The sequence below is a fragment of the Oryza glaberrima genome, chromosome 3 (genome assembly GCF_000147395.1).
Source record: "Oryza glaberrima chromosome 3, OglaRS2, whole genome shotgun sequence".
In the NCBI taxonomy this organism is placed as follows: domain Eukaryota; kingdom Viridiplantae; phylum Streptophyta; class Magnoliopsida; order Poales; family Poaceae; genus Oryza; species Oryza glaberrima.
The window spans coordinates 8,732,922-8,797,430 of record NC_068328.1 but is presented as its reverse complement, the minus strand read 5'-3'; the positions used below and the strand labels follow the sequence as shown (position 1 = coordinate 8,797,430).

At 45.8% G+C, this 64,509-nt stretch overlaps 6 protein-coding genes across 7 annotated transcripts; 3 read left to right on the top strand and 3 right to left on the bottom strand.

Annotated features, from left to right (window-relative positions):
- The first annotated feature begins 10,461 nt into the window (after positions 1–10,461).
- LOC127769072 (putative clathrin assembly protein At2g25430) lies at positions 10,462–13,512 on the top strand. Its single transcript, XM_052294776.1, has 2 exons — positions 10,462–10,812; positions 11,238–13,512. The coding sequence occupies exon 2, from the start codon at positions 11,344–11,346 to the stop codon at positions 13,297–13,299; it is 1,956 nt and encodes a 651-aa protein (XP_052150736.1). The 5' UTR covers positions 10,462–10,812; positions 11,238–11,343; the 3' UTR covers positions 13,300–13,512.
- A 1,512-nt stretch (positions 13,513–15,024) lies between these two features.
- Positions 15,025–19,797, bottom strand: LOC127769073 (uncharacterized). The gene is made up of 11 exons (XM_052294777.1): positions 19,333–19,797; positions 19,108–19,242; positions 18,594–18,660; positions 18,338–18,434; positions 18,130–18,226; positions 17,962–18,045; positions 17,702–17,742; positions 17,003–17,068; positions 15,677–15,736; positions 15,527–15,578; positions 15,025–15,449 (listed from the first exon to the last, which is right to left on the bottom strand). Exons 1-11 carry the CDS (start codon positions 19,502–19,504, stop codon positions 15,373–15,375), a joined length of 948 nt encoding a protein of 315 aa, XP_052150737.1. The 5' UTR covers positions 19,505–19,797; the 3' UTR covers positions 15,025–15,372.
- Positions 19,798–30,354: 10,557 nt separating this feature from the next.
- LOC127768509 (E3 ubiquitin-protein ligase XB3-like) lies at positions 30,355–33,416 on the top strand. Its single transcript, XM_052294104.1, has 8 exons — positions 30,355–30,601; positions 30,702–30,761; positions 30,846–30,917; positions 31,017–31,138; positions 31,254–31,394; positions 31,516–31,623; positions 31,754–32,027; positions 32,669–33,416. The coding sequence occupies exons 1-8, from the start codon at positions 30,419–30,421 to the stop codon at positions 33,104–33,106; spliced, it is 1,398 nt and encodes a 465-aa protein (XP_052150064.1). The 5' UTR covers positions 30,355–30,418; the 3' UTR covers positions 33,107–33,416.
- Positions 33,417–41,380: 7,964 nt separating this feature from the next.
- On the bottom strand, positions 41,381–44,663 carry LOC127768021 (probable protein phosphatase 2C 31). The gene is made up of 4 exons (XM_052293522.1): positions 43,228–44,663; positions 42,913–43,026; positions 42,021–42,285; positions 41,381–41,914 (listed from the first exon to the last, which is right to left on the bottom strand). Exons 1-4 carry the CDS (start codon positions 44,626–44,628, stop codon positions 41,799–41,801), a joined length of 1,896 nt encoding a protein of 631 aa, XP_052149482.1. The 5' UTR covers positions 44,629–44,663; the 3' UTR covers positions 41,381–41,798.
- Positions 44,664–56,517: 11,854 nt separating this feature from the next.
- LOC127766140 (receptor-like cytoplasmic kinase 176) lies at positions 56,518–59,821 on the top strand. Of its 2 annotated transcripts, none has more exons than XM_052291205.1 (6): positions 56,518–56,878; positions 57,325–57,647; positions 57,775–57,910; positions 58,012–58,154; positions 58,250–58,373; positions 59,158–59,821. In XM_052291205.1, the coding sequence occupies exons 1-6, from the start codon at positions 56,809–56,811 to the stop codon at positions 59,478–59,480; spliced, it is 1,119 nt and encodes a 372-aa protein (XP_052147165.1). In that variant the 5' UTR covers positions 56,518–56,808; the 3' UTR covers positions 59,481–59,821. The 2 variants fall into 2 exon arrangements, with proteins under 2 accessions (XP_052147165.1, XP_052147164.1); XM_052291204.1 differs by having other exon boundaries at positions 56,521–56,878; positions 57,319–57,647.
- A 54-nt stretch (positions 59,822–59,875) lies between these two features.
- Positions 59,876–63,973, bottom strand: LOC127766141 (uncharacterized). The gene is made up of 4 exons (XM_052291206.1): positions 63,870–63,973; positions 62,932–63,184; positions 61,995–62,242; positions 59,876–60,548 (listed from the first exon to the last, which is right to left on the bottom strand). The coding sequence occupies exons 2-4, from the start codon at positions 63,176–63,178 to the stop codon at positions 60,141–60,143; spliced, it is 903 nt and encodes a 300-aa protein (XP_052147166.1). The 5' UTR covers positions 63,179–63,184; positions 63,870–63,973; the 3' UTR covers positions 59,876–60,140.
- Between the last annotated feature and the right edge of the window lie 536 nt (positions 63,974–64,509).

The following is a 64,509-nucleotide window of genomic DNA, read 5'->3' as shown; positions in this document are numbered from 1 at the left end:
GTGGCGCTAAAGCGGATCGCGGACGCCGCCGCGTCCTCCACTTCTGGCGCTGGCGGGGCAGCATCTGTGCCAGGCAGGGCCGCCACGCCTGGCCTGCGGGCTGCGGTCCCACCAGCGCGCGCGGCGCGGCGCTCCTCTCGCTCGCTGGAGTCGAAGTGCGGCGCGCCGTGGTTGGCGGTCGGGCGGCACGCGCGGTCACGACGGCAGTTGCCTCACGTTTGCCAGTTGGGTTGGGACTTGGGATGGGCCGACGTGCTGCAAGCCTGCAAAGCTGCTCAAACCACCGAGCCGAGCTGTGGAATAAGTTCACTTTGTGACCCTTAAAAGTGATCGAAATCTAATTCATAACCCTAAACCACATAACTGGATATCTCGACTCCCAACTCTTAAAACCGGTGCAATTTAGCTCCCTTGGTGGTTTTATAGGGTGGTTTCGCTGACGTGGCGTGGCATCCTAGTCGTCAAATAAACTTTAAAAAAAGTAGGGCCCACCTGTCAGTGACCCCCTCCTATATTCTCTTTCTTTGTTGAGAGCGGCATCGGGGCGTAGCGAAACCAGGGGCGGCGGCTCTATCGCGGAGGCTGGCGATAGAGGGAGGACGAGGGGAACGGCAGCGGTGGCCCACGCTGCTGCTCGTCATCCTCGCCCTCGCAGTTACCAGCGTGGTCTCCGACGGCTCGCGAGTCGCTAGACCACATCTCCATCAACTGCACCCGTGGGGTTGGGGCCACCTCCGGTTGCCGCTTCGTCCACTCATGTCGTTCAGCACCGACGAGGAGGGCGGCGATGACGACGCCATGGCGCTGCAGATACTCAACGCCATCACGAGGGCCAAGGGGAGGAGATGTTCGCGCGGGAGAGGATGTGTGATGGAACGGCAGCGGCGGTGGGTGCGCAAGGGCCGGAGCGGCGGTGGTGGCGGTGGCAATCGGGAGGACGGGAGACCAGATGGCTGGGTGCAGACACACTCCTAGGCGACGCAGGTGCGGCAATAGATGCCTGGGCCATTACCGAGCACCACCGCCACCCCGGATCAGGACGCGCGAGGCGGCCATGCCACGGGCCCACCACACGGAGCGTCACCCCAGTCGTGGTCGCTCACCTCCGTGCCGTGCCTGAGGCCCCTCGAGGACCGCCTCCACGCGCGAGGCACGTCGCCTGTGCCGCGCCCCTCCTCCTTACGTCCTTGCAGCGGAAACGAATAGCCGACGCTCAGTCCACAGCGCCGAGTTCCTGCATGTCAACTATCGACTCTGTCTTGGCAAGTGACGCCCTTGACGCTGAGCGCCATGGGCGACCTTGGCAAGCTATCCACCTGCCTCAACTTCCTCCCGCCGCCGCGGCCCATCAATGACTTCTGGCGAGGAAGCTGCATATCCGACCAATCCCTACTCGCCCGACCATTCTGCCACCAGTGACGGGGTGGAAAGGGCTGGGGTCTGAGGAGAGCCCCACCGTCGCCCATCATCATCCTGGCGTCGTGGATGTCACGCCGAGAAGAAAGTGGGGCAAGAGAGAGAGGGTTGATCGGATGAGAAGTGAGATATATTAGTAGAGAGAGGAAGATGACAGGTAGGCCCGCTTTATTTTTTAGTTTATGTGATGACTTGGATGCCACGTGGACGCCGCGAGCAAAACCGCTGAGGGAGTCAAATTGTACCTGTTTTAAGAGTTTGGGGGTCAAGATATCCGATTTTATGGTTGAAAGTCACGGATTAGATTTCAATCACTTTTGATGGCCACAAAGTGAACTTATTCCACCACAAAAGGAAGAGGAAACAATCAGACCGGCCCATTACTACGCAATACTACTAAATCTAACTTGCCGGCCCATACACAGTTGGCCTGTTACTAAACAGTTACTCCAGTACTACTCGCAAATCGCAATACTACTCGATAAATAAAGGGACAATTGCTCATTTGACCCTGTTCTGAAGTCTAACTACTAATTTAACCCTACTTTTTAAACTTTGCTCATTTGACCCTGCTTTCTAAAATCGAAATTGCCGTCTGACCCTCTTTCCACTCCACCATTAGGGTTTTTTAAAGGAAACAGAAAAAAAATCATTTTATAATATAAACTGACTAAAATACCCCTGAGCAGTGAACACCAAATCAAACACCAAATTTCTCACCCCACGGTCAAATTTTTCATCCCGTGCCTTCTTGGCGGCGTAGCTAGGGTTCGGCAGAGGCGGCGCACGGTGAGGGCGGCGGCGGCGGCTCGTGATGGGAGCTGTGGTCCAGCGGCGTCGACGCTCAGTGGGGGCGGCGGTGGCGGCGCACAGAGAGGGCTTCGGCTATGGCGGAGGCGGCGGGAGCTGCGGTGGTGGCACGAGGCGGGGCTGCAACGGCAGGCGCCGCGCGGTAGGGACTGCGGAGATAGCGCTTGGTGCGAGCTGCGGAGGCGGTGTATGCAGAGGGCTTCGGCGACGACGGCTCGCGAGAGCTGCGGTGGCGGCATACGGGTGCTACAGCGGTGGCATGTGCAGGCGAAAGGGCTTCGACAACGACAGTGCGCGGGTGCAGCAAATGGCGGCATGCAGGAGTTGCAGCGACGCGTAGGTGCGGCACCGACGACGACGCGCGAGTGCTCCCGCGGCGGCGCGTAGGAGCTGCTCAGCTGCAGCAGCGACGACATGCGGGAGATGGCCATCGAGCATTCGAGCTCCATCTGGTTAGCCTCCGGGTTTTTTTTAAGCCTGCGGGGATACCTTAACTACGTGTTTGTGTTTTTCTTGGATATGTACAGTTTGAGATTGATGTTGCAAAAAATTTACCAAATCTGTGAAGTGTAAATTAAATTTGTCAAAAATATATAAAATTTATGTCAAAATTATCGAAATTTGTCAAACGTATTTTAAATTTATTAAACCCATATCAAAATTTCTCAAATATAACACCGCTTTGTCAAACCTGGATAAAAAAAAATAAAAGTAGAGTCAAATGAGCAAGGGTATTTTTGTCATGAGCTAACGCCGTTAGATTGCCTTCACAGAATAGGGTCAAGCCTAATCTTCATTTTTAAAAAAGAGGGTCAAATAAGCAAACTTAAAAAAACAGAACCAAATTAGAAATTAGGCACCAAAACAGGATAAAAACGTAATTGCCCCATAAATAAAACACGATAAAATGCCTGTAACTCTGTAATGGCACTCGCGTGCTAGATAGCGTCGGTGGATTGACTCGGGACAAAAGTCACAAAACCCAATCGCAAGTTGTCCTGCTCCTACCATCATGTTGCTGTCCGGCACCTACGGCGGTGGTACTCCTATCTTTATTCGCCGTAGGGCGCAGATTTCCGGTTAGTTAGGTTCGCGGGTACCGCTCCCGTATGACGCCGCCGTACGCACACGGCCACGCCGTGCCAGGACGCGCCCGCATTTACGCCCGCGCCTCACGAGCCAGCCAGCAACGCCTACACTTTCCTACAGCAAGTACTACTACCACTTCCGGTCCGGCCCGTGAGCGTGAGGCGAGCCGCGAGCGCCGCGGCTGGTTGTGCTGCTGCTGGACCGCCAATCTGCCATCGCGTCTGGGTGGTGGGCCTTGTCATCCACTGCCCGGGTACAAAACCCATGTTACTTCATGGATTTCATCAGTCTGAAATACATCAAGTTCCGAGATTTATCCGGTTTCACGTGTTATTAGCGGGTTTTATCACAGGGAAATTTTATACTCGTTTACTAACTACAGGAGGCTGATTAACTGGAGTATTATGGATGGAAGCCGTACGATAAGTAGGTGATTAGTTAGCTCACTTATGCAGCTCACATGGGACACCTGGCTCCAGTTGCAACATGTGTTTAATATTGTTACTGTTAGCTAAAAATATACTCCTATTTGGTTAAGGCGTGACCACAACTCACTACCATTGGTCTCATGGTGTCCCCTGACGTCATCGTCAACCACTCCATCCTATCAATGGCGCCGGAATTCGTTTCTCCTCCACTTCTTTTATCTTGTCTTTAGACTTGATGATGGTATTGTCTTCTTTTCTATTGCAAGTGTTATGTGCACACGTCATACTTCGATACAATACCAATAAGCTGTCCGGTGCCTATATGATAATGCAGAAATGTGCCTAGAATAAATTAGCTATCTGGACGATTTGGCCATACCACATTTACAGTATAATAATACGGGCAAACGGGTGGTACGAAGTAACTTTCTAGATAGATATCATACTACAAAGCACTTTTCACCCGCCGGCAGAACGGACAAAGTTTTCACTAGCTAGAGGTGACCCCGAGTCACCAAGGCCAGTTGACTGAACAAGTTTCTACTCGACACACACACACTAGTCCACGTTATATAATATAACCGGTAGAAGAAATTGCACGGCGGTTCGTTCGCTTTGAGGTGCAAAATGATCTTCAGAAAACAGGTTTGAGTGGGACGAAATGGAGTGTCGCCATCAGACCATGATGACCTTATTCTACGTGTCGAGCATCTTTCCTCTCGTGCCAAAAGACAGTCAGGATAACACTTTACCTTTTTCTCAGACAGGATAACACTGCCATCGTTCGTAGCTGAGGCCTGTTTTGGACTAAGAGCCAATTTTACCCTCCTAATTTTTATGGCAATTTTAAATAGTACCGGATAAACATTTAATTTGATCCAACTTTACCCATACTATATAGCACTACCAAAATATTAATTAGACAAAAATTACCACCAATCCAAATTAAAGCCTTTAGAGTATCCCAACAGCTCGTCCAAATTTGATCATCCATATCCTCATATAATAGTCATAAAAAAATTATCCTTCATATCTCTTCCCACTCCAACATATCATTCATATAACATCCTACTATTCGAGTAATATGTTTCAACTAATAATATATTTGTGTTATTTTCTTCTACAGGAGTTATGTTTTGAACGACTAAATTTTTACAATGTTATTTATCACATAAAATCTTTCAAATGAGTATATTTTAACAGACATATTTGTAATCATATCAAGATAAGTAAGGTGACAACAAGAGTTTAGCAACAGGCATGCTTTGTTCCTCTCTTTTTTTCTCAAATCCAAACCTTTCTTCTTTTTTCTTCCACTGCCTTTCTTCCTCTCTACTTTTCTCTCTATTCTACCCTTCAATCTCTTCTCCTTCTCCAACAGGAAGTGGGAGCGAGCGCACAGGGGTGACAGTGGCAGCTCACAGGCAAAGGTGCGCCGATGGCAGCTAGTGCCACATCTTGGTGTCGATAACGACCAGAGTAGGCGCCGCATCGCGGAGCCCGTCGGTGACCCGGTGAGCGCAGAGGGGCGACGTCAACAACTCACGGGCAAAGAAACGCCGGCCGACGATAGCTGGTGCCGCTAGACGTTGGTGGACGGCTTAAGCGAGCCCGTCGACGGCACCTGGCGAGCGTGGAGGGGTGCAAGGGGGCGATGGGAGCTCCCAGATCTGGTACGCCTCTCCCTCTCCACCCTTTGCATCGTCATTAAGGACTCGTTTTCGTTGGTGGCCAGCGACGACGACAACGACATGCCGGGGTTGATCTGGAACTCCGGAGGATAAGGACGGGAGCTCGATTCAGATATGGTCATTGCGATTTGGCGTGAGGATAGAGGAATATCAAATTTGGCATTCATCTCTCATGTTTAGCGGATACATTATTTTTTAAGAATGTGATGACATATCTGCTAGAGGTTTATTTTTATTTTCATGCGCTATTTCTTATACGAAGGACTGGATAGCGCATCTGCTGAGGATGCTCTTAGTTAGGACATTATTTGTGGCAAAGCAACAAGAAGATCCACCTGAAATGAATCACGGGTGTAGCAGGTGGTTTTGCCGAATGCCGATGCATGTGTCGGTAAAGAAACACTCCCGCACGGCCAAACCTCCCTCTTGAATTGTCTATAATCTGCCAGTGAATTATCTGACGGAGTAGCGTCGTATTGGCAAATATACATTTTGCCCTTTTCAACTCAACTGTACTAGTAGCTCTCTAAACTCTGGAGCACAAAAAGGGTGGCCAGTGGCCACCGTTCATGTCAACCACCGAACTCGGGGTCACGCGATAATTGCAAACTTGTTTGTCTCTACCGACTACCGCAATGCCGCAATGGTGTAGTATATCTACAGTTTTTTATAGCCTAGACAAAAACCGTACTACATGAAAGGTTAATACGATCGTCAGATGTTGACAATGCTACGATCTACTCTGTTAACCCGAGCGAGTTCCCGAGTCTTCAAGCTTTGGGTTTGCCTAATCCCCCACAGGGCCGGCCCTGGCCCTATGCAGCCGAGGCGACCGCCGGGGGCCCATGATGGTGGGGGGCCAACTCTAAAAATTTAAAATCCTTCGATGAAGTAGATCTTTGGTCGCACTGCAAGATTTTTGCGAAAACATTTAGGGCCCCTTTGAATCAAAGGATTCATGTAGGAATTTCATAGGATTCAAATCCTATAGGAAACTATCCTATTTGGCCCTTTGATTCAAAGGATTGAAGCTCTCCAAATCCTATGAAATTCCTATGGAATGGCACATTGCATGTGGATTTTGGAGGAAATTTAGCAATAGCTCCAACCTCTTGGAAAATTTCCTTTGAGTCTATCTCTCTCATCCGATTCCTGTGTTTTTCCTGCGCTCCAATCAAACGACCATTTCTGTGTTTTTCATGTGTTTTGCAATCCTCTGTTTTACACTTCAATTCCTGCCAGAATCCTGTGTTTTTCCTATTCCTCTGTTTTTTCTACCCTGCGATTCAAAGGGGCCCTTACTCATGAGAACTCATCCGATGTTTAGATCAATGATTTTTAGTCAGAATCTTCGATGTCCGCGCCTGAGATTCTGAAGTCTGTTATGGATACAGATTGCTATCCAAATGTTTCAGTTGCCTATCGAATTCTCTTAACTGTACCTATGACGGTAGCTTCAGCTGAAAGAAGTTTATCAAAATTGAGGTTGTTGAAGAACTATTTGAGATCAACTATGTCGTAAGAAAGGTTAAATGGCTTGGTTATGTGCTCTATCGAGAATGATATCTTGGACACTATTGATCTTAATACCGTTCTTGATGATTTTGCATCAAGAAATATCCAAAGAAATATCTTTTCATAAGAAGCAATGAATATGATGGGGTTCTATTTTTCACTAAGGTAATGATATTAGTTCTAAGGTATTATTTTGGTCGACTTTATTTCTCAATAATTACCAGACATGTTAAATTTAATATATGGATGTATTTATTTTTGTTTTGCAAGTAAAATTAGCGTATATATATATCACAAATTTTTTTATATAGTTTAGAGGGCCCATCACGATAAGTTCGCCTAGGGCCCTCAAAATCATAGGACCGGCCCTCCCCCATACCTATGCATATTACTGGCCGGGCTCCCTCCCTCAACTAGTTCTAACACCAACTCAAATCAATGTTGCATGGACCTGTTCAAGGACTTGGCAGAATAAGACGTGAAGTTTGATGACCGTACAAGTGATCAACAGCCAAAATAGAGGTACATTCACTTGGAGGACAAAAAAGCCATCGCCCATCTCATAGCTCAGTGGAGGTATCCTTTCTTAATCATACATGAAGCTTACCAGTGTGGACGTTTTACTTGGTGACTAAGATATGCCATTCCGTAGCTCTCAGCCTCTCAGTGATTCAGGGAGATGGGCGATGGCTTTTTTGCCCACTAGCTTCACTGGTTCATCAAGAACACGATGCCTAACCTTTAGCTGAAGTGCTCAATCTGTCCCCACCCAAAGATGCAGGTCAGCATGAACAAGGGACAAAACTGAAAAAAGGAAGGGATCTGGATAGTTTATGGATTTGTAACGAGTACCATGCGTAGGCATGAATGAAATGCATTTTTACAAGTCGACGGTCACTACAGAACTCATTTTCAATGGGAAGGCAACTTATCTAGCGCTTGAAAAAAAAAGAATGATTTTACGAGTTCACGTAATTACAGCACTAATAATTTGTACCATGATGTTCCTAATAGGCCGTTATCTAATCAAAAACCGTAAACAAAATCTATTTTCACCCGGCAGTTCTCCAAATGGAATATCAACCTTTTTTTTAGACTGGTAATGGAATATCAACCTTATCCCGTGTATTCGGGACTCAGGAGGAGAATGGGGACAAATTGCTGTCGTACGCGTCGACAACGGTGTCAACGGGTGAATCATTAATCAAACAGATAAGGAAAAACAGTGGATGGCTTAGCACAGACTTGGACCATGTAAAAACGGTGTCACTGCGTGCTCGCTGGAGACACACTGTCCACTCCTCTTTCTCTCGGGTTTACAGATCGATCGGATGGGTTCAGTTGTTTCGCCACCCAAATGCCAGCCAAGTACGACTGTACGAGTACTACTTCCATCCACCACGAGCACTAGTCCACCTTTGCAGGCTAGGTACAGCGGAGAAACGCATGCAAGGGCCGGCCGTCCTGGTATTTGACACTTCACAAGCCAAAGCCAACCGTGTTATACACTACCAAGCATTTGTCTATAGCACCGGCCACCTGCCAAATAAATCGAGGCATAAATAGAAAGGGACCAGTGTGTCGTGAATACTGGTAGGGGCTGTGAAATTAGGCCTATAGAGCTTTTGTGAAATCTATGATTGTTTTCATGTGCAACGACCCAAACAACAATTCTAGTTTGTAAACAAAATGAGGGAAATGTATATAGTATCATGTGCACATGTGGACTGTGGTCTGATTGCAATTTGAGAGAAAAAAAATGTGGATAAGGTACAGTATGAGGAAAAAAAAGGTTGTTTTGGACTTTGTTGTACCCAATATATAGATTTATCATCATGGTATATTAGTAATACGCAAAATGAAACAAAACTATTACTCTCTCTGTCCCATAATATAGCAATCTAGTAACTGCTGTAACATTTTATAATATAATGAATCTATACATCCTCCTGTCCACATTCGTTGCACTGTAAAATATCACATCCCGTAATAAGTTGCTATATTATAGGATGGAGGAGTAGATGGTAGAAGTATAGTTTATAAAATAAATTACTAGTACAATTTGAATTATCCAACATGAATACTAGAACATATTCGAGCTTAAAAATTAAGTCACTCGAGCAGAGGTAAATCCAAAAGATTGGTTTTAGTGACTGAACAGAGCATCTATTTCTTTCGTTTACATCATTGCGTGGTATAACTACCAGACACCCCCCCCCCCCCCCAAAAAAAAAAATTAAACTAGCAGATTGAATTAATGCCCTTTTCTCCCCCACAAATAAAAGCTAGTACCAGATTGTATATTAATCCCCTTGAAAGATAAAAGATCTAATCTAGCAAGATGTATCAGTGGTGTTGTGGAGGTGATTACAATAATTAAGCAGTTTAGCAATTAACTAGCTTGATTTAGATAGAGCACCGCAACCTATCAAGAGGGGTTTTCCCAACGTTTTTCTTTTTGTCGATATATAATATACAATATGGGCATTCAAATAATTGCTAACTAAATTTTTTATTTGTAGATGTACCAGTGATGCAATTATTACCTGCAATTGAGGAGTATTTAGCAACAAAGGAGTCTTTCAATTACAAATATAAAATGGAGGATCTATGTACGAACCTGACAAGCACATGATACTAATTACTGAGCAGCTTAAACCCTTCTTATGCATTATGTCCAATTACAAGGAAATAAAATTTTTACATAAAAAAGAAACACTTTTTGAAGAAGTAATGAAAATGTTATAATGTCCATTTGTTACAATATTCTTTATGTTTTTTTACTCGACCGTTAAGGATTAATCTAAACTAATTAGCAACCTCTTACTTCGATTTTATAGGATAATTTTCAATTGTATGTTAGTAAGGAATCAAATGCTGAAAAGTTCATTTTTAATATATACTACTAAAATAAAAAAAGTCAATACCAAAGTCCTTGCAACTCTCATTGGATCGTTAGCAAAGCCTATATTTGAACTGATAATCATTATGACAGTTTCTTTCATCGTGCATAACAGAGTTGGATAGTCTCCGTATAGTATTAACCATCAACTGCTTTAGCTATCTCCGACGACCATCGTGTTAGCCTATGCGGTCTGCCCAGAAATAACCACAGGCCCCCCCAACGCAGCGCAGGGGTGTGTGTCACACTGTCACCTTTGGCGTGACGGGTCAGCCAGACCGACCAACCCGCCAGCTTCCGCCGCACCCGCACACGCCGATGTCAACGGCGCGCCGACCCCTCCCGTCCCGGCCTCACATCCGCGCAGTCCCCAAACCCCCCCCCCCCCCCCCCCACCCCCCCAAACACCCGGGAGCTGCACGGTGCAACGCCCCCGCCCACCCGCCCGCCGCTTTGCGTGTGCGCACTACACAGCCGGCGGCGCAGCGGTCAACCGCGGCTTGGCCTTGGCTTCCCCCCGCGCGACGGCATGCCACCCCACTTTCCTTTCGCAGTGGAAAATATTTTTGGGAAAACCCGGACGGCCGAGGGGGCGCGTCGGTGCGCGCGCGCGGAAGGAAGCCACGCGAAGCTCGCTTCCCTTCCCTTCCCTTCCCTTCCCCTCGCGCAAAATATAAAAATCTGAAAACAGCAAGGCACCAAACGCGCCACCAGCCCACCACCACACACGCCGTCTGCCTCGCTTCTTCCTCCCTCGTCTCCCTCGCCTCCTCCGCGGACCGCAGCTTCAGACGAGCCCCAGAGCTCCCGGTCTCCCACCCCAAGAGGCCGGAGAGAGAGAGAGAGAGAGAGAGAGAGAGAGAAAGAGAGAGAGAGAGAGAGAGAGAGAGAGAGAGGGGAGGGGAGGGCGTGTGCTCGCGCGCCACCGCCCGGATCTCGAGCTCCCGGATCTACCGCAAAGGTAAATCTTTCGCTTGGACCGATCTCGCTCGCTAGATCCGTGCCTTTTTCACGATGAAGCCGGAGGGCGCCGGCTGCCGCTTTGGCTGGGAGAGAGTAGCTTCGGCTTAGCTACGGTTTGCTGCTGCTATAGATGCTGATGATAAGCTAAGAGTCGACTAGTAGTATTAATTAATATCTCTATCTAGCTATTCATTTCATCGGTGTTGGGTGGATTCCGCGGGTGAGATCTCGCCTCCCGACTCCGCGGATCTCATGCTCGGTAGGTACTCCGATGGGTTTTGAGGATAGAAGGTTGCGGAATTTCAGGGATCCGCGTTTGGTTTTGAGCAAATCCCGCGCTGGTTTTGCCCTGTTTGCGCGAGAACAAACAACAAACAGGGCGAAGTTATCTCCGATTCTCATGTGGGTGTTTGTTCTGTTCAGATCTAAACCGAGCAAGAGGCGGCGGCTGCTGCTGCTGCGGCCGCGGTTGTTGGTGGTTTGTTGGTGAGGAGGAGGAGGAGGAGGAGGAAGCGCGGGCGACGGCGAGATGTCGTCGAGCACGATCCGGAAGGCGCTGGGGGCGGTGAAGGACCAGACCAGCATCGGTCTGGCCAAGGTCACCAGCAACATCGCGCCGGAGCTCGACGTGCTCATCGTCAAGGCTACCAGCCACGACGACGAGCCGGCCGAGGAGCGACACATCCGCGAGATCCTCCACCTCACCTCCGGCTCCCGCGCCCACGTCGCCGCCGCCGTCGCGGGATGCTCCCGGAGGCTGTCCCGCACCCGCGACTACGTCGTCGCGCTCAAGTCGCTCATGCTCGTGCACCGCCTCCTCGCCGACGGCGACCCTTCCTTCCACCGCGAGCTCCTGCACGCCACGCGCAGGGGCACTCGCCTCCTCAACCTCTCCGACTTCCGCGACGAGGCTCACTCCGGTTCATGGGACCACTCTGCCTTCGTCCGTACCTATGCGCTGTACCTCGACCAGCGCCTTGAGTTCTTCCTCCATGAGCGCAAGCAAGGCTCCGGCTCCAACGCCAGTTCCAGTGCCAATGGCCCGTCACCGCGTGACCGCTGGGGATCACCTGACCCATATGGTCGCCGGTCACCCTCATACTCCTCACCCCCTGGAAACGGAAATGGGTATGGATATGGTGGTTATGATGATTACCGTGAGAGGAATGGCAACAACAACGCTGATGACAAGAAGCCGCCGACCCCAGTGAGAGACATGAAGCCAGAGCGGGTCCTTGCCCGTATGCACCACCTGCAACAGCTGCTCGACAGGTTCCTTGCTTGCCGCCCCACAGGTGGTGCCAAGCACAGCAGGATGGTGCTGGTCGCGCTGTATCAGATTGTGAGAGAGAGCTTCCAGCTCTATGCTGATATATGTGAGGTGCTCGCAGTGCTGCTGGATAGGTTCTTTGACATGGAGTATGCCGAGTGCGTGAAGGCATTTGAGGCATATGCCAGCGCCGCAAAGCAGATTGACGAGCTTTGTGCATTCTATGGCTGGTGTAAGGAAACTGGGGTCGCTAGGTCATCAGAGTACCCAGAGGTGCAGCGTGTTACCGATAAGTTGCTGGAGACATTGGAGGAATTTATGAGGGACCGAGCAAAGCGGCCCAAGAGCCCACCTCGGGAGCCTGAGCCTGAACCTGTAAAGGAGGAAGAGCCTGAGCCAGATATGAATGAAATCAAGGCACTGCCAGCACCAGAAGACTACAAGGAGCCTGAACCTGAGAAGGTGGAGGAGGAAGTAAAGCCAGAGCCCCCACCGCAACCCCAGGGTGATTTAGTGGATCTTAGAGAAGAAACTGTGACTGCAGATGAGCAAGGTAACCGGCTTGCTCTGGCCCTCTTCCAAGGGCCACCTGCAGCTGGTGGAAGCAATGGCTCATGGGAGGCCTTCCCCTCAAATGGTGGCAATGAGGTGACTTCTGCATGGCAGAATCCTGCAGCTGAGCCTGGGAAGGCTGACTGGGAACTTGCCCTTGTGGAGACAGCGAGCAATCTGTCCAAGCAGAAGGCCACAATGACAGGTGGTATGGATCCATTGCTACTGAATGGTATGTATGATCAGGGTGCCGTGCGCCAGCATGTCAATGCACAAGTGACAACTGGGAGTGCCAGCAGCGTTGCTCTACCTCCGGCTGGACAGAAAACACAAGTGCTGGCTCTGCCAGCACCAGATGGTTCAATGCAGAATGTTGGTGGAGACCCGTTTGCGGCGTCCCTTAGCTTCCCACCACCGTCCTATGTGCAGATGGCGGAGATGGAGAAGAAGCAGCAGTTCTTGACTCAGGAACAGATGATGTGGCAGCAGTACCAGAGGGATGGCATGCAGGGCCAGTCAAGCTTGGCCAAGCTCGATCGGGCTTACAACAATGGCTTCGCCCCCAACCCAGCCATGCCTTATGGGATGCCTGCAGCATATAACACGAACCCCATGCCAATGGCTTACACTGCAAATACTGGGTACTACTACCCCACTTACTGAGTTATTCTTTGTTCATCCTTACAGTTGCTGTGAATTTTGTTCTGTATCGTGATCTCATAGCCTTGGGGTTGTGTCCAGTATCAGTTGTTGTTCCCCTGCCTCTGGATCAAACCTTTTGGTCTCTTATATGTAATTCTATTTGTTTGGAACCAATTGCGGCATCTAAGGGTGGCTATAGTTGATTACATAATCTTATGTTCTTGTTCTTTCTCACTGTTGTTGTTATTGGTATAACTGACAGTGGTACAGCATGTCACATCTTATAATCTTACCTGCTAATGCTCCGAATTTGCAGATCTAGATCGCCTTTGTTTGTTGGAAAGGTTAATTGGTTGTTGGTATCAAGGGTATCATGTTTGGTGGCTTAATCAATTATATCTTTTTGTTGACATGATATGGTTTCGGAAATTGACTTCGGCTGTGTTTGGATCCAAAGTTTGGATCCAAACTTCAGTCCTTTTTCATCACATCAACCGGTCATACACACAACTTTTTAGTCACATCATCTTCAATTTCAACCAAAATCCAAACTTTGGATCCAACTAAACACAGCCTTCGAAATAAAGCTATGACATGATTAGGACAGGATTCAGTGAATTGTTTTACCTTGCGGCCGGTGTAAGTTATGGAATCTGTTCTTGTTAGGACCTTATCATGTTTTAGTTGTCCCCCGACATAGAAAGTTTCGTTAAATTAACTTGGCGAAATTCAAATTCCAAATTTCCTACATGACACTTCAGATATTTATGAGAGATGGTTGTGGAAATTTCTCAAATTCCTGGGTGGTTTTTCAATTATAATTCAACAATTGGCTAAAAGCATACAAGACGTGCCTACTCGTTTTTCATGTCTACGAAGATCAGGATGGCCATATGGGAATCTCTTATATTCCCATAATTGATGTCAGATACTAACAATCAGGATTGTGAAAAGAATAAAGGGAAACCTGGAACCTTGTTTTCCCAACTGTGATTAGCGAGTATCCACCTGCCTAAGCGATAAGCGAGTATTCACCTGCCTTGAATTCCGATTTCTGCATGACACCTGCCTTGAATTCCAATTTCTGCATGAATCAGGAAAGAATTTCCGGATAATCAGGAAAGCTCTCACATTCCAAATGGGCCTCCTTGAATTCCAATTTCCGCATGAATCAGGAAAGTATTTCTGCATAATCAGGAAAGTTCTCACATTCCAAGTTCGCCTCACTTGGCCATTCTTTTCCAATGGCACATCTGCGACAAAATGATTGGGATCAATGGAGAGAATGTAATAGTACACCATAACATCCATAGTGATTAGTGTAACACCTTTTAATCCCATTAAAGGAGCTGTACAAGTATAAAGTATGATGAGTAATGGATAAAGAATGTGTCAATGATTCACGTACTAATAAAAGCTGGCTACTAAAGCTGAGGGTTTTGGGTTTACTGGGAAAACTGAGTGCGCGCTTTCCTGACACGGCAAAGCATGCCCACTCTTCTTGACGGCGACAACCTGACCCGGTAAGATAAGCAGCACGTCGCTGTCAATTTGGGCTTTGGCCATTCCACGCCTTGGAACATCCTTTTCTTACGATAATTTCTAGTGGCGGCTGAGAAGATGACAGCAGAACACTTGGACCAAGTAAACCTCCATCCTGATCTGCAGACTCAGCCAGCCCATCTTTGCCTAATTGCGGGATCCTACCTCAAGATTTCAGCACGACAGAACGACATGGTCAGAAAATATACTGGCACCTCAAAGCATCAAAATATTGCTTGCAGGAATACGATGTGTATTCCTTCAATCCACACAATGAATCATTTTCTAGAGTTACAAGATGTATGTACTTGGGTGGAACGCCCAAATCACGTCCGATGCAGCATCCATTGCAATACAGTTCCCGCTCAACAAGGAAGTTTTCAGAGAGTGTCAATTGCGTGTTGATCTAACTAGCTACTAGTGGCCAAATGATGCTCACAACAAATTCCCATCAATTTGGCTGTAAGAAGCAAAACAATCTTTCAGAATTCCAGATCACTTGATGCAATGATTTCCCATGTTTTTAACGTCTGTACTTAGGATCAGCTCGTGTTATTTCGGCTTCAGAAATTCTATAATGTTACAGAGCACGCCTTTGTCATATGGATTCACAAACTTTACTCCAGAATCTGCACGGAGGCGAATCAGGTCAATATACCACTGGAGGAAATGTGCACTAAACCACAGGATGTACATGAAAAGGCACCTGATTGAGGCTGTTCCTTCATCTGGAATTCAGGGTATTTCTTCCAGTTTATCTGGAAAATCTCACCTCTTAGCTATAAGAAACAGCAAACGAGAAGATGGCCTGCAATTGATGAAGGAATAGTCCAAAGCATGGGAAGTTTGACATTACCCACTCATCTGTCTTGATGTTGAAGCAGATGCAATATATGTGCCATATCAAGAACACAGCCTAGCAAGGAAGCAACCAAATTAGTTGTGTGGCATGATTAGAAAATAGGTAGTAAAAAGTTTAGTTAGAACGTCCATCCATTATAAATACAAATGCAGCCAGTCTTCGATGATATCCATGGATACTCTATCTTAGCAAATTAGTCAAAGGAATGACAGACCAAACTAGCACACGGAATACCAACCCAGATTGGCGCCCTGTAAAACATGAAAATAACCAGGATATAGTGGCGATGTACTTATGTTCAACGGTCACCAATCAGCCCACAATCGTTTATTAAAATATGGGCAATGAAGAACCATGTGGGATGTCTACAATATTTGTTGAAGTTAATAAGAAACATCGACATAAACATGTGGGGTTCTCAAGTTGGTGTTGATACTTCCCATAGTAACCACAAGTGTGAGCACTTTTGGATTGAACTTTGTTAAGAACAGACTAACAAAATAGACTAGATAAATATTCGAATGGTTAGCAATTTAGTCTGCTTCAGGTTGTGTGTTTAGAGTTTCTGGTCCTTAGCTTCTCTCTCTATGTTGGTCAGTCCTTTTGAGGTGTTGATGTTGGTCTGTTTGGGCAACTTTAGCCAGGTTTCCTGTTATTTGCACTCTTGTAAACTGGGCAACCCCCAGATATGTTGCCGTTTTGGCCTTCAATATAGGCTGGGCCGTATGGTCTTTCTCAAAAAAATAAAATAAATAAATAAATATTTGAATGGTTGCTTGGTTGCATTTCTTCAACTTTGTTTTTCAGAAGTTGACAACAATGATATACTGATGTAACTTTGTTCCAAATCCCCAGGTACCTTGCGCTTTGTCTTCATTTTATTATTTTGTGACGTTAGTTTCAGTGGGATTGTAGGAACAATTTGTTTTGTATGCAACTTGACATTTTTCCTTATGTACACATTTTATCTTCTAAACAGTTATATATATCTTGGATCTATCCCAGCGAATACTGGTCGACTACTGATTGGATAGTTTATCATCACCAGCTGCGATCCGATGGCATTGAGCATTATTTAAACACACCATTCCTTCATTATCATGAGTTCAGTTTTACATCTTTTCAGAATATCCTGTGAAACAAGACATCTACTGTATTCTGGTAGATTTACCTCGTTAGCAATTAATTCCAAGCCAACAGTTCTGGAGCATGGGATTTTTTTTTCTCAAAACAATATCTTTCCCTTCTGCATGTGCAATTGTGCAGAGGTAATCTCTTAGCAGTAAAATCCATCATCAGTTGTTAGTGATTAGGACAAACCTGCCAGAGCACTTGGAGAACAGAGAAGAGCATTGTGCCGATTACCATGTTAACAGACATAGGATTCTGTGAAGTAAACAAAGTACCCTCAGTATCAGTCATTATAACACATTAACATTTGATCAGAAATTTTGATGTTATTTTATGGACAAATCAAAGAGGGACTCTGTGTTTTTTTAATGAATGATAAGATCATGAATAGATCACACAGCCTAAAGGATTTACACATGGATGGTCACTCATGTTAATTCTAATGCATCTAAAATCGTGAGGAAAAAAGAATGCCTGGCTACTATGAATCTACCGTACAAAAAGAAAATACCACTTAACACAAATGCACCTGTTGTGCCTAAATACCATAAAAATGCTAAAATTTACTATCCTAAAGTTTGACAATGAGGCTTGCAAGTTCGATGCCATCTCCTATCCACACTACAAACTGCCTCAAAAATAGTGCAATGGTAGTACAAGGTTAGAAGTAAAATATCTTTTTGTTCAGCTCGTGGTATAGAACTATTCAAAGGTACTCAGTGGACACTCCTAAAGACATAGCACCTAAAAGAACAATTATTTGTCGAGATGAGTTCAATAGCATGTGCAAAAACCACAATTACATAGTTGCCTTGATAATGTAGTTTTTATATCACTTGGCAAGCCATGTATGCAGCATATGCAAAGTAAGATGATGCCAGATGATACCTCCGATCTTATAGTTCCAGAATTTATGCATCTAGTGATATCTGTAAAGCAGAGTGAAAAAGAAGCTTTAATGTAGAAATCCATGGCTCTGAAATGCTATTTTGCTAAATGACATGTGAAAAATCCATAAATAGCTGTTACACGTTCGCTATCGTTAGTTGAACGATAGAATATTGTTATGGTTATTAAAGCAATGCAGATTGCTAACTCAAGAAAACTGATAACTCATTTTTACAGAGCAAGGAGGTTAAGATACATACATTTAGTTGAACACGTTGTATATGTCGATTCAGCGACAACAAAGCCTGTCAAAAGGGCCATAAACAGCCGATGATTTTTCTGTCCTGCAGAATACACACTGCAATTCAGAATATGTGCTTATAACATATGATAAAGAAAACTCCACACAAAAGAATGGGACATTATACCTATGCAGTTACCAAATGCAGGACAATGGTGATCATAACCTCTAACATTTGCTTTGCAGCAGTTACAGTGCCTTACCCTTGGAAGTGATGAAAATTTCTATAGCAAAAAAGAGGAATACATGTCAACATGTTAATGCAACAACTCAACGTCTCGTATTATTAGTAACTAAAAATAAGAGAACCATTTAAATATCTAATTCCTCAGCACCTCACTCGGGCATATAGCTTCCACAAAATCCTTACAGCCAGCTTCTTCGAAAAATGAAGATTCATAGGTCACAATGCCAGGATCACCAGAAAATATCCTGCAGTCGGGAAACAGAACTAAACCCTCCATCCTCAAGGTAATAATTCGCTAATATCAGTAAACTTAAGCTTATGAATTGCACAGCAATAATGTAAATGGACTAATGTATCTTAGACTTAGCTAAGTGCATTGTGAAAGAACATTCAGAAGAGCTAACCTGTAAAGTCCAAACAAAAGCATTGCACATTCAGCATTAATTACCATATCTAACAGGGAAGAAGTGCCTGCAAAGCAAACAACCAATTATAGAAACATTACAGAAACTAGATACACTCATCACCTATATACTACTACCAGGTGACATCATAAATGCAATAAATTTCCAAATATCAAAGGTTAACAAGCTACATGCCTAGACCCATTTATGGCAACCTATGAACACTGCATTGAGCCCTAAATCGTACTGAAGTGACATGTATTTAGCTAAGCTGTGCAGTGCAACTCACCAGGAAAGGTGATTAACTTCACCCAAATCGACGCGACACCACAAAAATGCCATATGCGTATACCAATAGACATTATCCAGTGCATTGCATTGTCAATAATGCTTTCCTTCTACTCAGAACAATGCCATATCACAACGGCAAACTACTATGCAAGTTCTAACACTAGAGATCGCGAATGCTGCCCATCCTACGGAGTCCAACTGATGCAATGCTCCATAACCTCACCTCCCCGGATGACAAACACGTAGACGCCCCACAAGAAGAGGATGTTGAACAGTACGAACAGCGGCGCCGATGCCGCCACTCCGATGAACCTCCTCCAGAACCTGCCCACCACGATGACGGCCAGGAACACCACGCCTGCGCACCACGCAACCAAACCACATCAAAATTCGCACATAATCAGACGCGTGGGGGTGGGGGAGCAAAAGGAAGCAAGCGGGCACGAACCTGCGACGGGGAGCATGGCGAGGAGGGAGAGGGAAGGGAAGAGGCGGGGCACCATGGCCACGGCGAGCTGCGAGAGGAGCGTGAGGCCGCAGGAGGCCAGCCCCGACCACAGCACCTCCCATGGCGACCGCCGCAGCCGGTGGAGCCCCGACGCCGACGCCAGCCTGCTCATCGCCGCCGCCTCCTCGCCCTCCGGATCCAAAGTACCATCAAGGCCGCGGCCGCCCCCCACCCAGCACGGAGATCCAGCCGGGGCGGGACGGCGAGGATCGCCGGATTAGCGCGGGGCGCCTCGATCTCGCCGGATTCCTCGACGGGAAGCGAGGGGGAACCGGGGAATCGACGTAGATGCGGGGCGAATCTTAGTGGCGTACTCGCGTGGGCATTTCGTCGAACATGCAGCAGTGGCCAAAGTAGAATGGTGTCATATGCGTGTGTGGTAACAGTTGAAGCAGCGGGCACATATGGTGTCAGAAAAGTCGCAAGCGGGTAACAAACTAGCGGCGGACTATTTGTATAATTTCTAGTGAAAACAATTTAGGAATGCACAATTTTTTTTAAGAATTTACGTTATATACATACATTCGGAGAATTTGTGAAAATAAACACTTATCATGACGCAGGATGCGGAGCAGCTCACACGACATGGTGCGGAGATGTGGGACCGATTGTTTGGGGCGGTCCTATGTGTCGGTAGAGCGGCACGTCCTGTGACTCGGGCGCGTGGCACCGAGTCGGGTTTGCGGGAACAAGGCCACAGGATCGCGCCTCTTGCACGCCTGAGTCGTGGGACCGTGTCGATACCGATGGCCAGTGGGTTGCCACGTTTCTAGGTCGCGTTTTTGGATGCGGGACAGTCCCAGTTATCCGTCCTGCAGCTTCGCACCACACGTGTCACCTACTTGTATTTTCGCGCGCGCGGAACGAGTATATTTATCACAATTTTCCTATGGTAATGTATATCAATGCAAATTTATAAAATGAAAATGCACGTTCTTGACTTTTTTTTTTCCTACTTCTATTGCTACTGAGGATCTTTTTGTAGGCTGAATATGGAGAAGAAAATATTGCATCAAATTGAGTGCTTCTGTACCACGAATGATAATATAGGTGGATATCATATTCGATACTTGTCAGTATAAGCTGTTATCGGGTGGTATAACAGGATGATACATATATACTCTCTCCGTTTCGAAATGTTTGACACCGTTGACTTTTTAGCACATGTTTGACCGTTCGTCTTATTCAAAAACTTTTTTGTGAGATGTGTAAAATTATATGCCTACATAAAAATATATTTAACAATGAATCAAATGATAGGAAAAGAATTAATAATTACTTAAATTTTTTGAATAAGACGAACGGTCAAACATGTAATAAAAAGTCAACGGCGTCAAACATTTTGAAACGGAGGGAGTATATCAGTACGAGTTAATATCCCGTTTATACCAAGAGAAAACAAAAACAGAAAGCCACACACGTCAACTAAAAGCAGCATCATTCTCTTCCTATTTCCTGTTCTCGCATCGCGTGATAATTAAACCCTCAGCTGAGGACCGGTAATGTCTGGTTGCCTGAGGAGAAAAGAAAAACGAGCTCGAGGAGGAAGAAGAAGGTTGACGGATGAAGGATATCGAATCCAAACACTGGAGGGGTGATGAACTCCAAAAATTTATTTGCGTTGGATTTATAAAATGTTGAAACTTTGTTAAAAACTGAAGTTGACCAAGTTTTCAAGTGAAGTTTTCAAAAGAAAAAAAAGTTTTCAAGTGAATCCCCGCAGTCCGAGTCATGGATTGGATCCACGAAGGTACGTATGGGGCTTCCAACAAATGATCCTATATCGTGAAGGCGAATAGGCGTGGCTGCCCGAGGTGGTCAAATCGGACGAAAGAAACAGCCCAACACGTACGTATTGTCAGTGTGTTGTCACTCAGCTCTTAGCCTCTTACTCACTACTGTTACTGGCTTACTGTGTTGTCATGATTTAGTACATATTTGATCATTCGACACACAGTAGTAGTAATTCACTTTTCTCTCGTCCAGTCTTTCGTGGCTTTGCTATGAAAGCCACACGAATCCGAGTGCGTCGCAACAAAGAAGGGGAGCTGGCCGGCCGGCTAACCACGCATGGCACGTGCACGGTCCCTAGCTTGGTCAGTTGGTCGCGACGAAAAGGAGACTGTACACGGTACACATGCGGGTTATAGCCTTATAGGCGTGTCCGAATATTTGCGTGGCCATTCATGTGTTTCTGCCATGGGCTGTGGGACTGGGAGTGGAGTGGCCTTTTAAACTCTGTCGTCATCTCATCCTTTGTATAGTTTTTACCCCCTCTCACGTAGCATGTCACGCTCGTTCCATTTGTCCTGCCACTGCGAAAATTGGCTGTGTAACACAAAATTTAAATCTACTCTACTGTAATGGTTTCACCACAAGAAAAAAGGAAGAAAAATCTGTGGTGAAAGGGAAACAGTCTGAGGGTCAATTGGACGCCGTTTATGGTGAAACATTAGTACTGTAACCTATACATATACTACTAGCGTACTTGTACCGCTACACAATCCTGTGCCCCAGTGCGTACGTATCCGAATTGAAGTGACTACACGATTGCCGTAGACCGTAGCAATGAGTAGCACGTAACAGATGTCTAAACAACAACCAATTGGTAGCTCGGCCCGCTGAGATCTGTTTCCCGGGACAGCGCTCACTAGAGCCTAGCTAGAGGGATACGACGCGTTTGCACTCACGCAACGCCCGGAGCGCTGATGCTTGCGGCAGAACAATAATGTTACAAAGATTGCAGCCCCTAACATGTGAATCTTACCCTCACCATTAAAAAAAAAATACAATCCTACAAATGTATCTGAACATATTATGTCCAAATACATCTTTAAGATTAGATTTTCTTAAACAGATTAGTACACGTCAGTGCATGGGATAACAATATTGTTATAACACCCACCGGCACCGCACGGACCGGAACATTGATACTTCCTGTAGAACAATATTATTACTAATATTATAGTCACTGATATGTTTTTTTTACGGACGCGTAAAAAGATTGCACGTTAATATATTATTAGAAGGGCACTAATATGTGAGTATTCCTCTTCTATTATCTCACCGCACCGTGCAGGCACGGCCTCTCGGTGGTGGTAGCCAGTCGCCCAGTCACCCGCGCGCGCGTCGGTCGCAGCGCACGCAGCCAGCGACGCGCGAGCGCGATTGTTGCAGGGTGCGTCACGTTCCGTGTACATGTAGGTGTCGCATCGCACGTGAAGTTTAGCGCGCGCGGTGCGCGACGCGCCAGTACGGGCTCCGAGTTTTGCTTGGTGGATCGTGTGACGAGTAAAATGAGTTCACGGTGGAGTAGCTTCAGTTTCTCGACTGAGAGTAATGCCGTGCCCTCTTGTTGCACCACTGATCAGCTCGCCTTTGCTCATATCACAGCAAGAGAGATGCTCCACGTACTACTACTACCACGTACTAGGACGGTAGGAGTACCAGGTCACCAAGTCTCATATCGTATCACACCCAACTTGCAACTACTTGTTGGACCATAAAGGGCACCGCAAATCTTCACATAAACAGGTTCCCCACCTTTACGTTCCCTCCCGGTCGGTACGTTCCGCCGTGCGCTAGCTAGCAGCTTCTACTCTAGCCTCTAGGTGGGTCCCTTAGGAACAATGCTTGTCTCAGCATGCAAGCATAGTGATAGTAGTAGTAGCTCCTTGCAACAGGACCACACACGTAATAATTCGCGAAATCTCTTCGCGCTTAACCAAAAGCCCGTGCTGCCGCTACCCTAGACTCCGTATCTACGTACAGTACGTTCTACCAGATCGATCGTGTCGTGACCAACCCAAACACAGCCAATCGAGCCTGCAAGATTCGATGCCTACCCTCGCGCCGCGCGTATGTACACGGTCGCACCGACGGATTTGCCGGAGGGTCTTTCTCTTTTGGCACCAGAACGGGAAGGAAAAATAGTAGTATATATCCTTCTCCTACATATATATCGCCGCGGCGCGTGTGGTAAAGAATCACTATCTGCAGGTAGAACGTTCGCGTTGCACACACTCGCATCGCATCCGCGAAGGTACCCATCGGTGAAAGCGGCAACGAGATGCGTTGCAACGCGAGGGTGTGCCCCCATCGGTGAAAGCGGCAACGCAACGGCACGAGACCGATTCGCGGTTGAGAAACGCTGCCCCCCGCCGCATTCACGGGGCCGCGACTGCGCTCTAGTACGTGTGATTGCTCTGCTTCCGACCAGGGTGGATCCAGAAACAAAAAGTTAAAGGGGCTTAATTATATAGTTTCTTCAACCTCCAGCTATTTAAGAACCTTAGTTTATCATTCATGATAACAAAATTGAAGGGGTGCTCCGAAGGTATCCATATGTGGAGGTAGGGGAGACTCGAGTCCCTGCACCCATGTTGGATCCGCCCTGCTTCCGACCGAGGCAGGCAGGCAGGCAGGCGGCCACGCGAGGGTGAGTAAAAACTCGGCGAGGGTAAGCTTCGGTCGAGTGGATGCATGGACATGGGGGACCTGGTGCTACAGATGCTACAGTGGAGAAGTCACGGAGTGGGTGAGCGTGTAAAGATTAAAGGTGGTGTGTTTGGTCGGAAGAATGTTGAGATTATAAGCAGGATTGGTGGTGGTGTAGCCGGTGATTTTACCTAACTTGTCTGGTCTCTCTAGGGAATTAATGGTAAGAGATTATTGTGGGAGGAATACGGCTTTGCTAGTCGCTATACATAGGGAGGGTGAGGTGGAAGGAGTAATTATCTTTTCGTTTATGTTTATACTTATCAGTAAAAATTTAAAGTTTTATTTTTATATTTAGAGTTGATTTTAATGTTTTCATCAAAGTTTATTTTTTAGCTTTTACTTTTAAATCAAACACGTATATAAAAATTTTATTTATAAATTATTTTTTATTTGTAAATATACTGTTTAGTATGGCTCTGCTAGTGGCGTACTCGGAGAAGAGGAAGAGCTCCTGGAGGACGTGTGATCCATTACTTCAGAATACAGAACTAGGGGTTTCATTACGGGTAATATGTATTCCGTACCAGCTACCCTCTATATAAAATGAATCAAATTATGAGGAAGTACTAGTACTAAATTAGACAGGACGGTTTCACTTCAACATCTTAAAACTGATAGGTTAAAACTGATAGGATTTTATACTGGGTTATGGGCTGTGTTTAGTTCGTGTGCTAAAATTTTTTTTAAGTATACAGTCACATATTTAAAGTATTAAACATTGACTAATAACAAAACAAATTACAGATTTTGCATGTAAACTACGAGATGAATTTATTAAGCCTCATTAATCCGTCATTAGCAAATGTCTAATATAGCATCACATTGTCAAATCATGGCGTTATTAGGCTCAAAAGATTCGTCTCGCGATTTACATGCAAAGTGTGCAATTGGTTTTTTCTTCCGTCCATATTTAATACTCCATGTATATGTCCAAACATTTAATGTGACGGAAAAGTTGAAAGTTTGAAGGAAAAAATTTGAATCTAAACACGACCATGGTTAAACACGACCATGGTTGGATTACAAACTGATCCTGACCAAGCTTAGAATAGTGGTATCCAACATTTCATCCACCTGCACATTAATGGGAGGATCAGGATACCCTAGGAACGCGTAACCAAACAAGTAGAGCAAACTAAACAGGAAACGATGCATCAACCAAACAAATACTCCTACTGTATATTGGCTGTGTTAAGATATATGGGTGTAAAGTTTTGACGTGTCACATCAAACATACGGACGCACATTTTAAATATTAAACGTAAACTAATAACAAAACAAATTACAGAATCCGTCTGTAAACTGCGAAACGAATTTATTTAGCCTAATTAATCCGTCATTAGCAAATATTTACTGTAGCACCACATTGTCAGATCATGGAGTAATTAGGCTTGAAAGATTCGTCATGCAATTTACACGTAATCTGTGTAATTAGTTATTTTTTCGTTTATATTTAATACTCCATGTATGTATCCAAACATTTGATGTGACAGGGTGAAAAATTTTACAAAAGGATCTAAACATAGCCATAGAAGATTTTGATCGAGCTTTGTAATTTTGGCCCGCTTTAAAATGATTTATTGAATGTATTATTACTTAATTGGATGGATAAATTAAATGTTTTTACAAAACTTAAAAAGAATCTATAACAAGTAGTCTACTGTCACGCCCGGAATTTCTATCCAAAATTCCAAACGCTTACATGTGCACGAACCCTCGTCCAGGAATCAGCCGAGGCACACAATAACAAATTGATAATAGAGTACAATTATTACTCTAATTAATAAGCGAATAGAATGTCATTACAGAGGTAGATAGTTCCTCTCAATCAATAAAGATCTAAGCAGCGGAAAATAAGATAAACAGCGCAGACGATTCCACTCCACAGGCAGCTTGACCAGGGCTACACCTAATCCTCCACACCATCAGCATCACTGCAGAACTCCTCCTCTGATGAATGATTGCAAGGTGAGTATATGACATACTCAGCAAGCCACGCAGCAAATATGCAAGTGCACAGGATAACAAAGGATGGCATAATAGGGTTTCATTTGCATAAACAGCATTTAATAAACATTTCAGAATTTAGTAAAACAGTTGAGTAATAATTAAACAATATTATTCCAACGCTATACAACATACCCTGTTGCATAAGCCCAACCATTCTGAACAACCAATCCCGGCTGCACAGTTCTATCTCCAAACCAGGAATATTCCATTCCAAACCAGGAGCTAATCAAATTATTACCAGTCATAGTATCTTTTATTATGATGAGAGGTATGAGACTAATCACGAAAGACATTGTTAAACCCGCCCATAACCGCGGGCACGGCTATTCGAATAGCTTTACTCTGGCTAGAGGTGTACCACTGTACCCACAAGACACAGCCCCACGACATGTCACCATGCGCCTTGATACCACCACGGTACCTCAGAAAGGAGCTGTGACAGTACCCCTCGCACAACACAATCCACCACAGCGCACCGTTCCTGGATCATAATCACCCCCTTATAAACAAGGCATGGACTCCCCAGCGACCCCCGTGGGCTTATCTCCGCCACTTCTCAGTCTGGTGCCCCGCAATGAACCATGCTATACAAAAGGTAAAGCCGTTGCCCACGCTGGCTTGTGGTTGGCACGGTTAATGTTTCACAACCGAAACTCGTGAACCGGTCCTTAATTGTCATGAGCACGACCATCAAAACCATGTGCTCACAACCCACCATTAACAGGTTTTAGTAGGCAAATTAATTAATTAACCAATCATGATTAACCATCATGAGTTATCATTAAGCCATCATTGAATAATAGGGAGTCATAAGTTATCCCAATAGTGTGCTAATGTTTCTAAGCATGGCTAAGCAATCACATCTAATATCTAGCTGAACCAATATATAAAGCTCAACTAGTCAATTTATAAGAACCCAAGGTATCAAGGAATAAAGTAATCAAGAACAAAAGGGCTATAACAAACAATAGGTTAATTCCACCCAATGACATTCGAAAATAAATGCAATAGTTGAATAGAAACAATAGCTTTAAATGGGATCAACATGCTCAAAGGGGTTGTTTGGGATCTGTGTGACTTGCCTTGCTGGCCTTGGAACTCTTCAAATTCTTCTCCTGCGAAAACGGACTCTCCGGAAACGTCGGAATCTAAACAGAAAAGAGCAAAACACCAAAACAGCACATAAACAAGTATGAACAGTACATGTGGATATTTTTAACATGTAGATCTCAATTTTAGAAAAATTTAGAGACTTGAACCAACTAAATCCGAGCTAAGATGAATTAGTTATGAATTTTTAAAGATTAAAACGGATTAAAACACTTATATGGATTTTAATTGAATTATGACGCAATAATGAATTATTTTTGAAAAGGAAAAGAGGATTTATTGCGTCAGCGGCTAGGGCTTGCGGTGGACCGGGTGCACGGCGACGGTTCACGAGAACGGACGGCCGAGATCGATTCATTCAAAACGAACGGCCGAGATCGACCGGTCCACGGCCGGACCACAGCGGACGGCATCGATGACGTCGGCGATGACGTCACCTCCGGCGGCGACCGAACCGCGCAAGCTCGCCGGCGAACGACGGCGTGGCGGCGCGAACGGAGAGCACCTACGGGTAGCGGTCGGCACGGCGAACTCACCGGCGACCAAAGCGACGGCGGACGATGACCGGACGACGTCGGCGACGAGGAAGAAGCGGCGGCAACCTTCGGCTTGACGACGGCGACGATGTCCCGGCGGTCGACAGCGACGGCGAAGGGGCTGACGAGGACGACGACGCGACGGCGACCACGACGGCGGCCTTCCCGAGCGACGGCGACGACTGGAGCGACGGCGGCGCACGGCTGGAGCGGCGGCGACGACGGCGGCGCGAGGACTCACGGCGCTAGGGCTCTACGGACGACGAGAGGCGAAGGCGAGGGTGGCGACGGGTAGCGGAGACACCGGGGATCCTTTTATAGGGGCAAGAACACGGCGGCGAAGGCCCACGGCGGCCGGCGACGAGAAGGAAAGTCTAGGGTTCGGAGGAGAGAGACCGATCCGATTCGAGATCGAATCCTCCGCTTTCCAAACGATTTTAGCCGAAGTTCCAAAAGGGAAAAGGTAGAGGAGATCGAGAAGATCATTTCCCCTCTATTGATTTCACCGGAAACGGAAAGGATCGGCCGGATTTGGAAAGAGACGGCGGCGGCGCGGCGCTAGGGTTTCGGGCGGCGGCGGCGCGAGGAAGACGACGAGTCTGACAGGCGGGCCCCACCTGTCAGCGGGCGAACGCGCGCGCGAGCGACGGCTGCGGCTGCGGACTGGGCCGACTTGGGCCGAGGAGGAGAGAGAGAAGGTTTTGGGCCGACTTTCGGCCCAAAGCCAAAAGAGACTTTTAAAAACCTTTTTCCATTTAAATTATTCATGAAATGCAATTCCATTTATTAAAAATACTTCCTTAGCTCAAATAAATCCCAGAAAAATCTAGAAATTATAGAATTAAGCAAAGTATTTAATAAAATTTTATCTAGCCCCATTTTATATTGGAATTTATTATTTAAAATTAGATCTTCTCTTCTAGGCTTTTAAAATCAATTCTAATAATTCCAATTAAACAACAATTTATATATTTGAAATTTTTAGGGTGTGACATCTACTCCCTCCATAAAAAAAACACTTAACTTGTGACCCCTCCTAGAACAATAAATCTGGACAAAGGACCCCTCCTGTGACCCCTTCTATAGATCCTAGGACAACGAATCTAGGCTAGGAGGGGTCACAGATTGAGTTTTTTTAGAACGGAGGGAGTAAGTAACTAGTCTCGTTTGATCGCTACTCCCTCCGTCTCAAGTTACGAGTCATTTAGTCAAAGTCAAACTGTTTGAAGTTTGACCGAGTTTATAAAAAAAAAAGTTGTAACATTTTTAACCCAAAACAAATATATTATGAAAATGTATTCAATTATTGATTTAATGAAACTAATTTGGTTTATCTATAAACTTAGTCAAACATAAGTGGTTTGATTTTGATCAAAGTCAAAACGACTTATAATATGAAACAGAGGGTGTGCCATTTACCAGGGCGCAGCTGGTCTCGTCTGCTCGCTGTCATTGTCATATCGAGTTGCCGAAAGAGGGAACTGTGGTCGGCATCAAAGCTATTGGGCTGTGTTTAGATCCAAAGTTTGGATCCAAACTTCAGTCCTTTTCCATCACATCAACCTGTCATACACACACAACTTTTCAGTCACATCATCTCAAATTTCAACCAAAATTCAAACTTTGCGCTGAACTAAATACAACCTTGGTAGCATCGACCCTTGGCTACGCCAGTCTGGGCTCTCCTTCCACTTAAGTAGGAGCATGGCACCATTCGCCATGGACTTTAACGCTAAGGGTGAAAACGGTCATGGAAATTCCCAATCGACCGAGCGCCGCTTCTGTATGAGGGGTATTGTTTTCAACCATACCTTTTTAGCTATTTATATTTTTTTTCTAATTTCTTTCTGAGTTGTATTAATGTTGAAACTAAATAGTTTAAATGATAAATATGATTAATTACCAGCTGATCGAGTGTCATCCTAAAAAGATGCTACCGATTACGACCGTTTTCACCCCTATTTGGCGCCATGGCTTTGCACCTCGGCATCAACAATGCCAACGCTGATACCAATGTCCAGAATTAGAAGTAGTTTTTCTATGGTCTATACAATCCATCCCATAAAAAATCTAATTTTTGCTATGAATTTGGACACAGGTAGGATGGTTATTTTTTTGGGTGAGAGAATATTTATAAACTAAGTTTTCAGAAATAGCTGAAGTGTGAAAAATGTACTCTCAGAGGAGTTCCGGGTACGAATAGGGTGGTTGTCCAATCGGAAAATATGCACTCTCAACATGACTTGCGGTGGGGGAGAGAAAGATAACAAATGAACATGACTTGCGGTGGGGGGCGAGAAACAGAACGACTGAACGAGAGGATCTGTCAGTTTCTCATCAGTAGCAGTAAAGTTTTTTTACCGCGTTATTTTTTTTTTCGAAGATTATTTTAACCGTATTCTCGGTGAAAGAAAACAAGACAAAACTGTGTAATTATGTATGCGCATAATTTCTCATGGGTAACTAGGAATATTTTCTTCAGTGTATGGTTTGCAAAAAAAAAAATCGGCATTGCCAAATTAATTTGTAACATATATCTTGGCAAGAAAAATGGTAACAAACCAAACAATCAACTTGCAAAAAATTTTGCCAATTACTAAAAGGATGAAAAATGCCAGGATATTTTTATTGGAAAAAGATCAAATATCCTAGCAGGTGACAATGAAAGAGTTTATCCACAGCAAGAAATTGCTGAACCAGGCAACCAAGCTTTTAAAACCAGACGAAAGCGCAACCCAGCGTAAGCTCCTCCCTCTCCCCTTTCGCCGTCGCGGTCTACTCCCCCCACACATCCCCCCCCCCCCCCCCCCCCCCTCCCCGCGCCCCGCCGCCGAGCTCGCCGAGCGGCCGGCGAGAGGGCGTGCGCGGCGATGGGGCAGGGCGCCAGCTGCGGGCGGCCCAGCGAGGAGGTGGACTTCTTCGGCGCGGCGCAGTCGGGCGACCTCGCCCGCCTCGCCGCCGCCGTCCGCTCCCGCCCTTCCCTCCTCGGCCGCACCACGCTCTTCGACCGCCTCTCCGCCCTCCACATCGCCGCCGCCCACGGCCACCTCCAGGTAAGCTAGAACCGACCATCTTTTTTGCTTGCTTCTCATGCTCCTCGCCGCCGCGCCGACCGCGGCGTGCTAACTGTACTCTTGCTTGTGTTTGTTTTAGGTGGTGTCCATGGCGTTGGATCTTTGCGTGCACCCGGACGTCGTTAACCGCCACAAGCAGGTTCGCGGCGCAGCCCTGTTTGCTTCTGTCACTCCCACCTGGGGGAAGTTTCTCCTCAAATCTTGCACCTCTTTTTCGCCGCAGACGGCGCTGATGCTCGCGGCGATGCACGGGAGGACCGAGTGCGTGCGGCGGCTGCTCGACGCCGGCGCCAATGTGAGACTTAAGCGAACACCGTGTGTCCGTGTTTAGTGGTCGGAGCTCGGAGAGCTGTTCATGGCGTTCGACTAACCGGTGCTTCTGTTTCGGGCGCAGATTGTGATGTTCGATTCGTCGCACGGGCGGACGTGCCTGCACTACGCGGCGTACTACGGCCACGCCGACTGCCTACGGGCCATCCTCTCGGCGGCGCAGTCGGCGCCGGTGTCGCAATCCTGGTTGGCCTTCTGTTCCCGGAGCCCCCACGCCATTTCCGCTGCGCCTCCTGTAGCTAGCAGCCGCCCGCGCGCTGGGCGGCATTGCTCATGTGTTCTCAGCTGTGTGGAGTTGCAGGGGTTTCGCGCGGTTCGTGAACGTGAGGGACGACACCGGAGCGACGCCGCTGCACCTCGCGGCGAGGCAGGGCTGGCGGCGCTGCGTCCACGTCCTGCTCGAGAACGGCGCCATCGTGTCAGCCTCCAGTAGCGCCTTTGGGTAAAGCTCCTCCTCCCCCCCAAATCAAAACCCCGCGCTTCTTCCAAGCGAAAATTCGCGCCTTTTTAGGAAAGCCGTGACATTTGACGCGCGCGCGCGCGCCCGCCCGTTGTTCTTGCAGATTCCCCGGGAGCACGCCGCTGCATTTGGCCGCGCGCGGCGGCAGCCTCGACTGCGTCCGCCAGCTCCTCTCCTGGGGCGCCGACCGCCTCCAGCGAGACTCCGTCGGGTGAGTTGCAATCGCAGAGCTCAGCTCACTCTGTCCAATTCATCAGTTGAAGAACTCGAAAATGCCAGCTCGTGTCTTTCTCTCTCTTCATGGCGGTGACGACGAATTTGCGCTCTCTCTCTGTGTGCAGGAGGATTCCGTACGAGGTGGCGATGAAGCGAGGGCACGTCGCGTGCGCCGCGCTGCTGAACCCGTCGTCGGCGGAGCCCCTGGTGTGGCCGTCCCCGCTCAAGTTCATCAGCGAGCTCGAGCCGGACGCCAAAGCCCTCCTGGAGGCGGCGCTCATGGAGGCCAACCGGGAGAGGGAGAAGAGGACCCTGAAAGGGGCCAGGAGCGCGTCGCCGTTGGCGTTGCCATCGCCGTCGCGTTCAGACGACGGCGCGCACGACGCCGCCATCTCTGAGGTAGTACCGAATTGTGCAAATTTTACAAGTAGTACTACTCCTTTACTGCCTTCTCGTCACATCTTGGACAATGACCATGGAAACAACTCGAGTTGACAATAGCAACTGCACACTTGCACCGGTACTGATCTCGTAGCCATTATCCCAGAATGCATCGTAACATCGGTTTCATCTACTAGACTGCATTATCAAGTCTCACACATCGGGTCACACTTATCTTGATCCGAGAGAGAGAGAAACGAATGATGCCCTTGGAGATGCTAATTTTTATTTTCAAATGGTTCTTAAGTACTCATCAGCATGATGGCTACTGCTAATGGTTGCTGGTGTACTGTACTAGTCTATAATATTGTACTCATTGGTAACGCCAAGTTAGGCACATGTTTGTCAAACCACGGGCAGCGGCATGTACTCCTATCTGTAGACGGTCACTTGCACGAAAGCCACAAGTCCTCGGTGCACGTCTGAGCAACTGCGCCGATCCATATGCCTGGAGATCATTATTCAATCTCGTATATGCAATCAAAACGATGTACCTCAGGGCACATGCCATGATCAGTGCTGCATCTCAGACATGCATCCCGGAGCACTGTGATGCCCATCCTCATGACTGATCGTGTCGTGTGCTCGTTGTCGTGCAGGAGGAGGCGGCGGCCGGCGGCGGCGAGGTGTGCAGCATCTGCTTCGAGCAGGCGTGCACGATCGAGGTGCGGGAGTGTGGGCACCAGATGTGCGCGGCGTGCACGCTGGCGCTGTGCTGCCACGCGAAGCCCAGCGCGGCGGCGGCGACGCCGTGCCAGCAGCCGCTGCCGACCTGCCCGTTCTGCCGCGGCGGCATCTCCCGGCTGGTGGTGGCGACGACCAAGACCAGGGCAGGCGGCGACGACGAGGAGGACGACGAGGAGGCGGGCAGCAGGCTGGCGTCGCCGCTGCACAGGAGGTCTCGCCGGGCGGTGAACCACCCCAGCGGCGACGGCGGCAGCACCAGCAGCATCATGGGCAGCATTGCGTCGTCGATCGGGAAGATGGGCAGACGGCGAACCGACAGCAGCGAACACGTCGACGTCGACAAGCCCTAGCACGCAACTCATCGGATCGAGTCAGAGTGGACACGATCATCCTGGTACAAGCCATTGTCGTCGTCGTCGTAGTCTTCTTCAACCGATCGGCAAATGAGCTACTATTTTTTGTAGATTATTACCATTATTTTTTCCTCAAGAAAATGAGCTATTCCATCTGTGTAGATTTGAGCCATGCTGTGTAAATCCAAATAAGCAGTCCTTGCATGCTTGGTAGCCCCCAGCACTTCCAGTGGAGTTCTTGAAAATTTGTAAATGCCAGGTTCAGAGATTTGGACCGATATGATAATGAGAACCCAAAACAAATCCATGTGACTGCTTTATAATTGGACTCTGGAGATGGGGCTACATTGCTCAGGTGCTATCTTCAGACTTTGTCCAATCTTGTCTAGTTTTGGGGTCCTTATTTGTGATCTGATGATGACTGAAGCTTAGGATCCCATTAATAATGGCCAAACTGGGGACGTAGATTGTTGCAACTTTCCCTTTGGATCAACTGCGCTGAGGTGGCAAATGTACTACACACTGTTCATGCCTTCATGGCTGTCTCCAGACTCCAGTCAGCATGTGTAGCTCATATAGGTATGGGTTTATGGCACTGTACAGCTTACTACTTGTGCTTTACTAGGACAAGCCCCAAGAAAAATTGGGAAATGGAGTACTACAAATGAGCAACATTTTTGTTTCAAGAAGCAGTGAGGGAGCACTACAAATGAGCAACATTTTTGTCTCAAGAAGCAGTGAAATTTGCCATGGAGGCATGGAGCATTCTTGAGCTCATCAGGAAGAGGGATGGTTCAGTTCAGCAGGAGAAATGGCAGGAACAGATGATGAAGGAAGAGGGACAGCGACTCCTCATTTGATGCCTGAATGGAGTCAGCCTTGTGGGGAAACCGAGGAGAATCGACTTGACATCACATCCTCATCAGGACTCAGGAATAGCAAACTCTCGTCAGAAAGAAGCGACGACGTCGCAGAAAGTGTCCAGGGGAAGATTGGAAGGAGACGCTGCGACACCTGACCATGAAGAAAGAGAGACGTCACAGTAGACCTTTCTCTCCTTTTCTTTTTTTTCCCATACCCTTTTGCCCTTTTGCAAGGATCTCTCTCAATGGCAGTCAAGAATCAGCATCAGACCAAACCAGTGACGACGAAACTTGCGTAGATCGGAAATAATTACTGTTCAGCATCTCATCAAAGTCAAGCTAGATCATGTTCAGGGTCCAGATCCAACTCTGAATGTGTGTATGCTTGTGTTTATGTGCTGCTAGTCTGCTACCAACCAGACAGCCGCTGTCACCACCCAGAAGTTCTTTCAGAAACCGGCGCAAAACTTCTTCACCAAGATAGAACCGGTACAATGCCTGGTTTAGTATAGTAATAGCATCATTATCATCATATAGTAATATAAGATAAGATGTAATAGTATCATTATCATCATATAGTAATATAAGATAAGATACTTAACTATGGCAAAGTGCAAAAAATGTTTTCTCTAGCCAACTACCAGAGGCAATTGGTACTAGTAGTTTGGTACTGCTCTACTTAACAGTTCTTTTACTACCCTAAGAACAATCAGCAGAAAAGTTGGACACAACAATAAACAACAACAACAACAACTACTACTACTAATTATGGAGCCCCTTTTGCATCATCATGATAACAAATCGACAGAAGGCTCCTACACTATGCCCCAATACCTCAAGCTTACAAGCAACAAGCAAGCATGGCACGTATAAAAGGATCCACAAGACAAGATAAAAATTAGGCACCAGATAATCAAATGCCTTTTATCTTCCCTGATTAACACTATCAGCTTTGTCATTAAATTGCAACAATCATGCACAGGTCACCCACTACTGTTTATTGCCCTAACATTGTTTCCAGTTACACAGTGGGTACTTCAAAGTATATCCTCTTTAGAGTTAAAAGAAAGGATAAGCAAACTAGTATAGTGCTAGTGTACTAGTACTAGACGTCGTGGTGCAGTATAGATAACAAAACTGACCTATCACTTCGATTAAAAAGCCTGAAAGAATATCCAGGAGGCACAAGCAGGCATGAGCTACAACAGGCAAAGCGAGAGGAAAAAGGGAGAAACGAAAGAGACATGTAACATTGTAAAACTATGGAGTTACTACTTCAGGTCAGCAGTGGATGGGACCAAAAGGGAAGGGTACACGAATCACCTCCACAGGGTCTGTGGAAGAAGTAATACTGCTGTCAGCGTGTCTGAAAAAACAAACGAAAAAAATGGGCCAATTGGCTAAAAACCATCACGGGAAGGTGTAATTGGACCGTACCGGAAGATTAAATTCCGCAGTCTAATCTAATTACCGGTTTACTTTTTCCCAAGTTACTAGGAGTAGATAGTTTTACTCGTCAGGTGCACGACATGAGCTTCAGAGAGTGTTGTGCAATGGTCTCCAAAATGCGTCATAAAAATGCCAATCTCTGAATCGTTGATGCACACGGCCAAATGATCTTAATACTCTATGCAGGTCAATAAGTGTGATCTGTATGGTTTATGGAGTGTGGCGAGTTAAATGTTCTGTATGCATTAGTTTTTGCAGTAAACAGGAGATCATGGGCAGAACCTGCTCAATGTGCAGACCTCACGCCTGCACCATCCACTCCCACCTGCATCACCACGAAAAGCTTGCCTTGCAGAGCTTTATCTATGATATCCCATCCCGAATTCCAGATCCAGAAAAACGTAAAATATTACTCCATCAGTTCTAAAATATAGCAACCTTATATCGGAGATAAGATACATGCTAGTATAACCAGATGTGTCTCATCTAATATAAGTTTGCTATATTTTAGGATAGATAAAGTACTACTAATACTCGACATATTTTAATACTACAAATTTAAGTAGGATATATCACATTATTAATAACTTATTCTAGGACGGAGTGAGTATATAAATAACAACGCAATAACAGGATGCAGTCCAGCGATTCTATTTATTCGTCCCGAGATGCAACATGCGGGATTCTCCTGCTGGCGATTGATCAGCAAGCGAATAAACACTACAGTGTTTGTTGTTTTTTTTTTCAGGCGATCGTGCTTCGGGTTTGGGTTTGGGGGGTGCATACCTGCGCCTCTTCTCAGACGATTTGCGAGCGAACTCTGCGGCCGCCGACAGCCGTGCCGAGCGGACCATGCTGCCCCGCCTTCGTTCGCACCCATGCGCCGGCCTCGCGCCGTCGAAGGCGAGTGGGCGTACGACGATTTCTGGGGGAGATCGGAGGAGCCAGACGGAACGGCACGGCGAAGGGACTCCACTCCATTGGGAAACACCCGAGCCCAACCGCGCTTTTCATGAAACGGGCTGGACTGTGGTACTATCAGCACATTAAGCATTGCTGGGCTTACTATCAGGCCATTACGGTAGACCACACAAGGAATAAGTCCACTTTGACTCCCTTTATATGGCTCTATAATCTGTTTCGTATCCCTCATCCGTAATACGAGATATATTGACCCCCAACTATTAAAACCGGTACAATTTAACTCCCTCAACAGTTTCGATGGCAGTTTTCGCTCACGTGACAGCAGAGTCAGCAAATAAAAATTTTAAAAAAGTCATGGGACCCACATGGAAGTGATTATCTTACTACTCTCCCTCTTTTCGTTCTCCCTAATTCCCATGCCAACCGTTGAGCGTCTGCCACTGCTCCCTCCCTAGCCATTGCCAACAGGGCAAGAGGAAGGAGAGAGATTGGGGAAGAGAGCTAGGAAGAAGGAAAAAGAGCGGGATAGTGAAGATGACAAGTGGGCCCATATTGTTTTTATTTTTTCTATAGTCACTTACTTGTGAGACCCACTTTTATTTTATGACTGGGCAGCCACATCAGCATAGGGCAGACCAAGTCAAGGTGTCTTGTTAGTGAAAACCACCCTCAAAACCGTAGAGTGACTTAAATTGCACCGATTTCTTATAGTTGGAGCAATCAAGATTCCAGTATTGAGGATGATGGATATGAATTATATTAGGATTGTATTAAGGGAGTCAAAGTGGACTTATTCCAGGATAAAATAGGCATGAATAATTATAGTTAGTTTAATATCATGGAATAAGTCTATTTTGCATCCCTCATCATCTCGCTCGTCATTGAATTGCTTCCCTCAACCACAAAACCTAGAATAAGGTCTCCCACATCTTCGAAAACTAGTGCAAACCGACTCTTTCAGTGGTTTAGGAAGCTGTTGTTTGCTGACGTGGCTAGTGGAACTCACATGTGATAGACTCTCCTCTCCCCCCTCTCTTCCTCTCTCTTCTCTTTTCCATCCCTCTTATCCCATTAAGCATTGCCGGGACTACTATTGGAGTCCACCCCTCCAATTCTAACATATTATGGAGTCGCCCACCAGGCCAACACTATAGTAATGTTCAACATATAAAAGAGATAAATAAACTTAGATTTTGTTCTAATTAGATTATTCATGGATGAACGTTGACAGATTATGTTTTTGAAGTTGATATTATCTACTTGATTGTAAAGTTAAAATCGAATATTATATACTATGTGAGGTGGGCATGGCTTAACTAGTTAGGTTACTTGTGGTGGAACCTATCCACCTTTTCCCCTTGGGTATAAATATATGGAGTATATTGTTGGAGGGTAACAATTTGTAGTATGAAACTATTATGTTTATTAGTTTGTTATGCGAGATATTATTTAGATAAAATTTATTTACATATGTGACACTAAAATTAAAATTTATTCATTAGTTATTAAAAATTGTTTATGTAGCATATAAATAGATTTGCCTTATACAACAAATATGTTGTACTACAATCAACAATAATATGCTATTTATAAGATTTTTAATAATTAAAAATAAATATTATTCTTTTACGTCATATTAAAAATAAATTTTGGCATAATAATATCTCGCATAACAAAGTCATAAATATAAAAACCTCATAAATTTATATGTTTCTTTATACCAAAGGGTAAAATGAATATTTTACTAAGAATTTAACGGTCAACTAACGGAAATGATGTAGAATGGATCCAAAATTTTAGAGGTATATAAGGGAATGAGCAAAACTCAAGGCATATTAAGGGATTGGGTAAAGTTTCAGGGGTACACAAGGGTTTTTCTCTATAAGAAAACTGAACTATCTAGCACATGATTTTGTATATATAAAAAAGCAACTCTACTAACATGGTCCACGTAATAAGTTGGACCCATACATCAGACTCATATGCAATACTACTTATGTTGTTCTGTTGTTCGGTCTATGCGTCTCATACATATATGGATGGATTAATAGTTTTTGATAAACGAGGTGCTAGCATTAAGGTTATTTGATATGCCTATTAGAAGTAGAAATAAAATAATGGTTAAATTAAACATGTTCAAGTTATATAAGGAATTTCTCTATTTTTTGTATCTTTAACGTTGACCAAATTGTTCTACCTAGGTTTTTTCTTTTGGATATCATATCTTTTCTTTACTCATAATGGTTTCGTTTGACATTCTCCTACATGGTATTGATGACATTTAGAGCATCCTCAATAACGTGGAACTTTATCATAAGACACCTAAGTTTGGCGACAAACATTGTGAAGGAACTTGGGGTCAATCTCAAACTTTGAATCCAACATTGGATTCACACACGACAATAGTTATCGGTGCTAAATCCAAGCCTATGGGCTGCTGCTGGCGTTGTACTCGCGTCCAAGGACCGCTACTTGCGTTGTTCTCACGTCGAAGGGCTATTGCTGTCGTTGTACTCGCATCCAAGGGCTACCGCTTGCGCTGTACTCACGTCCAAGGATTGTTGCTGGCGTTGTACTCGCCTCCAAGGGCTATTGCTGGCGTTGCACTCGCATCCAAGGGCTATTGCTGGCGTTGCACTTGCGTCCAAGGGCTGCTGCTTGCGTTGTAGTCGCGTCCAAGGGCTGCTGCTGGCGTTGTACTCGCGTCCAAGGGCTGCCGCTGGCGTTGTACTCCCGTCCAAGGGCTGCTGCTGATGTTGTATTTGCATCCAAGGGCTGCCGGTGTTGAATCGGAGGGGTGGTTGGGAAATCGGTAGAGGTGGTTCGGCGTGTTTTTATTAGGACGTGGGAACCACTACAGGGCCCTCGTCGTCATCAAACATTATGGCAATTAAAATAGGTTTTGTGTTCCAACTTTGATCACTCTGGGTCATGGATATTGAGTATGCTCCTATAATGATTAAAAAAAAACTAGGTTGAGTTGTTACAAATAAACAAAATATGGTTTTCGTTTGAAAACAATTAATATTTCTACTAAGAAAATACAATATCAGTGAGCTTATAGCATGCTTATGTCACATTTTTACATATATGGAGAAATGAGGAATATAAAGGAGAGGAGTATACGCTATGGTGCTCTAGGAGGGAGAAATAAAATGGATAAGAAAGATAATGAGGGGAAAATGGTAAGAGAGGTCATTTTAGTAGAAAATCATGTAGCTAATAGATTGCAACAATTATACCTTATATGGTGTAGATATCATTTTATAGCAACTCTAAACTTAAGTTTTAGAATTTAAATGTTGGTTGCGACTGATAGGCCGAAGATGAAACAATGGAGCTTGTGGACTCCATTATTGAACATGCCTTAAGGGAAATGTCATGCACACACCTTGTAGATCATCGATAACTCTAGCTCAACATATCTATGGTGATCATTAGTGATATACTTTGCTAGATGTGGACAATACAAGGTATAGTACCTTTTGGTACTTCAAAGACTATGTCGTGCATATAAATAATTTTTCTGATCACAAATATTTGATATTTAGGATACAATTTGATCAAACTTTTAAAACTACGACCATTAACAACTTCTTGAATGATTAGTTTAAAAATAAAATAAAAACTCCCTCCTATAAAAAATTACTATAACCAATAATTTCTCACATGCTAAGTATAGAGGCAAAAATAAATGCATGAGTAGATTTGCCAAAAAAAAGTACAATCATAATATCACAAGCTTATTAGGTTTTATAAATTAATTCTAATATGAAATTATTTGTTGGAATTTCAATAGTTTGACGGAATCTTGCCCTAAATGTTAAAGAAAATGTCAAGTAGGAGTAATATTTATAGATTTGCCTTGACCAGTGCTATCATAATATCACAAACTCATTAATTTTTATAAACTCAATCTAATATAAAAATTCATAGTTAAAGTTTAAAAGTTTAATCAAATTTTATTCTAAACATCAAATATTTATAACCAGAGGTAATATGGTTTTCGATACAAATGTGAATTTTACGTGTGTACATCAGTATTAGCAGTACCAGTACATGGAGAATGATATGATTCTTCTTTAGATTAACGGCACAAAGATTAAAATTGCTTAATTACCCCGCAAGCTAGAATACGCACTTGGACAGCCATTAACATTGACGAGAAAAACGTGCAAACTCCTTCACTCAAAAGCCAAACTATATACATCGTCGATCGGATATCTAGCACATAGACACGGGTCATGTCTCGATGCGGCCTTTTTATTGCCACTTGCTCAAATAAATTTCTACGCTCTCTTTTACGCTAGCATAGGTCTCAACACTAGGCTTGTTGGATGGATGGATGCGAGAGTTGACCTAAGCAAAAACATGGCCTAAACAATGTTCCCGGCGACGGCGAGTCCTCTCCCTCCTCTGGAAAGCTTTCCGAAGTTATCGAATTCTCAACTTGGACCGGGAGATTCAAACCCAGGAAATCAACGTAGATTCTTCTTCTCCTCTGTTTCTCTGGAGAGCATTTTATATACAAAGCTCCATTGACGTACGTACTGTTGTCGTTTTTCCAGGCACACCAGTTGGGAGTTAATTTGTCGATGTTGTTGTCCATTGTGTCTTCTTTAATTAGTTGCTTCTGTTGTTTCATCTCCATCAATTCTACATTAAAAATTGGCCTGTTCAGAGCTCAAACCTTTCTGGTTTTTTATAACACAAGTGACGTACATGGGGCTTGCACCAGTTGTTTGCTATGTCAAAACTCTATAGCCGTTCCTCTCTGTTTTTTCTTCTTGTTCTAGAGGTGCATTTTTCTCTCTGTATGCGTTTTTTTTTAGTTATGAAGTCATTGCATACGAGGAAGAGAAAGAAGGGCAGGCAAAAATAAACCAAGTACCCCTCAAGTAACTCGGTTACTCAAGATGTGCATGATGGAATGCATGTAGAATAATTTGGTTTCAGCAATAGGAATCCTGCCCATTGCTGCTAAGGTAATCCGAATCGATTCCAGAATTGGCTTGTTGAGACCGACAAACACAGCAGTTATTATTGGGCATATGCTTTCTTCTTCTTTATATCGCCATCATGCCGAAAAACCTAATTACATGAACCTACCATCATTCCTCCTGCCGAACTATGTACAGCAGTTTCGGCAAAAAAAAAAAAAAAAAAACAAAACAAACAAACAAAGAAGAACACATGATTCGAACTAGGCAGTTCGATCATGGCACATCAGCTTATGCACTTGTTGGTTTTCTTTCTCTTTTTTTTTAGATTTTTTTAGGAGATCAGCACATGTGCTCTTTTTTTTTTTTGAGGTGTTGAGCACATGTGCTTGGGCACTACTACTGTTTTGTTTTGCCTTTTCCGATGTCTACTGTAGCCTACTATAGCCTAAACGAAGCAAGGCATCCGACTCTCTTCTGAAGCTTCTGGCGTTTGTTCAGGCCTGGCAAAGCCTAAACGGACGATCTCCATATCCTCCCCTCGAACGACATGACGATGATGGACACGTCGTCATGGTAGTTCCTCCTGTCGCCATGCGGGATCTCGAGCAGCCTGCGGCAATCCATGCCTGCATAATCGATCATGACAGCATTGTCAAGCTAAGCTCAAGAAATCAAGTTAAATTTGCAACAATCTGTTAAATGTCAAACAGGAGGGCATTGTATTTTGCTCACCGGCTTTCCTCGCGGCGCGGAGGACGAGCTCTCCGACGAGGTGCTTCGCCGGGTCGCCGTCGGGCTGCTCGGCGGTGAACATGGCGACCTGATCGACCACCTCCTTGTTGGTGAAGTACTGGTAGAGCCCGTCAGAAGACAGCACGAGGAACCTGTCGTTGGAGCTGATCCGGTGGTGGCGCAGCGACGGCGTGCAGCTGATGTATGGCTCGGCGCCGATGTAATCAACCTTGAAGGCTTCAAGCAGCCTGTCGTTCCATTTTGGCTGCGAGGAACAAAAAAACGGAGGCACCGAAAATGTCAGATAACCAGGTTGATATATGAGCAAACTATACGGTGGTTTTTGGCTGTAGTTTCAATGCAAAGAGGAAAACCGAGATGGACATGGATAAACTGTTCTCTTTGCTAGTGTGGGTTATGTCGACATTTCAGGGTGGGATCGATGCACGAATTGCGAGTCACAATCGCAGCCCTTTTTTAGGTTTTTCGTCAACAAGCACAGCCTATAGCATCGCTGTTCAGCTAACTGTTGGACAGTGCCTAATCAAGTACGGACGTGTGAATTAGAGGGCCTACAGATGCCAAAGCCTGACGAAAACAGATTGTCTTAAGGAGAAGACCTACATCATTCGTTTCACACACTTCCTTTAATACTCTTTTCTTTTCTTGTGACAGGACGTTACTCTTAGTAAGTTCTTCGACCACTACTACTTACATCTAACATGTTCAGAGAAATGCACGTGTTCAGTGAGCTAGATGCTGAAGAAAAAGATAAATCAGTAACTGCATGATGCACAACAGAGCAGAATCTTGACAATAGAAATATGTACTTGATGTGGCACAGTACAAAAGAAACAGAACTACAGAAGAAGCACTTTATATAGGCCCATACCTGCTTCAGGTAGCCGGCACCAAATGCTCTGGTAACACTGAGCTTCCCCTTCACCCTGCCGTTGACGACGGCCTGCCGATCAGTCAGATGCTGGGACCTGATCCTCCTCACTTCCTGCACCAACCCAAAAAAAATAAAAAAAATTCCACAAGCAATTTGATCAACTAATCACTTCATTTTTTTTTTCTCTTTTGTCAGTTAAGCTACAGTACATGTACGCTAACAAAAGATGTGATAGTTTAATGTGTTCATACTACGACACAAAGGATGAGAAGATAGTGTAAAAGAATGGGGCAATTTTATTTTTTATTTTACCTCCTCGGCGGCGGCGCTATGCTCGGGAGTGAGCTGCACGCACTGGAGGCCATTCCTGTCGTGCGCCTCGAGCTCGCGGATCACCTCGGCCTTGAGCAGCTGCAAGTCCTGGTCGGGCCTGAAGAAGATGTCCTTGAAGTCCGGCTCGCGCCGCCGCGCCAGCACGGCGCGGCTGTCGCCGACGTTCATCAGGTACACGTCCTTGCCCTTCATCAGCATCACCAGCACGCACGACCCGACCAGGCCCAGCTCGGGGCTCTGCGCCGCGCGCTCCTCCGCCGCCGCGAAGAACGCCTCCTCCGTCCTCGCCAGCGCGCGCGCCAGCGCCTTCAGGACGTCGCGGTGCACCGACGACGCGCCGTCGTCATCGGCATTGCGCTCGATCCGCCCCCTCTTCGCCTTGCGCTCTGCGTCGGGGTCGTCGTCGCCGCCGCCGCCGACGCCGCCTGCGTCAAGGAAACAGAGGTGTGTGGCATTGGCCAGAGCAGGGTCCGGGAGGTTGTCCGTGACGACGTCGACGCCTTGTATGTCGTCCCAGAGCACGCCCTTGAGCTCGCGGTGCACGGCGACGTAGAGGTTGGCGAAGAGGTAGTCGGTTGCGTCGGGGCCGTTGAAGCCGTCGTAGATTCCGACGAACACCCAGCCGTGCTCCTCGGAGACGGCGACGTGGAACCGGTCCTCGCCGGCCATGCCCTGCGCCCACTCCACATTGCCCTTGGGCGTGGAGCGGTAGTCGCCGTCGCTCTTGGTCGTCGGCTCGGCAGGTCCATTCGACCGGCGGCCGGAGAGCGGCACCCCAAACCGGAGCTTGGAGGCGACCCTGACAAGGGATCGGATGAGCGATCGCTCATTGCTCAGGCCGGACTGCGCGACGCGGGGCTCAGACATGAGGTGAGAGAAGCTGGGCATGAGCCTGGCGGTGGAGGAGGCCGACGAGGCGCGGTCGAGCATGCCGTCCATGAACGGGTGGTCGGAGAAGCGGTCGGAGGCGGTGGAGGCCGATCCCGACGCCTCGGAGAAGCGCCCCGACGTCGCGTGGAGCGGCCCGGACATGGACAGCCTGGGCGGCGCGGCCTGGATGAGCGGCGCCGCGGCGAAGGAGCGGGAGCTCTCGAAGGTGCAGGCCGTCGACGGCGGCCACGTCAGCTCGTTGTAGAGGCGGAACGACGGCATCGACGCGGACGTCGCCGGGTTGGCGCTGATGGCGGCGCCGGAGAGCGAGAAGTAGGACGTCTCGGAGGACGCCGCGGCGGACCTCGGGGAGTGGTCGAAGGCGGCCGCGGAGGACGGCACGTACGTGAAGGAGTGGCCGTGGCTGTCGTCCGGGAGAGGGTCGGACGCCACGGCGGCGGCGTACGGGTCGCCGGAGAAGCACGGATTCTTGGTGATGCCATTGCCCATTCTCCTCTCTCCCTCTCTCGGGCTTTGGATTTTGGGGATCGGGGGGGAATGGAGAGATGAGTTGACCTTTTAGGAAAGGGAGGGCAGAGGAGAGCCTAGTTTTGTTTATGGGAGTTGACTATAGTTGGAGTCGAGTGATGCAATAAAGGGTAGGCCCTTTTTTGAGTGAACGGTGGCTATCCTGCTCCGGGTACCCTGCAACTTACCCCATGATGAATTTGGTAGCGACCCTGTTCCTCCCACAGTTTTTTCTTTTTTAAAAAAATTCTCTCACAAGACACAACTTACTGTTTGTGTGTGTGTATGTGGGTGGGGTGGGATGTGTGTCTGTGTGGAGGGGGGGTTTTCTTGCTAGCAATACTATCTCTTTCACAACTTTCTGCAAAATACCTTTGCTAGCGATTCTACTATATTTTAAAGACACATATTCAATAAAATCACTGCCATGATTCCTAGGAGAGATGCGCTAAAACCCAAACTTCAACGAAAAATTATATTACACCACTCAAAATGGTTTCGAAATCCAATTCCATTCAAAATGGTTTCGCTAGCGATCCTATTCATTACACCACTTATGACACTACAAGCAACCTTACTCTATTCTAGGGACACACCTCTGCTATAGGTATCACAGCCATGATTCCTCAGAGGAACTAGCTCTCAAGTTTTGAAGGAGTTGGGATGGGATGGAAATGGTTCCTCGTCGGTTTATATAGGGTCGATGTGGTTGTGGGCTGTGGGCAATAATAAATTTGAAACAATCGTCTAAGAGATATATCGGCGTCTACATCCTAGAGATGGAGTGATGATGGGACACCTACTTCTATCTGTAGGCACACAGTTTCAACGCTAGCGAGAAGTATGCGACAAATTGTTCTATCTATAAGCTAGATGCGATGTAGACGAGAAGCCAAAGATATGTGTGGATGTGTGTGTGAGTGTGTTAGGAGGGGGGGCGGGGGGAGGGGGGATTGTGTTGCTAGCAAAACTATCCCTTTCACAACTGACTGCGCGAAACCTTTGCCGCCGATTCTACTACATTCTAGAGACACCTCTTCGATAAAATCATTGCCATGATTACTAGGAGAGATACACTAGCACTCAAACTTCTACAGAAAATTGTGTTCATCCCGCAACTTACTACTTCCTCCGTTTCATATTATAAGACTTTCTAGCATTGCCCACATTCATATATATGTTAATAAATCTAGACATATATGTGTGCTTAGATTCATTAATATCTATATGAATGTGGGCAATGCTAGAAAGTCTTATAACCTGAAATGGAGGTAGTACATACTATCTCTCACGCTTTCGAAATCCAATTTTATTCAGAATGGTTTGGCTAACAATCCTATTCCTTACACAACTTAATTATGACAAGATGAAACTATTAGCAATCTTACTCTATTCTAGGGACACCTCTGCTATCAGAATCACTATCATGATTCTTAGGAGACACTAGCTCTCAAGATTTTAAAGGACTTAGGATGGGATGGAAATCGTCTCTCCATCGGTTAATTTCTATAGAGTCGATGAGGTTGTGGGTACGTTGCGGGCAATAATAAATTCGAAACAAACATCTAAGAGATATATCGGCGTATACATTCCAGAGATGGAGTGATGATCTGGACACCTAATTCTAGGTGCAAGCACACAGTTTCAACATTAGCGTGAAGTATGTGTCAAAATGTTCTATCTATAAGCTAGACGCGACGTGGACGATAAGCTAAAGGTATACCGTCATGCTACTAGTTTACAGGTGTACAGTAACACAATAGATTTAATACACAATATTCAAGATTAGATTAGTTCATGTGTGAACAGGGTTTACAAAACCACGTGGTTATCGTACGGTTATTGTGGTTATCACGTGCGGTAACCTTCTCAGTTTTTTAAACCACAGTATACCTCGCTATAACCGCCAAACCGTGGTGCGACGGTAACCCCACCCAAAACGGTTTGGTAAACCCTGCGTGTGAACCCGTGCGATTGTATAGAGTTGATACGAGCATGGTGTGTAAGTTTCAAATGAATGTCTATAAATTTATCGAGATATATTAGTTTCTACATCTTGGAGATGGGGTGACAAACGACACACCTACTTTCCATTTGCAAGCTCGACAAAGCATTCTAGCTATAAGAAGAGGCGGGGGTGATAAATTGAAGGTATAGAACTTTCCTGCTTTACAAGTATACATTGACACGTTTGGTTTAATATATACTATATATATTTATTTATGATATATATATGTATGACGTCAAGATACATATCGCCTTTTCTAGACACAACTCCCAAACAAATACTCCCTCCGTACTCGTAAAAGAAGTCGTTTAGAACAATGTTTAAGTCAAACCTTAGGAATATAAATTATAAATAACTCTCAAGTTGTTGAGTTTGAAAATGTAAAAATTATATGAATAGATTTGTCTTGAAAAAAACTTTCATAAAAATATACATATATCATTTTTCAATAAATATTTTTATAGCAACAAGAAGTCAAAGTTGTGTTTTGGAGACCGTGTTGCTGTCCAAAACGACTTCCTTTATGAGTACGGAGGGAGTATAAGGTCAATTACATGACATGTATTGATTTTTACTTACCACAATGATCATTACAGTTTCGACCATTCCTAGATACATCTTCATCTAGAAGTGCAATCTATGGAGGTTCGATTAGTTCTAGTTTGTTCTCCATGTAGTTATATAGAGTTGATACGGGCGCGCATAGGCTGCATACAATAATGTATACAAGTTTAGAATAAGCGTCTATGAATTTATTGAGTATATCTTGGAGATGTGGTGATGCACGATACACCTACTTCTAGATGCAGTCAGATAGTTTCAAAGCTCAGCAAGATGGATGCGACAAAATGTTCTAGCTACAAGAAGCGGCGTGGGCTTTAAATCAAACACATACAATTGTGCTAACCTGCTTTACAAGTGCACATTAACATGTTAGATTTAATTTTTAAATAGACATTTTTATGTGATATAGGTACGATGTCAATGATATAACATATTTAGCGATTCTTACACACCTCATTAATAATCATTTACATTCTTACTATTTATGTATATACCTTTTAAATGCAGTAATTTTCCATATGTGGAGATAATAAATGGGATGTCATCCTTTGGACTTGTTTTGCCATCCACTCATACCGTTTATACTTCTATAGCTCATTCCTTGACATAAAGAACAAAGTAGATGGACTGGGTGTCCGTAGCAAATGATGTGATTATTAGCTTTGTTTTTTTCAGGGTTATCAGCTCTGTTTGAATCCATTGGTGTACCATGACTAAAAAAGGCATATAGTTAAATGTATGCCGTGTGAACACATAACTTTGCGACTACTCACATTTTTTACAAAACAAAAGGTTGCTCATCATGATTTTTTAAAATAAATCATCCATCAATGATCATATAATGCTTAGAACACGGAGTAAACCTCAACCCTATCTGGATCAAACATACTCCCACAAGCAATGTGTCAAAATCATTTTGATAGAACCAGGAGATTTTTGTGTGTGTGTGTGGGACACAATCAGGAATTGTTTTGCGTTTTTTTTCCTTTCATGTGTCAAGTACACATTTCAGCTACCTCTGTGCATACAAAATTGGCAAGATTGTGCGAACGCACACTCGCTACATTTTTTCCTCCGCGTGAACGCCGTCCGTGTGCGCGCGGAAGTGTGCAATTTGTGTCGCGGACACAAACGGAAAGAGAGGCGAAATTCAACCGCGCCCCGCGTAGAAAGCGGCGAGTGAACCGAGAGGAAATTGCCAGAAATTTGGGGGGGGGGGGGGGGGGGTGGTTCGGAGTTGAGGCCGGAAACGGGGACAGGTCGTCAAAACGATTGAGGCCGTGTGAGATGCGCTACGATCCGAAGGCCCGGGAGACGTGCCAACAGCAACCGCCATCGTCTCGTGTGACGCCACTCTACCACCGCCATTCGGCGGACGAGACGAGGTCGTCATCCATCCCGCCGCGCCGCCCGGTCACGCGAGCGGTCGCGGCCGCGGCCGCCGCTCATCTCGCTTTGCTACACGCTGCACGTACGGGTTGGGCTTGCGGCGGTCCAGCACCGATGGGCCGCGTCTCTGGTCCACGTCCGAGAAGGAATAAGTTCACCTTAAGTCCCTCGACTACCTCTCTAATCTGATTTGTACCTCTCAACCGCAATACCAGATATGTTGACCCTCTAATTATTGAAACTGTTGTAATTTAATTCCTATGATAGTATTGATAGTGGTATTTGCTGATGTGACGTCCACGTGGCATCCTAATCATCAAAGAAAATAAAAATTAAAGTGGAGCCCACCTATCATACTCCCTTTCACTCTCCCTCCTTCTCTACCCGTCTATCTCTCTCCCATGTTTTTTCGGCAGCAGTAGGAGGTGCACGGCGGCGGGCGGCAGTAGGGTGACGATGGCAAGGGATTGCACCGCGGCTAGCATGCCGCGTCACGGCGAGCCACTTGCTCCGGCCGCCGCCGCCGCCACCACAAGTCTCAATAGCGAGCGACGAGCATGCTCTCCCTTCTCTTCTCGACCACGCGCCAACCCTGACGCTGCTGCCATCACTGCCACCGCGCTGTGCCGCTTGGGCGTCTGTTGACGTAAAACACGAGGCCTGGGAGATCTGCTTAACTCCAGTGCAGGTCCAAAGCTCGCCTTCGGGTGTGTTAGCGTGCCAGTTGATTTGATCCTGCAATCAACAAGAAATAGAAACAAAGAGATCGCGGTTAAATATATAAATAATAGCCGATCGGCTAAGTGCCGATGTCATATGTGAATCGATCGGCGACTATAAATAGATAATAAAGAACTAAACCTACTCGATCGGCTGTAGATATTACCAATATATAGTTCTTATATCGATATATATTTAAATCAAGTGATTGGGATAGATCGGTCGCCATGCCGAGACAGTATAAATCACTTGGATCGAAATATATATTAATAACATGACTATATATGTTTATAGCATAGCCGATCATATAGATCTAGCATGTATCGGCTAATACTCTGATACTACTCTATATCAGGATATTAAAACAAGTATAATATATCAAACAAAAGCTTAATATACTTAAATGCAATAAGATCTTGACACAAAGGGCGGATTTAACATGTCACTGAAGAATATAGAGCGAATATGGTTAAATCAGATAAGATCGGCTGAAACTCCGAAGCATTAAGTATGAAAAGAAGAACAATATCTAGACAATCAAGCCGCTGGAAGTTTCATAGAGTGGTGCATATCTTATATAATCTAAATCAACATCAAAATCTAACCTAATCGGCTGCCCTCTACTAACAGATGTAAGCCGATTGTAGGTTAGATAGTGATATTGCCAGAGATTATGTACGATATATGATAACTCGACGAATTACGTAAACAAGATTAGAGTATCATAAAGATGGAAGCACTAATCCAGAAAACACAAGCCATCATAACAAGTTTTACCTCTTGTTGAAGATCGAAACCGATGCAGCTCAACCCGAAAGCAAGAACTCGTCGAAATAAAACTAAAGCAAAAAGGTGGCGATGCGCCGAAATTGTATTGAACGTGTGTGTTTTTACATAGGGCTCGGGGTCTATTTATACCCGAGAATTACAAGATATGTCCATACCGGACACGACTACTATCTCTAACAAACTCTAAGATACCACAAGTCTTTACGGCAGACTTTTGCCCAAGCATATCTCTAAGGAAATTACCTAAAATGCCCTAATTAATAGATACAATTGCCTTCCCAGGACTCTATCCATGCGTGGCAATCATCTTGAAGCACCTCAACCCAACCCGATATCGTACACCAAGTCATATTGTTGGAATCAGCTGCATCACCTAACCAAGTCTGACTCCAACTCAGCCGATCCAATTGTAGCCGATCCGGACTTCAGCCGATTCTTACTCTGTTTCTGCGACAATCTTCATCTTCGATCCTGCTTCAATCCAATCTTCATCTCCGATACTGATATTACCAAATTTGGTCGTTAACAGCGTCATCCTCCCAGTTATGCGCACACCCTTATCTCTCCCTTTCCTCCCCGCTCAGGGATTTATCTCTCTTCCATCCAGTGCATGACGGCGACGCATGTCGTAGTGGCGCAGGGGCTTGGGAACAACATTGCGGACTAAGCCCAACTCGCTGTGTCATTGCGGGACAGCCACAGTGTGTTGACTGTCACCGTCGCAGGTGTTGCGGCAGCATGTATGCGCAAGCCGTCCATCTCGATCTAAGGAAGCAACACCACCACCACCCTCTTATTCAGTCCCCTCCGTCCAAGGTGATGAGCTCATCCATCTACTTCCTCCTAGCGGATGGGCGGCAGTGGTAGCGGCGACACCTCGCGCAGATGCCGCGGCAAAGGCATATGGACTATGACAAGGACAACGAACTTGCCCGTGCCCTCCCACCCGTTGGTCCCTCCCAGAGTCCACGGGCTCTGTGCCAGCCACCACATCCCTTGCCGTGGCGGCAGCGCCCCTCTACATCACGGAACTCGAGCTCCTCCATCGCCACGACTATTACTTCGTCTCCACTCGCCGGTTCCACTCCTCTCTCACCCATTCCTCCTCCTCTCCTCGGTATCCTCCGCAGCGGCCATCGCTCGCACCCCTCGCTCCACTCCCTATTACCGGAGCCCCCCTCTCCCTTCCACCATTGTGCAAACAGCTCCGGCGGTACGCCAGGCTCCTAACCTCCTCTCCGACGCCGGTGGCTACCGCTGCCCCGGGCCCCTGCCACCACTCCCTCCCTCACCAGTCGCCATTGCCACGGGGGAGAGGGAAGGAAGAGAGATAAGGAGGGGGATAGTGAGTATGACAAGTGGGGCCATGGTTTTTTTTCTCTAGTCACTTACATATGGGCCCACTTCTACTTTGTGACTGTTGCCATGTCAGATAAGGTTGACCAACTCAACGAGTGATGCCAGCGAAAACTACTCTAAGAGCAAGTTTAATAGTATAGCCCACTACTAGCTCTAATTCATCCATAGTCAATTAATACAATAATTGCTTACTATACTATTAGTATGTGGTCACACCTGTCATACACACATTGCATCTTGGAGTCTGTGCTACAGCTAGCTACAGATCTGTAGTCCGCTGTTCTTCTATCTCATCTTTTATCTCATTAGAATATGTTTGTAGCTGGCTAATAGTCTGTTATTGTACCTGCTTAAAAAACGATGAGGGAGTCCAATTGAACCTTCAATAGCTAGAGGGTTAAGATATTTGGTATTACATTTGACGGGTACGAATAAGATTGAAGCAGTATTTGAGGAAACCAAAGTGGACTTATTCCCGTCCGAGAACGCTCGAGCGGTGGAGCCTACGCGGCGGCAGCGCCCAACCCAACCGGCCATTCCTCCCGCTGCTGCGGCCCGTCACGTTTCGCGTCCCCCCGCATGCGCGGGCCAGGCTCCGCTCCGCGCGCTATGGGCCGTGTCCGCGGTGCCGCGAGCGAGAGGCAAGTACGAAACGCGCGTCGTTCGTTCGATTGATCGGTTTGGTTCTACATGGACCGACTGGGCGACTGGCCAGGAGTTCGGCGTCTCGGCGAGACGGTGGCGCCGATGTGCAGTGCAGTGTCACCTGTCTTTTCGTTTATACTGGTAACTCGTTAATTTTCTTCGGAGACCGGGAATGTACACGCGCCGTGGTCAAACGATCCATCGTCGATCTCGGTTCCCCCTTGGAACGGGAAAGGATTGCATTGTCGTCTACTAGAACAGTAGAATGGTTGTCACTTGTCACCGTCGGGCTAGCTGCTCTTGGGGGTCAAATTTTCCCGCTTGTCACGCTCTTGTTAATTACGTGGGCTTACTGGTGGTCTCGACTCATGAGTGCACCTTTCCATGGACGAAGAAAGGTACGTACTGATTTACTACTCCGTATCCTGATCGATCCGTGCAAAATTAACTGCACGAAAAAAAAATCCGTGCAGTGTTGGTTCTAGATCAAATACTATTATTCTGTGTTTTGACAGAGCGCTGTTGGTAATCAAGCAGTTGGAAGCGACAGTATACACACGTACGAATAACGAATCCAACTATGCTCCCAGCGTACGCGTTACGTACGTGCAGCATCACCATGACGGCCGGTGGTTTCAGGCTTTCAGCACCGCTCTCCAATTCACTCACTTCATGGGAATGACGGGAGAGAAGATCAGATATCAGCGGCGTTCAGATCACGCTTGACGAATGATTCAACTGCTGCCGAGGAACTACTAGCAGCGCAGTGCGTCGATTGATCGAATTTTATGGCGCAGCAGTGGTCAGTGCCTCAGTGGAGACGATGACGACGTATACTACGACGCTGCTGGTAGCTGACCGGGGAGGGCTCTCGCCTGAAAGCAACAGTGGATCCTAGGTGCCCGGATACGGGCCATCAATCTTGCTTGACCCCACGGCCAGCTAGCAACGAGCGTGCATGCAGGGATGCAGAATTGCCTGAAACCCATGACACTCTAGCGACGTACTGTACGTACGACAGATCGGCAGCCGGCCTGACGCCACACGGTACGTGCTGTTGCTGGTGGTGGTGGTGGTGGTGCCGTGGTGGTTACTGCAATCCTGCCGGAGCAGCAGCAGCAGATGAGATCGCTGCGCCCCCCTCGACGCGAGCTCGAGGGCATGCATGTTTGTTTAATTTCTGGTGGTTCGTTACCTCGGCTCCGCTAGGTGGTACCGTGGTATACAACGGCGGGGGTGGGGGTGACGATGGCCCGCGCTCTCTGGATCGACTTTGGTTTTTCGCCGATCCGGTAGTACGTCATTGTCTGATCCGACGCCACGCTTGGGCTTCACGGTTCACGCGCGATTCTTCTGATCGAGAGATCTACAAGTAATTCCGTGAGTACTGAGTAGTGAGCAATGCTCTCTCCCTTCTAAATTATAAATTTTAAAAATAAACACAAATATTAAGAAAGTATGTGTAATTAAATATGGTAAAGTTGTGATTGATTGCGGGGAGAAATTAGGTGAGGAAGAAATGTTTTTGATTGGTTGAGAAGATGATATAATGTAGATGAAGAAGTTAGTTATATTTTGAGACAAATACTAAATACTAAAAATTATTATATTTTAGCAGGAATGAAGTACTACAGGTCTGTAGTATATATTATCAATGTAGCATGGTGGTTTATATTTCGGCCTGGATAGATATGGTTTATCTGATATTCAGAGCTTTGTAATGATGTGCTAAAGGACAGGTTTTTATAATGTCCATACAAATATACTTCATTTATCATAAAGAAATAGTTTTGGGGAATAAATCTGGACAGGTGTTTATCCAGATTATTCATCAGAATTACTCCTTATATGCATATGCGGTTATATTATATGACGACATATTTTGCCTCACAAGAAAAGCAATTTTCTCATGAGTGTCTCTCATCCGATACGCCATTATCACCAATGAGCTTCACCTTCTGTCTCATCGAACACCGATTGCGTGCATCGCTCCATGTTTTAGATCTCCATGTTTGCATTGGTAGATTGCGCTCTGTTCCGATCTTCCCACTAAACCTCCTTCCGCCAACACTAATGCGCCATAGTTGCCGCCTATATGCATCCCACTGCAAGCATCAATCAGATTGCGGCTAGCTAGATTGCCCCCCTTCATATGTTGGTCGAGAAGGTCAGATGAAGGTCAGACATCGACGACTTCAAAAATAAAAAAACATTGACTCTTGTAAAGCAGTTCCATGAATAATACAATGCTCTAGGATAAGTGAGATACTCTGCCAACAAAACAATGGACCACCATATAGCTGTTCCCAATTGAATCTAGTACTAGCTAGTAATACTGACTGCGTACTGAGCTGGTAGATAGAAATTATAATCGAATCCAGCAGTACTAATATCATATACTTATGTATGCTGCTACACCATCTAAACAACACACACATGTTTCCATCTCCACAATAAAATAAGAAACAATCAGCAAAAAAGGCTCACGCATCAGGGGTCAATCCTTGAGTGCGCGCGAGGCTGTTTGGCTTGGACTAACGCAATGGTATGGTAGCCACAACCGCAATGTGGACTCTCTCTCCAACGCCACCGAAAGCGACGCGCCAATTCCCAACCAACTCGTCCCCGATTTGCAGATACAGAAATACTACTTAGGCTAGCTAGGGCTGTGTTTAGGGGTGAAAATTTTTACCGTGTCACATCAGATATACGAACACATATTTAAAGTATTAAACGTTGTCTAATAACAAAACAAATTGTAGAATCCTTCTGTAAATTGTGATACGAATTTATTAAACCTAATTAATCCGTCATTAGCAAATATTTACTATAACACCACATTGTCAAATCATAAAGCAGTTAGGCTTAAAAAATTTGTCTCGTAAATTAGTCGTAATATGTGGAATTAGTTATTTTTTAAAATTATATTTAATATTTCATGCAGGTGTTCAAATATTCGATGTAATATAGTGTAAAATTTTTAGCAGGGATCTAAACAGGTCCTAGGTGATCGAGGATTATAATGTGTGTACGATCGATGTGTATCTCGCTTTGCCACTAAATTGCATCGCCATTCGCTCTTGCGTGCTCCACTGGCTCTTCAGGCGCCTGCGCTTTCATTAGGTGACTGTTGACCACTGGGTCAGTACTTAACTAGGGTTGGTTGACAATGCTGCCAGATAATTGAGAAACATACGCAATACAAAAAGGCGTAGATAATTGATGCTGCTTGCTGCAGATGATCATGTGTGTCGTAGGTTCGCACCGAACGCAGCGGATTTTGGTGATCAGATCGACGTATTAATATGCAGGTAGTTACCACGTACGAGTCTCTTTCTAATAGTAAACGTTGGACGTCTCGGATTTGATTTGGCAGATAAGACAGAGTTCAGAACGGAATCAAATGCCCAATCGCTGTTCTCGCGGGTGCTATTCGCACGTACAACATCCTTTCAGCCGAACAGCGGCATATCACGGTTCGACATGCGATCCCTTTTGCGTGATGTTTTACGCAAAAGACTTTGAAAAACCCGTACTATACATTTGCTTGGATAAACGGATACATCTTCGCAGAACGATGTAAGGAAAACATCAATAAATGATGAAAGGATCTCCGATAATGATGTTTAGCATGTGTTTATTCATCTGTAATTGTCCTAGAAGGAGTACATCAAAGTGCTAAATGAGCTGTGCTGAATATATATAAGTTAGCTTCAAAAAGAAGAAGAAGAAGAAGAAGAAGACCGTGTTATGGTAAGGAAAACACGCTTGCATTCTAGTCCGCTGAGATAGCCAGATTACTAAACAGGGGTGGATCCAACGTGGGTGCAGGGAACTCAAATCCCCCCTACACCCACAAAACCTATGGATACCCCCTAAACCTTTCCTTCAATTTTTTCATCATAGTTGATAAGATAGAAGATGCTAAAGGTCTCATAATAGCATTTTAGCATAGTTTAATACTGAGATTATGTATTTATATTGGTGTACTCGGTATGTTGAGTCCCCCTAACTTTTTTTTTATCCGTCCCTGTTACTAAATGAGAAAGTGAAATGAAATGATAATACTCCCTCCGTCTCCAGAATATAACAACCTAAAATCGAATGAGATGTATTCTGGACAAGACTGTTTTCTAGTACTACGAATTAGACAATTGACACGTCCATCCGATGTTGCTATATTCTGGGACGAAGAGAGTAGCATAGATTGTTTTTTTCTCTTTTCTGTGAAAAGGGTGGTTGATCGTTTTCGCTGGAAATGCAGAAATTGCAGGAGGAAATCACCGGCGAAGCACATGGACGCCAAAGAGAGGGCAACAATATCACTGTAAAGGAAGAGAAGCGAAGTGGGAGAAGAAGAAGAAAAGCCGTCCCTTTGCTCTCTTTCCTTCATCAATGAGGCGACTGACCCCACGGCTCCCCCTCCTGCCCCCACCACCCTTCACTCGCGGGCAGCAATGATAGGTCTTCCAACCTAGCCAAGCAGGAGAAGGAGAAGGGGACGATGGGATGACACCACCACAAAGCCACACCGGCCTTGAGCTTCGTTCTACCCAGTCAGAAACCCAGTGTTGTTCTAGTCTAAGCTCGTAGCTAGTCTGCAAGAACCCCGACAGAAAACCGGCAGAAACGCCGGCCGCCGCCGCCGCACGCACGCACGTCGATCGGGCGGCGCCGGTGTGCTCGTGATGGGGAACTGCGCCGGCGTGCAGGGGAACGCCGAGATCAACCCTTCGTTCAGTGCTCCCAACTCGTCAGGTGCCAGGCCCTTGTTTCTTGGTTTTTGCAGTGTTGCACCAAATCAATGTGTTGCAGTGTTGGTGCCTGCCTTACCTTTTCTTTTGGTGGATTTTTGCGGTGGTTTGGTTTGGTTCTGTTCTTGGGAGTCAGGGTTCCTCTACAAAGAGTCAAAATTTCAGTTTGGTATCAATTTTGTATCTCTCTGTTTTTTTTTTTTGCTCTCTTTATAGTAAAAGAGCAATTTTAGTGAGGTTCCACTTTGGGATTTATCATCAATTGTCCAGTGATGACATTTTTTTTTTCACAATTTTGAGCTAGGCGAGTTAGGCTTTGTCTAGATATAGAAAGCAGAGCTACTTCCAAGAATGGTTTGCTTCACACGAGAATTTCTTTAGGAAAGAGAAGCAGAGTTTCTATGCTGAGTGAGCTGTGAGCTGACCGTCGTGGTTGCAATCCAGGGACAGGTTCCAAGAACAGCAGCAAGAACGGGGCCGATTCCAGCACGTTCGGCACCAAGGCGTCAGCGTCGTCGTCGGTGCCGCCGACTCCCCGGAGCGAGACGGAGATCCTGCAGTCGTCGAACCTCCGCAAGTTCACCTTCGGCGAGCTCAAGGGCTCCACGAGGAACTTCCGGCCGGACAGCCTGCTTGGGGAGGGCGGGTTCGGCTCGGTGTTCAAGGGGTGGATCGATGAGCGAACGCTGACGCCCGTCAAGCCGGGCACCGGCATGATCGTCGCCGTGAAGAAGCTCAAGCTTGACAGCTTCCAGGGGCACAGGGAATGGCTGGTCAGTGCCTCTGCTTCTTCTTTTTTTCCTCAGTTTTTTCAGTTCTTGCTGCCTGCGTCAGCGCTGTCTGAAAGTGATTTTAACTGATCTGTTTGTGTCCCCCCCAAAAAAAACTGTAATCTTGCAGGCTGAGGTGAATTACCTTGGGCAGCTCTCCCACCCAAATCTTGTCAAGCTCATCGGCTACTGCTTCGAGGACGAACAGCGGCTTCTGGTGTACGAGTTCATGCCGAGAGGCAGCTTGGAGCACCACCTTTTCAGGAGTAAGCAGTCCACCACGTTTTTGTGTCATGCTCATCATATGTTTTCATTCTTTGTGTGCGTGGGAATGAAAGATTGGCAATGCTTATGTATGGTGCTGCAGGGGGATCACACTTCCAGCCTCTCCCATGGAATTTGCGGATGAAGGTCGCGCTCGAGGCTGCCAGGGGGCTTGCTTTCCTGCACAGTGATCAGGCCAAAGTTATTTACCGAGATTTCAAGACATCCAACATTCTTCTTGATTCGGTGAGTGAGCATGCAGATTGGTTTACATACGCAATATGTGCAAGTCAAATCAGATTCGATCTAAATGTTTGTTTTTGTCCTTTGGCTGCACACAGGACTACAATGCAAAACTCTCTGATTTTGGATTGGCAAAAGATGGTCCTAGTGGTGACAAAAGCCATGTCTCAACCAGGGTCATGGGGACACAAGGATATGCTGCCCCTGAATATCTCGCGACAGGTGATCTTTGCAACATGACATATAACAAACCATATACTACTACTGTGTCTCTATGATTTTCTGCATCTTTGATTCATGCATGAATGACAAAAGGACACTGGGTCATAACTGTTGCTGGTAATTATGTTCAGTAACAACATTGTTTGCAACATACTGAGATGCCTTGCTGACAGTGGGTCATAAGACTTGTCGTTTGTTATGGAGAGAGAATCTTCATTGCAAGACATGGATACTTCATGGTGTGCATGCCATATCCACTAGATTCACTTAAGTTTTATATGCTATGTTTACTAAGTGTGCTTAAATGTGCATTTTATTTAAGATTTCTCTATAACGATTTAGAGGTATAAAACATTTCTTTTCAGTAGCAAATAACATGATTGATGCCTGTGAGCAATCCCTTTAAGATTGACAATTGTTGATCCATCCATGTGACGCTTAAGAATTAAATACTCAAGAATGATGCATGACATCCTGTAAAGGGGCAAACATCGAGGTGACCAATTCTGCTAATCAAAATGGTACTTTATGCTTGCCACGTCGTTGGATAGCCCGAAAAAAGAAGATAAACTAAGATTCTCCAGCTGGTTTCAGCATGAACAACCATAAAATCAGAAGCCGTGCCTACTTGCGTTTTCCTACCACTTAAGTCAACACACTAGTCCTGATACTAATTGCAGCATCATGTTCTTTAAATCTACATTTGTGCACATACTCTAACAGTAAAGGTCAACAGTGGTTTTTTGAAGGTACCTTGTGTTCTTCTCACCCACATTATGCGCAGGCCATTTGACCGCAAAGAGCGATGTGTACAGCTACGGAGTTGTTCTTCTGGAGTTGCTGTCCGGGCAGCGCGCCCTGGACAAGAACCGGCCTCCGGGGCAGCACAACCTGGTGGAGTGGGCTAGACCTTACATCACCAACAAGAGGAGGGTCATCCATGTCCTCGACTCACGCCTGGGATCCCAGTATTCGCTTCCGGCTGCGCAGAAGATCGCGGGGCTTGCGGTGCAGTGCCTGTCAATGGATGCACGATGCAGGCCGGGCATGGATCAGGTTGTGACCGCGCTGGAGCAGCTTCAAGGTGCAAAGAAAGCAGCCAAGTAGAATTATGGCTGTCTGGTGTCGTCAAATGTCTCCAGTAGACCAGTCTCTACCTCTCCTGGAGCATCCTGATCGTGAGACACTTTGATAGGAGTTAAAAACAGGAACTAGAGTGATGAGGGACTTGATCAGAGGACAGGCTTTCTGAATCCGTGAGAACATAATGTGTAATATATCTTGCTTTTTGTAGCTAGCTGTTGCTCCTTTGCTCCAACTGCGAGCCCGTGGCTTGTGTTAAACTGTTGTGCTACCTTAGCAGTACACCTCAGAAACTTCAGTTAGTATTGTCCTCATAAATGTTTTGAACTGCTTCTCTTGGAACATTCTGCTCGCAGAATTGCCTCCCTGATATTATTCTCATTGCATGATATGGATGAACAACAGAGAAGCCATGGGAGTATGGTATAAATTATTCTCATCTTTCTCTACCAAGTTACAAAGAAGCAGAATTACAGGGTTGTAGGTGGAAACAACAAGCACAACAGTGCCGGTGACATCTGGTGTTGTTTGATGGTTGCATACCAGCAGTTTAAATTGTAAACAGCTTTTCCATGTATATAGGTCTAAACGAGACTGCAACCAAGCATCTAATGCAATTCGCATTTCGCACCAAGCTGAGATCAAGAAAGATGAGCCAATTGGCTGTGTTTGAAGAAGCCATCTCTAGAATCTTCGGCCACCAGAATTATAAGCACGACCACCAGGGAATTGACCACGGTGCTCAAGACCATGACCTTCACCTCGGCCACGACCACGGAACTCTGGGTAGTCTGGACGCTCCCTGAAGTTGTCATACTGGGCAGAAGTATAACCCCGATGAGCTTCTCCATAAGTACCACCAGCTGTAGCAGCAGCAGCAGGTGGAGGCGGCGGCGGTTTTGCTGCAATTGGAGTATAGCCGTGAGTCTCCCCGGGCCTTACATTGTTTGCATAACTGCTCATGCTAGCCTGTTGGTATTGCTGCTGGCGTGCCTGAGACTCCTTGCGTAAGAATTCTTCTCTATAGGTTGCTTGGCGAGCTCGAAGTGCCAACAGTTTCTCCTGGTATTGTGCATTTATTTCATTCAATCTCTGCACACAAAAAAAAAAAAGAGGAATGAAGCATTTGTCTTCAACATATTAACTAATAATGTATATTGTGTTATGGACTGACTATGGTAAGGATCCAAATATCAAGGGATAGGACACTCGTCCTCAAAATTACCACCCGGCAGGGCTCCTCCCTGTTGAGCTAAGAGAGGCTCTAAGGTTTATCAAACTAACTTTAGAGACTCAATCACTTGCTTCATAATGGACTACATAGGGTCTATTTATATACAGGAAGAGGGAGGACCAACTTCACCCATAAGAAACTAATCTCTAACGTTATGGAAACACATTTGGTTTCTATCTCTGATCTCCTATGTCCAAACAGATATTTGACTCCTTCCTAATATTTCACTGAACTAGCCTTATATGCTGCTATACTGCAATACCACACTGCTACTGCAAATAGAATAAAAGAAAGTTTCTAAACAAGAAGAAATCAAACTAGTATAAATGCCAGCAACAGCTTGGTGAATCGTACATAATATGGCTTCCATAACAAACATCCAGGGGCTGTGACAAGACCAGTATCAACAGGGGTTGCCCGCAAAAACTTATTTAGAAAATGCACATTAAACAGGACAACATGCATAGCGAAAAATGCATGAGTGTACTTTGGCCTTTAATGAAGTGCAGAGCGCGCATTTTGAGCAAAGCCACCAAAACATCAGTCAATTCAATTTTAGCAACAGAAGCGAGTCCAAACATTATGATCAAATAAAATGCGATGGTAGGGTAAACCAATGGATATTTGGAAAAGCTTTAAGCTGTGCGAAGGTGAGCAGAAACCCATTCAGTTTTTTTTACCATAATGAAACTATCATAATGATTTATATATATTTTTTTTGTTTCAGGAACCTATACCATCTTTTGATATTAATTGTGAGAACTAAATGTAAATTCTCTCCAGTTCCCTTCCAAAGACGTGGACTGTGTCACACACAACTTAATTCTCGTTAATAAGTATGAATTATTGGCATAATGCGGAGTGTGTGCTGATACTGTTATACGAAACAGGAATGCACATTAGCTGACCTGCCTATAAGAGAAAAAAATACAATCTTCCTGAGCTTCCAGTTAAATTGTATATTTGTATGTTTTCCAATATACCCCGTGCAATTATTCCTCAAGTTTGATCTCACCAAACATTGATGAATAATACCAAACAGTAACTCAACCAGTGAGAAGCAAAACTCAATCAGTGATAAGAAATAAAGGATAAAATATTTAATCCTCTTGAGGAATGGAGAAATGTTTCCTGTTGGTAGTAGGATGCAAGGACGATTAATAATAGAGAGAAAAACTGATTAAAATATTGAACCACTATTACTAGTATATACTGCATTGCTGCAGGTACGCTATTCTTGGTAGGTAAGGAGAACAAGGCAGAATCATGTAGTAATAAACTATCTAGAAAATAATTTATCATACCTCCCTGTGCCTGGCGTTTTCAGCATCCTCTGCATCATGTAGTTCCTTGGATAGGATCACAATGTCTTCATGAAAATTCTGCTCTAGACCTTCAAATGTACAAGGGAGATTATAATCCTCGCGCCTTGCTTCAAACCTATCATTACGAGGTCGATCCCTCGATTCTTTATTGGGCTGCTTTTCTAGACCAACCTTTAAATCAGATCTCTGTCCATCATAAAAGGTTTGTGCACCCTGAGCACTTTGACCTGCATAATACAGGTCAATGCAAGTTTTCATAAGCATGGATGACAAAGGATGGACTGGATTGGTGGTTTCACTAGAAAAAGACGAAAAAGAAAGACCACTCATGGAAATCGAACCGCTTTGAACCGAGCAGTTCTGCGGTAGCGCGTTGAACCCATAATTTAACCAGGACCAGTTGGACCGGCTAGCTAGGAAGAATTGGGCTCTATCGTTATTAACAAACGGAAGTGATCTCTCCTCAAAGGCCCACAACATCGTTCTTAATCCAAAAATTTCCTCAAAAGGAAATGTTGGTGGGGGATCGATCCCAGGTCTGCGAGTTGCAGAAGTCCGTCGTGACCATCCAACCAACTCATCGGTTGTGTTGGAAATGGAATACACATGGTACAATATACATAACCATTTACCGAACGCAGTAAACCGAAAGCTCAGACAGTTTGCTCACTGATCCAACTTTTATTACAATGCTTATATAAGGCAACCAAGAAGCACTACTTAGGATTTGCCTAATCATTGTTACATTTAATATTTAATCACCGATCCTGTACGACTATTTCTGTTGCGAAATATAGGTTGGCCATGAAAAATTAATTATGCCACAGAAATTAATACCCCTTATATTTGGGCGCGAACGAAGCATGCTATTCCAACGAAAAAAACACACGAAATAACCAATGGTAGTAGTTCATACCTTCATTGTATGCATACGCTGGAATCTGATTCGGGGCATTTGGACCACCTCGATCCCATTGACTCTGCCTCACCTTTGGGGCGCTATACTGCTGCTCCTCAGCAGCTTTCCCAGGATCTCTTCCAGGATAGTTATTATCAGGGTGTTGCTGAACCCTTTGTTGTGTCTGGTAGTGATGCAACTGAGCAGCCACCATGGAGTTTATGTCTGCTCCTCCACCGTACTGCCCCTGTCCTTGTCGCCTCATCCTAACCTGAACGCGGACGTTACAAAAGCAAACACTGTAGGAATCATATGGTGCGAATTCTGGTAATAACGAATAGCGACAATCAATTACGAATCTTGGTCGAATGAACACGTCATCAGCTGAACATTCTAAGAAGACAAACAAACTAACATCCCGACATTGAATGCGGACCATGAACCCATTGTAAAACCCCACAGCAGTATTTACTATATAACCTAAATAACACAGAGTAGCACAGGGCAGCAGGGCTATGTAATCATATACTATCATCTTGCCTGAGGCAACATCATGAACAAACCCCCTGGAAAACCGGCAATGCCACAAACAAATATCCCGTTATAAGACTTCTGGATCCCATAAACCTCATATGCGTTCCCGAATTTCTAGTTTTCTGCCACGAATACTCGGCGACAAAAGTGGTAATTCGCTAGCAGTTGGATAACAGATTGCACGATTCCAGTCGATCCAGCGAGCAGCAACAGCATACGAACCTCAGCCCCGCGCCCCCGACACGGAATCGATCCTAGCGACGACGCTAGGCCGGAAAACCCTAATTCCAGAGTAACTAGCTATCCGCACGCGCGGCCACGCACGTCGCGCGATTCAGCCACATCCATCGTCTCCCCAGCGAAACACAGCAAAGCGCGGGGCAGGAGGAACAGAGAGAGAGGGCACGGGGGAAGGAACGCACCTTGCGGTGGTGTGTACCGGCTGGCGGCGGCGGCGGCGGCCGGCGCGGCCGCGAAGGTGACGGTGGCGCAGACGCAGGCGCAGACGCACACAAAGCGGCGGTGGGGTGTGGGATTGGGAGAATCGGACAACACGGAGGAGGGCCTAAAAAGCGGTGGTGCAGTGGTGGAAGCGCAGCCCGTTTCGTAGCGGCCCAGATGGCCGAATTTGATGGCGATTTCAGGTGCCGCGCCTACCGGCCTAGCAAGGGAATAAGTTCATCTGAGGTCCCTTAACTTTACACCGAATCCGATTTACGTCCCTCGATTGGAAAACCAAACATAACGGGTCCCTCACCTATCAAAACCGGTGCAGATTAGGTCCCTCAGCGGTTTTGAGGGCGGTTTTGGCTAACGTGGCGCCTACGTGGCTAATTTCACTCGGTCTTCATCCGACGTGGCATTGACGTGGCGCTTACGTGGCAATTCGACCCGGAAAAATAATAAAACTCGTGGGACCCACATATCAGTCTCATATAGAAAATAATAAAAAAATCGTGGGCCCCACATGTCAGTCAAACTCACCCTTCCTCTTCTTCCTCCTCTCTCCCCATCTCCCTCTCTTCATCTCTCTCCCCTCTCCTCTTCCGGCGAGAGTGGCGA

Excerpts from the sequence above, each read along its gene's own strand:
- LOC127769072 (XM_052294776.1), top strand. The coding sequence starts at position 11,344 with ATGTCGTCGAGCACGATCCGGAAGGCGCTGGGGGCGGTGAAGGACCAG.
- LOC127769073 (XM_052294777.1), bottom strand. The coding sequence starts at position 19,504 with ATGAGCAGGCTGGCGTCGGCGTCGGGGCTCCACCGGCTGCGGCGGTCG. Across the intron at positions 18,046-18,129 it reads TGCATTTGGTAACTGCATAG|GACAGAAAAATCATCGGCTG; the intron begins GTATAATGTCCC and ends TGTATTCTGCAG. Across the intron at positions 15,579-15,676 it reads ACATCAAGACAGATGAGTGG|ATAAACTGGAAGAAATACCC; the intron begins GTAATGTCAAAC and ends GAGATTTTCCAG.
- LOC127768509 (XM_052294104.1), top strand. The coding sequence starts at position 30,419 with ATGGGGCAGGGCGCCAGCTGCGGGCGGCCCAGCGAGGAGGTGGACTTC. Across the intron at positions 30,602-30,701 it reads CCGCCCACGGCCACCTCCAG|GTGGTGTCCATGGCGTTGGA; the intron begins GTAAGCTAGAAC and ends TGTTTGTTTTAG. Across the intron at positions 31,139-31,253 it reads GCGCCGGTGTCGCAATCCTG|GGGTTTCGCGCGGTTCGTGA; the intron begins GTTGGCCTTCTG and ends GTGGAGTTGCAG.
- LOC127768021 (XM_052293522.1), bottom strand. The coding sequence starts at position 44,628 with ATGGGCAATGGCATCACCAAGAATCCGTGCTTCTCCGGCGACCCGTAC. Across the intron at positions 43,027-43,227 it reads ATAGCGCCGCCGCCGAGGAG|GAAGTGAGGAGGATCAGGTC; the intron begins GTAAAATAAAAA and ends GGGTTGGTGCAG. Across the intron at positions 41,915-42,020 it reads CCGCGCCGCGAGGAAAGCCG|GCATGGATTGCCGCAGGCTG; the intron begins GTGAGCAAAATA and ends TCGATTATGCAG.
- LOC127766140 (XM_052291204.1), top strand. The coding sequence starts at position 56,809 with ATGGGGAACTGCGCCGGCGTGCAGGGGAACGCCGAGATCAACCCTTCG. Across the intron at positions 57,911-58,011 it reads GGAGCACCACCTTTTCAGGA|GGGGATCACACTTCCAGCCT; the intron begins GTAAGCAGTCCA and ends ATGGTGCTGCAG. Across the intron at positions 58,155-58,249 it reads CCAACATTCTTCTTGATTCG|GACTACAATGCAAAACTCTC; the intron begins GTGAGTGAGCAT and ends GGCTGCACACAG.
- LOC127766141 (XM_052291206.1), bottom strand. The coding sequence starts at position 63,178 with ATGAGGCGACAAGGACAGGGGCAGTACGGTGGAGGAGCAGACATAAAC. Across the intron at positions 62,243-62,931 it reads AGCGTATGCATACAATGAAG|GTCAAAGTGCTCAGGGTGCA; the intron begins GTATGAACTACT and ends TGTATTATGCAG. Across the intron at positions 60,549-61,994 it reads AAAACGCCAGGCACAGGGAG|AGATTGAATGAAATAAATGC; the intron begins GTATGATAAATT and ends TTTTGTGTGCAG.